The 72,089-nt window shown below is 32.4% G+C and overlaps 1 protein-coding gene across 1 annotated transcript; it reads right to left on the bottom strand.

The window, feature by feature from the left end:
* Positions 1 to 51,498: 51,498 nt before the first annotated feature.
* Positions 51,499 to 64,615, bottom strand: LOC126735203 (cytochrome c oxidase subunit 6A2, mitochondrial-like). Its single transcript, XM_050439156.1, has 2 exons — positions 64,405 to 64,615; positions 51,499 to 51,845 (listed from the first exon to the last, which is right to left on the bottom strand). The coding sequence occupies exons 1-2, from the start codon at positions 64,505 to 64,507 to the stop codon at positions 51,610 to 51,612; spliced, it is 339 nt and encodes a 112-aa protein (XP_050295113.1). The 5' UTR covers positions 64,508 to 64,615; the 3' UTR covers positions 51,499 to 51,609.
* Between the last annotated feature and the right edge of the window lie 7,474 nt (positions 64,616 to 72,089).

Here is a 72,089-nt window from a genome sequence, read left to right as displayed (position 1 = left end):
AAAGTTTTAGCCGGTGGCAACTTTAATGAACTTTAGTTGGAAATGAACCTTGGTTATTTATTTTTGGTAATACAACTTTTTTGAGCTTAACCCATTTTTGCGTATATTAAATTTTACAATAAAGAACGATGTGTTTAATAAACTTATTTCTAATTTTAAATTAAAAAAAAATCTACCGTTTTATTTTCAAATTTACCGCTTTTTTGTTGATAAATCTACCGCTTGCGATGATTTTGACCTGGCAACACTGCATCTGGGCTTTATTCTATAGCGATATAGACAATGTCACTAAATAATTAACCACAAGTCACTTGTTTATGAAACATGAATGGAAACTTAGTGAGGATAATCATATTTTTAGTGAATAAACTATGTGAGCAATTTAAATAGGTGTCATCAAGTTGGAGAATGATATTTTGGACAGTTAGTTGATTTAACAGTAACTTAATATCTCTAACAATTTTTATTTTTTATTTTATCAAAAATTTAAAATAGAAAGTGGCATTTTAAAACATTTATTAAAGTGTAAGTTAGCATCTAGAAAATGCTTTGTCGACTCAACGTATAATATCAAAAAACCGTTGACGGTTGTAATTTTTATTCTTAAATTAAAAACTACAAGATCTAGATACAAAAATAATTTTTAGCAAAGTAAAAAAAAAAAAATAAACAACTTGCTCCATTAAATAATTTTCCACAGTAAATTAAAACACACTTGAATTTATCTGAGATTTTCAACAAGTAAGTTTTTTAAGTGTTGTGTGTGTTAAACCCTGCTCAATGACTTTGGTGGATTTTTTTTGACTGGCTTAATGGATTTTTTAGGATCTCTAAAGTTAGTCAGATCCGAATTCGGAGTAGCAATAATTGGAACCTAGTCCAGTGATCTGGATAGTCGCCGTATTGAACCTTTAACACCAACCAACTTCCGCCAATTCGTCCAGTTATGTAGTTCATTTCTCAAGAAAAAATCTATTTGGTATTGCAGAAATTTTAAATACAATTCGTTCGGTTTGGTGCAGTCTGTATTATTAAAAAATAATGCACTTTGGTATAAGCCTACTTCGTTTATTTCAGGAGATTTATTAATTAAATAATTAAACGAAAAGGCACTCTGCCTAAAGAACACTTTCCGAATCTTCTGGATCGCTTGTGGAGATCTCTACAGGAAAGAGTAGAAGACAATTTAAAATCCGGATTTCGTGCCACCGGAATTTGTCCATATGATCCGCAGCAGCCTTTATCCAAATTGCCAAAAACTCCAATTGATGCATCTACGAGTGATATTTTGAATGATAGTTTGAATGAAATAGTTCGACTAAACGAAAGCGGGGACGAAAAATTATTCCCGGCAAAGAAGTCGATTGTGAAGAAACTAAAGAGGAGCAAGACAAGGAAAAACTAATTGAAAATGAAAATAATGACAAAAAGAAGATTGCGGGAAAAGAGATAGGCAAAGGAAAAGCAAAAATTTTTACAAAAAAAAACATTAAAAGATGTCAATCTACCATCATCCTTAAGTACCCACAATGAAGACGAATGCGGAATTTGTGCTGCTTATTGGTCTGGTTATACTGGACCAGACTGGATTCTATGCAATGGTTGCTTTAAATGGATCTGTGGTATTTGTAACGAGGGATCCAAAGAAAAATATTATACCTTTGAGGCATGTGAAGATGATTAGTATTTATGTTATTTTGATTTAGTTCCTTTCTTTTACTGTGCCAAATATTAGAAAAATATTTTTTTTAGTTTTTAAGTGTTTTGTTTATTTTGTTTAAGAATATAGAAATTTCATTAAATATATTGAATGTTTTCAAAAAAAAAGCCTAATTTGGTGCCAATGTAACCCCAAACACGGGGCTACTTTGGTACCCATCTTTTTAATTTTTTTTTTGAAAACCGTTTATTGTAAAAACCCTATTTTAAGGCAGGTTATAAGTATGACCCGTATTATTACTCTTGATTTTTTTCCAAGTTGATTCGATTATAAATGAAGCGCCTAGAATCAAAAATGCCTCAAAACCTGCTCAAAGTAGCACCGTTTTACGGTACCCAAGCGTCGTTTATTAATCGCCAAAAACTAGGCAATCCGCTATACTCAAACGTCAAACGTCAGCGTCGTCAACTTCATTACCGTTATTTAATATATTTATTGTTGGCAACATTAAAAATGTTCAGAGTGACCAACATCAAAAGGACTAAGGGACTAAGGACTATAAGTTCGTGGCCACAACATGTGTAGAACTGTTGATGTCGAATGTCGATACACCGTTCAAACCTAACCCAACAAAAATATCATATAACCTCATTATTACATGTCTGTCATACGTGACTATGTTGCCGCATTATTCTTTATCCATCACCTTTTATTTGGTCTGCCGAAAAATTAAACCGATGACGTTCAGTTCTACTATAGCCAACCAAATTTTCACTCAATATACTTAATAAACAAATCGTTCTTAAAAAGCACCTTTACATTATTACCAATTGTTAAATTTTTATTGCCCTAGGGTAATGAATGTAGATTTGTCTGAGAACAATATTTGATAGTAAAATACTCTATTTGCATTTTAGATGAAACCTTATAGAGAGTGTGTTAACGGAAGCTGCATACCCCAATTTATCGATTTAAGGGAGGAAAGCATGACTCCTAATTAAACAGGTTAAAAGTTGCTAGGATCCTACTTCATTTTAAGGATTTGTTTGAGTTTTAATGAATTAATCTATATATATAATATCTAATCTATATTTTGAGTAAAAATGTTTGCCTTTAAAGAAATGTCAGCTAAAATAGTGATAAAGGCAATAATCAACTAAAAACTGCTTAATTTTGCAGCAAGCTTATAAAATGCTGGATATCACCTGCAATTTACTTCATCCATCCCATTGACCGAATATTTTCGAGGTAATTGGCTTTTATTAATATTAATATTTCGCCAATTATCTAGTAATTTGGGATGCGCATCATATATCTTTGATTTTAGATAACCCCATAGAAAAAAATATCAATAACTAATCACTCAATAATACATTATTTTCCAATTTGTAAAAAAATTATTCACAGACTAACTAAAATGAGATGGTAAATTTATCATTTCATATCTGTATCATTCTACAATACTTGTACAAGGCTTGAATTATGTGATTTGCGTACATTACCCGTCCAAACTTTAAATTTTGGTGTATGCATACTTTATGTTTTATTTTCATCTAACCAATTTCAGCTCTTGAATCAGTGACATCTCAGAAGTGTGAAACTTATATGAAGAAATTCTTCTCATTAAAATGCCTTGATTCCTCGTAAGGGGTCGTTATTAAAAAAACTATAATTTCCATCTCCAAATTAAGACATCGCAAAACTTCCATACCAAATGAAAATCAGAAAGTTGTACGTATGCCCGTCAAGGGGTTAATGTTAAGAAGATATTTAACTTTGAATCAGAAATCAATATCTGTTAATTTTTTTTGAATATTTTTATTTTAAGGTAGGAAAGAGGAATTCAAAGCTTGCGTTGACACACTGTATAAACAACACCGGAAAAAACAAAATAAACATTGCTATAGAGTAAAATGGGTAAACCCACTTTAAATGATACAATTTCTCAATAAAACTTAAAATCAATTCAGTTTATTGATGTCAGGATACAAAGTATTCCCATAAGTCAGATCGGATAAAATATGAAATACATAGTTAAACGTAACTCTATACTTGATATTATAATACACATATTAAAATGTAAAACATTATTTACTACAACGTACGACATCATTTACTACAAATACAATTAGAGCAACAAGATTTAGTTCATTTGATGCAATTTTGGTGAAGTGACATAAGACTATAATATAAAACTTATACGGTCATTTAGAGAATCAAAAAGTTTCTTTAGAAAGTGAAATGGAGTTTCTTTTTTTTTATGCTGAATATTAAACTGATTTTTATTAAAAAGGTTCTAATACTAACGAATTTCATCTGATTTGCCTATCATTTTCTAGTAGAGCAGTGAAACTGACTAATACTTATGATCTGATATTATAGGTATTGTAGTATCAATGTTTAAGCAAGCAAGACCGAGAAAGAGCTGTGTAAGAATATTGTAATTATTTTATCAGTTTCTCATACGGTACTAAACAAGCATTTAACATGGATTTATATTTTGGTGATAATTCTGAAATCTGCTTCCATTACTAAATTTAGCATATTTAGAATATAGATACGTTTACAAACTTTTGATTTTAAATATAAAGAAAATACAATGGTCGAATAAACGAAAACAGAAAATTTGAATCTTGATTTTCATAAACCTCTATTAAAAAATAAATTCTAAACAAAGCCACTATGACCGAATTAAAAAAAAAATACATGTTATTCACTCTATAATGTTTTCAATCAAGTTTATCAATGGTGTATAAATTTGCAGCATAGTTCCGATGAGATGATGTATATCCAGTGTTTCATATATTCATCCTATTGTGACTGAATCTTCTCATTCTTCACGATCTAAATTTTCGTCTTTAGTCCATTCTAAGCCATGAAGAAGAGGACGTTATGTTTGATTTTATGGTAATAACGAAGATGTTAATCTGTACACGAAATAAAGACAGTACAAGAAAAAACTAAAAGATCTTATTAGTCGGTAAACCATGGATAAAATATATAGAAATAAGTCATACAAGACACTAATTTCAATCTCTCCATGCCTAATACAAGACTGAAAAACCCAACTATTCTCTATTTCCTACTAAACTTTCAGAACAAACTATTCAGAAGGACAAAGTTGAGGTTGTACTACTTCACTGGAAACCTTCACCTCATCCTCACCTACACCTCTCTCATTAGGGCTGACGTATACCGTCGCCATTTAGTCACTCATGCTGTACAACAACAGTTCATCCAAAAATCAGTTATACAAAAAAAAACTCCTCTTGTGCAATTACCCTTATTACAGAACTCCATTTCGCCTAAACTCTTTACCAGACAAGACCATGCGACTACCTCTTTCACTCAAGTATAGATCACTCCTTAAAATACCCACATCGCGGGATAACATATTTCCCTTAGGATCGGTTATTAGCTTATAGATTGTGCCTGTATTATTAGAAATCAATTAAGTTGATAGATTTATTAATTTTAAATTTCATTGATTTAATTGTTTTATTGTAGGAATGTATTTGTTAATTTAATTAAATTATACCCAGGATTTAAAAAAAGAACGTTACGATGTAAATGTTTTTATAAAGAGATTATAAAGAACTTTTTTTATAAATTTAACAAAAAATATTTTTTTACTATTAGCTTGCTACAGGATATTGCATTACATTTGTATAATTTACGTATGATAAATAAATAAACATTATTATTATAATTTAGTAGTTTTATTTACTTATCAACAAAAAGAAATCCTATATAGGGCATGTGTTCTTTACATCTGCAAAAGATTAAAATATTTATATATTTTTACCAATCTGGAAGTAGCCATTTGACATCCGGATTTATGTTTTTTTAAGGGAAACCCCCTGTTTTGATTTGGTAAGAATAATAACATGGTTTATTTTAGCTTTGACCACCCACTGCTTGTAAGTTTCCCTTTTCACGCTGGTTTTGCTTTTTTTTTATATAACGATGTTTTAAAATGTTCTGTAATGCATACTTTTAGAATATATACTTTTTGCTTACCGAATGCTTTACCGAAAACCTACCACAGTGATTTATTTTTCGAATAAAAAAATTAAGAACGAGCTTAGAAACATTTTTTGGTCTTGTTATTCCCTTAATCGGAGTTTTATAAATAGTGAATATTTTTAGGAGTAACCTGTATAGTTAAACTACACTTATTCACAATTAGAATATTTATTTTTTTACACTGTACATAAAATATACATAACGACAAAGTTTCGATATCTGTATTCTAGTTTATGATGGTTCTTTTAAACAAATGCTTTTACCTAGATCGTTCAAAATGCAAGATATTTCTATATCTGATGAAATAATTGAAATTTTTATATTATTGCTTAAATACTACAGCTTAAAATACAATAAAGACACCATAAGAGTCATCTAATTAATCAACTTAGTAAGTTGCTTTCTGGACATATACATTAACCCAAATCAAATTTTTTTCCACTGTTATTGCAATCTGTTAAACCTTATTCCAAAGCAACAGATCATAATTTTGAAAAGTTAATATTTTAGTGCAAGATATCAATAATTAAAAGAATTGTATTGTTTGCTTTGAGTTAATAATAAAAATAATAGCGTGTATTATAACCCCTTATGTGATTCCATGATGTGAATTTAGCGAATAAATTCACTGCAATATTTTGGAAAGAGAATATGAAAATTTTTCTATGAAAAATTTGTAAATATATTTAACTATTTTAAAAGGTAAAAATCTAACAAATAAATTTTCCTAATTTTCCAGAAAATTGTGAAAAAGTGTTAGAAATTATTAAACTCCGTATGTAGATGTGAATTTAGCGAATAAATCCACAAAAAATTTTTGAGAAAAAATATGAGAGTTTTTCTATGAAAAATTTGTAAAAATATTTAACTATTTTAAAAAGTGAAATTGAATGAAATTAATTAGTAACATCTACAAATTAATGTAAAAATAAGCACTGCTATCCACATCACGAAAGTTCATCGAACACTCTGATGTATTTTAGTTTCTGGGCCAGTCTTAAGCCAATATACACAAAGGACCTTAACAAGGAGAGGATGCCTACAGAGTTTTATCCCTCTGATATCTTGGTGACAAGTGCATGTTCCCGTATCAACGTATAAGGACCGAATTCATAAACTTCAAGAATTATTTGACAACATGGACTGTGTGAGCCGTATCAGCTAATCATAAAATATGAAAATCTAAAGCTGCGTCCACACCGAGTCGACACTGTCGATCGACTATGTCTATCGACATTGTTGATCAACAAGCGACAAAAACTGCATCTGTCCACACCAGAGTCGACACAAATGTTTGTCGATCAGTTAAGTCAACATGTCCGACGAAGAAGACGTAATTCTTGCTTGTGCCGCGTATATTATTATCGCGACTAAAAAAAGAAAAATTGCGCGCAAAAAAAGATTTTGGGTCCAAGTCTACAAAGTAGAACTAGATCCAATGCTAGTAATTTGATAGACGATTTAAAAAAATATGATATAAACATATTGAGCCTTGAATACAGGTGCAATGGTGGTTTTAGAATTTTTTTTCGAATGTCAGAAGGTGAATTTGAATATTTATTACTAAAAATCGGGCCAAAAATTTGTAAAGAAGACACCAATTATAGACCTGCCATTCCCATAAAGGAGCGTCTTGCTATAACGTTACGATTTTTATCAACTGGAGATTCGTACCACTGACTAATGTATCTTTTCAAAATTTCAAAACAGGCAATTTCCAAAATTGTTGTGGAGGTGTGCGATGCCCTTATTGATGTATTACAAGACTATATTAAGGTAAGCACCTTATATATTATAAGATTTAACGAGATTTATATAAATATGAAAATATAGTTATAGCTACTTCTTAAATCAAATTTTCATAACCATAATAAAGAATAAATAAGCACAACAGTAGTAAAAATAAACTATAACTAAGACAAAACTAAATATTTAAACCCTAAATGAGAATAGTTGTGCGCATATCTATACTTATGACCGAGCTTATGAAGTATGACTTCCTGGAGATTGCAGTTGGGTGATGAAACGATCTGCAGCTTCATCTTCATCAGTAGTTGAGTGTGCCGAAGTAGGGAGATTGTTAAAAGGAGAGCATGAGGAATATGATTCCGGGGAATGCATCGGTGAGGTCGTCAGCAAGCCACCTGAATTTGCTGTACTGGGAAAATATTGCTGTTGCTGAGAATGCTGAGACTGAGGATAATAGTATTGTTGCTGAGCCTGAGAAAAATACTGCTGCTATGGTTGTTGTGCTACGGGATAATTGTAGTTTCCCAATTTAGCTCCAAACAGAAGTGTGCTTATTTTGTGTTGCACTGTAGCTTGAGCATAAGTAGTGGGCAAATTTCGCAATGTCACAGCCACTTCTTCGCCAAATATGGTAAACACATCCTTTGATTGTTTTGTCGCGAATGTTTGCGTCATTATCTCGTAGGCTTCATTGACCATTGGATTATCGCATTTCCTTTTTCTTGAAGGTACGTGGCCAAGAGCTGGCGACTTAAACTGTTTTTTGGTAGTTAAAGTTTCCTTTGCTTTTTCAACATTATCGGCATATATTTTACTCCTCGTAGAGTCTTTAGAGTTGCCATCTCTAAATGCCATATTTAAAATGGCATCTTGAGTATTCTCATGCTCATCAGCATTATTATTCACATCGTTGGCATCTTCCACTGCAGCCACCCCTGATAAAACCTGTAATAGAAAGATTTTTTATTTTACTTCTGTTGGTACTATTGCTAGTTTGAAGTTTAAAAAATAAAATATATATTTTTTTTAATTTCAAATGCCTAAAAACGAAGCAGTATGGAAAGCCGTTGCCGAGGACTATTACAATCGTTCGAACTTTCCAAACTGCGCCGGAGCTATGGATGGAAAACACATATCGTTGTAGGCTCCAATAAACAGCGGCAGTGAATTCTTCAATTACAAAGGATTTTTCAGCATTGTTTTGTTCGCCGTAGTCGACGCAAACTACAATTTTATTTATGCTAATGTTGGATGCCAAGGGCGCATTTCCGATGGAGGCGTGTTTAGTAGTACTACGTTTAATAAGCTTCTAAAGGACAATACAATGCATTTACCTGGAGAAAATCAACTCACAAATAGTGATCTAAAAAGCCCATATGTTTTTGTTGCAGACGACGCATTTCCTTTGTCAACAAACATAATGAAACCATATGCAGGAAGTCATACTGAAGGTTCTAGTGAAAGAGTATTTAATTATCGACTCAGCAGAACTCGAAGAATATCAGAAAATGTGTTTGGCTTAATATCTAATGTATTGAAACCTCAAACCGCCTGCAAGGTAACGTTAGCAGGATGTTACTTGCACAACTTTCTTAGAAAAAGTGCATCTAAGAACATTTATAATCCCCCTGGAACATTCGATACTGACTGCTCTGATTCAACTGACATTATTCCAGGAGCTTGGAGAAATGATAATGGTAATGAGCCTGGCTTAGGATTTACCCAGAAGAAGTGCAGTGCAGGCCCAACAAGTGAGAAACATATTAAGAGACTATTTTATGACACCCGAAGAAGAAGTTCCTTGGCAATACGAAATATGTTAAAGGCGTATCAGTGTTCTAAACAACCTGTCGTTTAAAAATAAAAATACATAGATAAGCTCTTAAAGTCTACGTACCTGTGAATCCAACATCTCCCTGGGCTTATTTTTGTCTAGTAAAAATTTCATACTTTTAAAAGCAAACCATTTACTTTTATACACATCCTCCGTACCAGAGCCAGATTTCTTGCTGTCCTTTATTTTTTTAACTTCTCTTGCAAATTGACTTTGAAGATTTTTAATTTTTTGTTCTACCGCTTGCTTCTCGATGTTAAATTCTTTACCAATTTCCATAAGGGCATCGTGCCTCGAGTTCCTGTTCTTATAGTTTTTGGTTTTAGAATCCCATAGATTTGTTTTTAGTTTGTATGCCTCAATAAAGGCTATGACTTCAGCTTGTTCCCATTCCATTTCTCCAACAAAAACACACGGCCACGATGTCAACAAGGCAAGACGTCAATGAGCACCTACTCCTACTTTAACACTTTGTCGAATGTCGAACGTGGAAAACACGTCCACACACTAAAGTCGATCGACTGCTCTTTCATGTTTACCGACAAGCGATGGAAAACAAATCGACATAGTCGATCGACAGTGTCGACTTGGTGTGGACGCAGCTTAATACAAAAAAAGAAATACAAGTTCAGTGACAATAAGAACATTAGGAAAAAATTTAAAAAGTAAAATAAAGCTACAAAAATAAGTAATTAAAGAGGATGTAATAAATTCCCTTAATAAATCCTTTATTCAACACCAACAAGAGAAAATCAGCAATATTTTATATATACAATATATAATTATTATTTTTTAATTTTTTTTTATCGTAACGTATACTTTTCTAAAAGAATGTGTGTACCAAAAATAAAATATTGGAAAATAAATAATGAATAATAAGCTGACAAAAAGAATAAGAATTGTATTAGCTATTCTTTACACAAACCTCAATTTGCCAAAAATAAACAAAAACACCATCTAACAGTATTATAAACAGAGTGTTAGAGAGAAAAAGTCTACTATGAAAATCTTGAAAAGTAAATTTCGTTTCTCTGACGTCAACCCCTTACCCTCCAGAGCCCCAATGTCAATTTTTTAAATGGGAATAGAGGTCGAGTGATACCTTGAGTTAAAGGTAATTTTATTCTTTGCCTAGCCCTGTTTTTATTTTATTAATTCGTCCTCAAGAAATAAATCCATAAGAATTTATGAAAATTGAACTTTCTTAATAAAAGCTTCTAAGTCACTAAGATTTAATTAAATCTGATAATAAATAAAATTGAAATTTATTGAAAAAATACATTAGGAAAACAACAAAATTATTTTTTTAAATCTTTGAATAAGGGTGCTGTACCAATGATTAAAACTTGATAGGAACATACAGAATAAGACATTCTATTTATTGCCTTTATAAAGTTTAAAAAGAGAGCGTTACATGACTTTTTTTATAATAATAAAAACAAAACAAATAGCACTGCAAGGTTATTATTACGTCAATTCAAATAATAACCAAGTTAATATTACCTGAAGACTAAATTATTTCTATTTTATTTTTAAATTTAGGGTCATATGATATAGTCGATAGAGTCAAAAGGCTTTGCTAAGTCCAAAAAACACGCCCTTATCAGCCTTGTTTATTGAAGAGAAGTGACCTCGGCTATTTCTTATTTACTCTAATGTAATGTTTATCTCTAATAATATATTTATTTGACGCATCATTTTTATATAAATTAATATACAAGGAAAATAAATACCAGAATTAGTATTATTAGTATAAATATTATTATTACTAAACAATACTAAATATCTTATCACGAATTAACGTGGCTCTCATTCTTCAAAAGTTTAAATCTTGTAATTTTGTTGCCTGAATAAATTTTCTTTTTTTTAATTATCCAGGTGTTATCTCTAATCAAGAAAAAAATATATTTCGAAAATTTAAGTTATTTTGACAAAAACGTCAAAATATGCAGTAAATACCTGCATATTTCGATGCTTTTGTTGGTTTAGTTATTCTTATTTTGGTATCGGTGTTTTGTTGAAGTGAGCAATAACAACAGTAGGACGACGTATTTGTTTAGTAGTACCGTTCACAAAATTATAATTATAAACACCACTATAACTATAGCAACCCTGTGTGACTACTTTTAATAATGTTGTATTCTGCCCTGCAAGGAAAAGTAGATTTTGCACCAAAAATCTACTTTTCCTTTAACATATTCAAATTGCGTATTTTTAAGTTTTAAGGGAATTAAAGTGTATATCTTTGGTGCCGTATAATAAAGGGTACGGTGAGTGGCACTATATGCGGTTGAATGTAGAATAACATGTCCCAAACGTATACACCCAGTCTGCCTCTGATTTTTACTTAATAAGGATTTTTCAATTGTATATTTATCATTCAATACCAGCCTACTCACTGATTTCATGTCAATTTGCTTAAGTGTAAGGTCTTTACTGTCTTGAAACAGAAGCTTTGTAGAGTAGTCTTGTGCCTTGAACATAATTATTTTTAATACCCTTGTTTTGGGCAGTTACTTAAGGCGTTAAATTAAATTTAAAGGTACAGACACATGCCACTAAGCCATAATTTACCACAGATTTCACTAGAGCTTTATTACATTAATTATAACGTTCTTCATTGATGCAACTGCGACACATTAGATATACCGATTATGGGTTCAGCAAACGCCTCACCGGCCGTTTTGCTGATTCCTATCGAGCAAGGGAATCTGCTTCCTCGTTTCCAGTATAGCCTGAGTGGCGAAGCAACCAGACAAGCTGAACCCTGCAGCCCAGTTCCTCCAGGACCTTTATGCACTTCAGTACGAGCTCGGAGTTCACCTTTTCGGTCGTAATAGCCTGGCTGCTAGTGGGGGCTGACAGCGGGGCGCTGCCTGAGCATATTGATACGACTGCATTGAGGTGTCCATAATTTAGTATTTTTTGTCCGCATATCAATGCAGCAAAAAATTCGGCCTGGAACACAGTAGCCTACTTTCTCAGCGAGTGTGCCCTACTTGTATATAGGAGCCCACCAGAGAGCCCTGCACCAGCTCTATTTTTCATTCTGAAGCTATCTGGATACGCAATGGCACCTGCTTAGCAATGTAGGCCTATTGAAGTGCTGCCACTCCTCTTTCCCTGCGATGTGGGTCGCAAAATCCTTGCAACCACTGTCTTAGGTGCCATACAGTAACTGCTTATCAGAAGAAGAGGGCTTTTCTATACGGCTGTGCCCAGATTTTTGCATGACCAGTCTCACCAGCACGTAGTTCACCACGGATATGTAGCCTATGTGCAGTCCTCATTGCCTGGAATTGCACCACAAGTTCCAGGGGCGAAAGGCTCAACAGAGTGTCAAGCGCCCTAAGGGGAGCATGAAACTCTATCCAGTAGAGCCCGAATTTATGCTTTCTCCGTACATGGCTACCAAACGATAGACCCATATGTGAGAAGAGGTTTGACAATAGATGAATAGATCCAATAAAGGATCTGAGGGGACAGATAATTGATATATAATATAAATAATAATGGGCATAACAACCTTTGATATAAGGTTGGATAGAGAGAGAGATAGCAGATTTTAACTCACTAAAAAGAGCATTGAAAGTTTTAACCGCATTATAGCTTAATGATCTTGTAAACTTAGCAGTCTTGTGTTTAGGAGGGACAAGGCTAATGATATCTCCTTTTTCTGGAATAACTCCATTTTATATATTTTGTCCATTTTATTTTATAACTTATACACTGCTTGTCGTCCGAATTAACAGTCAAAGCTTGGAAACATTTTGTAGCCGTTATTATTTGCCGGTTGGAAGTCTAATCCGAAATTCCAGATGGGTGCCTTCGCCTGAGTCCAGTCACGGGCCATAATTTGGCAATGAAGCGGCAAGGGAAATTGCTGACGACGCGCCGTTTCCGTGACTTAATGAGTAGGATCGTTCTAGGGTCAGAGGGTCATACCTGAGGCGTTTAGATCCCCAACAATCAATTTATTTACTTGGTAGTCTAACTCATTTTGCGCTTTGTATAAATTTCATTTCTTATCAATATCCGTAGTTACTAAAAACTTTAGTTCTAGCACTGACAACAAAGTTTTAAATCATAGTTGTTGTCAAATTAATTTTTTTAAAGTGCAAAGTTAGCGCAGATGGTTATGTATTTAAGGTATTTATAGTTGAGAAAATATAAAAATATATACATTGTTATTAAATAGCAGAGACCAAAATGATTTGGATTTGTAGTTTTAGGAAGTTTTCAATTATAAATTAAATTACTTAATAAAAAATGTTGACTCATTTCACTCACACAGACCCCTTTCATGCGGGGATGTTTAGAAAGTAAGGAAAGGAACTCCATAAAATGATAAAATGCTCGCAATATTGGCTTTGGTTTCTCAAACTGAAAAATTACATTTAAATAAACTTCACATACTCCATCTCAGGTGCTTAGATAGTATGGATAATTAACTTTAATCATTCTACTTCCTTTACTCTAGCTTTATTCAATTAATAAAGTGCTCACACTATTTGCTCTAGTGGCTTAAGGTTGGTCTTCTCGAAACTCAAGATAAAGTAACGATTAGGGATATAGGTATTATTATAATATAAAATTTGCAATGCGCGAGTTCAAGTTCAATGATCAAGTCCAAGAGAATGACGAAAATTGAAAACATTTTCCAGACGAATCACCAGAGGGTAAAAATATTTCTTATATACATTTAAGAAATGTGACATTTTTCTTAAGGCATTTAGCAAAAGTAAACATAAGCCCGCAGAGAAGAGAAGGGTGAAGGCAGCTTGCGGCATCGCTAGTCAACTTCTACTTGACTAATATACTTGATACATGGACTTTGAAACCCTATAAAGGTATCGAAAACCAAATCCAAAAACCAAAAAAGTTTTGGAATGGGTAAGTAACCCTTTCAATAGACTCACTTGATATGGAGCTTTTGTCGCGTTGTTGACACACATATTAGTAACAAATGTTACTAATATGTGTCCATATAGTATAGTGTTGCATAGGATTGAAAGAAGGTATCGATAAAACAGCTCTATAAATTGTTGTATAAGACATATTACAAAAGTACAAGGAGTAGGTGCCCAAAACATAACAAAATATCAACATCCTTATTCCGAAGCCTGGAAAAACTGGTTATAACTATCCTGATATTTAAGTCTTCGCTTGCACTATTTTTTATAATTTACTTACTTATTTGTCACTTTGTTCTTCTGAGTTCAGTTTAGGAGGAATAGAAAATAGGCATCTTTTGCGAGTTAAGTTTTTGAGTCTAAAATTTACGTCTCTATTAAATACTCCTTTAAGTGTCCTATTATAATTCGTTTTTTTGCCTTCACAGAACAGTTTTCACTTCAATGTAAAGGGAGCAAAACCTTTTTCGTTTCAAGTTCATCGGTTTATCAATTTCTCGCATTCTGCTGATTCCCAGATCGCATTATATAGGTTTAGGCCTTTGAGTGTTCTTATTATGAATTACGGTGTCTTTATTTTTTCGATTCCATACCAACTTTGATGTTACTTTAGTTTTACAGGTGGCAATAGAGCTCATAATAAGGATCACCTTATTTGCATGGAATTCCTATTATTTTCTCTTGCGCACTCGATTATTGCAAATATTTCTATCTAGAATACCATTGCAAGATTTCCTGTTTTTTATTTCACATTTTTTCGCTCTTTTGCATTTAGACTTTTAGGTCTTCAATCTGTCCGTGTATCAGCTCAGATCCACATGAGATCTACTGGTGTTCTACTCTTCCCTTTCTGTAAATTTGACTGTCATAGATTTTACTTGCCTCATTTTAATTTATCCGTATTAATATATTTTATTAAAAACAAAAGAAGTAAATGTTTATTGAAGCACACTAGTGTTCTATGAGGTCCCTTTTTTCTTCTTTTGATCGCCAAATATAATACCTATTTTGCTAAACTCTCGTAAGATTTACAAAAGCACTGTTATGATCCCCAAAAATATGTATTTCAATATTAATATTGATCATTCATCCAATAAATTGCACCTGATGAAGTGAATGACTGAAACTCTTTCTACTGTAATAAAGATAAAGATTTTTTAAGTAACATCTAGCAAAGATCGTTTTAATTATTTTAATCACGTTTTATTTACTGATATGTTTATATATTTTTTAAATAGACATTTATAAAAATAAAAGATAAGAACTCTTTGAATTTTTTTGCTGGTGCCCTTACAGCTCTTTTCTTACTGGAAAATTTGCAAATCGCCTTGGTATCATTATGCCTTCATTTAAGAGAAAAAATATTGTTCTCTCTAACTAATAGGCAAGGCCTATTATTTTTGTTCCAAACCTGTCAAAAATTATTACAATTTCATTTTAGTCCTGCACAATCTGGCTTCGAAGCAAAGATATATTTCATTTTTTGGCAAATTTATACATATATACCATAAGACTGTAGTGAGGAGGCTTCGCCATTATTCTGTGATCTTACGAAGGCTTTTGACCATGTGAAAAAATAGAGAATTATGGTATTAGGGCATGGCTGGTCCATAAGAGACCATTTCCGAATAATCTTGTTCTTCATCAATGATATTTTACACTTTCTGATTAGAGCAAAGTTTTGCAGCTTTGCGAATAATCAGACATTGATGTGGCATGATTCTGATATTAAGCTTATTTCTGTACTCAGAAAAACATTTTGCTTATTAAAGAATGGTGTAATGCAAATAAGCTATCTTTTAATATCATAAAAATGAATATTTTAAATTATAAGTGTCACGCCGATAATATATACCTAAAGTAAAATCTATATTTTTATGATGTTATTTTCTATTTTGTTGGGTATCTTATCACTATTTAAATAAACATTAAAATTGGAAAATACTGTGTTTTTCTTATACAAAAAAGAACAACGAACAAAAGAAATATAAATTTCAACAAAAGAAATAAAGGCTTTTATCATTTATAAAAAGTATTATAATGAATTAGATAGACAGAATTAATGTACTGTACGTTCTAGACAAATACTAAAGCTACTGATATTAAATTTAAATGTTAAAAAACTTGATTAATGAATTAGAATTAAGCAGTTAATTAATTAAGTTTTATTTATTCTGTGTTATCATAAAACCTACCCAATAAATTAATTTATTTTTAAAGTAAAATAAACATCAATACATTAATCCATGGAAATGGCCAAATCGCCAAATAGAAGCAAAATATGGTCATTACGAAGGGCACTATTAATTCTCTTTCCTCGGGGCATACAATTTCTGCAATTTCCTATTAAGGCGTCTCCCGTTCCAATTATCAACGAAATTTGGTCGAGCTTGTGCCTCCCTACGCCTTAACCCCTTATCCCTCACCCATTAGTAAGCTTTTCCATTTGTATGTGCTGCACTGCATGTGGCAAAAGTGTACGATGGTCATTTAAAGTAGGCAAAATGTTTTTTTTGTCTGATTTGGTTCGTTATACTAAATGTGCAAGACTTTTAAGCCTGATATCGATCTGTTATTCTTGAAATAACATGATAAAAAATTACATTTATTTACATTTATCAGGCTCGGCTGGTGAATAAAGTCGCTAATAGGGCAATGGTTAATATAAAAATGTATTAATAAATAATTTATTTTTAAATTTGTTATAATAGGAAAGTGCGTTTTTTCAAATTTTGAATGTAATCCAAAAAGTTAGATGCTTTTTTTAACCCTGAGGTTTATTGGTGGTTCTGAATACACCTTGCCTTAAAAGACTTATGGTATTCACCCCGATATAAATTAATCTCTACTGGTCCCTTGCCTATGATGCTTACTTTTTTTGGGTCCAGTTTATCACTTCCAAATATTTGGTGTCTAATTTTGCCTTACATAAAATAACGTATTAAAATGTAAGTTTCTTTTTTCCCGATTCTGGAATTTTTTCCTAATTCACTTAATATTGGTTGCAGAATTCGTGAGATTGCCGATCTTAGGATCACGCTGACAAAAAAAAACAAAATCAAGAGTCATTAGTGTCAGTCAATAGATCTTCTATAGAGAATGTTCCACAATCAGACAAAGCATGTAATTTTGAAATTCCCGCCGCAAGTTTGACGTTTTTCGTTCGGATAGTGCGGTTATACACGCCGATGTGGTAAACAAAGTTTGAACGCTGTTCTCTTGGTTTTGTGCATTTTTTATAAAAAATCGTTTTTCAAGGTAAGTTTTTTCTATCGTTGATATGATATGCTCTAATTTTTCTTCTGAAACTAGTATTACAAAAAACAACCTTTACATTAGATTTTGGGCTATTTTGTCGACATTTTATAAGCAAGTTTACTTTTGTAGGTTATGTATGAAGGTCACGGTTAAATTTAATTTTGTATTGTAGGTTGTGTTCCACCTTCAGACAGCATATTTGTTCCACAATCAGACAGTGTCTGATTATGGAACACAACGCTTGTTTGATGAGTGTTGTTGATGAGTGTTGTTGAAAAAGTAATTGTTTTTGTAAAAATTTAATTTATATTTCAGGAAAAATGGCTCGAGGACGTCAGCGAAAAAGCGATAAAGGGCAATTTGATGAACAATCCATGAGAGCTGCTGTTAGAGCAGTTACCGAAGAGAAGATATCTTCAAGACAAGCAGCTGAAAATTTTAAAATTTCAACGGTTTATGAATATGTAAAAAGGCAAAAAGAGAATCCCACCAAAGAGATTAAAATGGCTCCAAATTATGTTTTTAGAAAAGTTTTTTCTGAAAATCAAGAAAAAGCCCTAGCCGATTAACTTATTTTTTACGGACAAACGGTCATTAATATCAGAAAACCGGCTTATGAAATGGCAACTATTATTAATTGTAAAATTCCGGAAAATTGGCAAACAAACAAGGAAGCTGGACGCGAATGGTTCCTTGGATTTATGTCCAGATATGCAGAATTAAGTCTTTACCAGCCGGAAGGATGTAGCCTCTCCAGAGTGACATCATTCAACAAACACAATGTTGGACTTTTTTTTCAAAAATTTGGAAAAAGTGTTTCAAAACCATGGAAATTTTTACAGCGGTACAAGAATTTATAATTTAGATGAAACTGCCACCACAACCGTCCAAAAACCGAAAAAGATTGTTGCTCAGAGAGGGATCAAGCAGGTCTCTTCCTGCATGAGCGCCGAACGAGGTTTACTGGTCACCACTTGTTGTATTATATCAGCATCCGGGAATACAATACCACCAGTCATGATTTTTCCACGAAAAAAGTTTAATCCTCGAATGACTTATGGAGCACCGCATGGTATTTTGGGATTGGTTTCCGATTCTGGATGGATGACTAGTGAATTGTTTCCAAGCGTTGTAAGGCACTTCATTAAAAATACGTCCAGCACAAAAGAAAACCCTTCTCTCCTAATTTTTGACAATCACGAGAGTCATCTAACGATAAAAGGAATAAATCTAGCCAAGGAAAATGGAGTGATCATTTTGACCTTACCGCCACATACTTCCAACAAGCTGCAACCATTAGATGTCTCGGTTTTTTTTCGTTTAAATCATTCTACAATACTGCCTTACAAATATGGCTTTTAGAGCACCCTGGGATACCTGTTTCTATTTTTCATATCGCTGGCTGTGTTGCTTATGCATTTGAAAAATCGAAGACTCCCGCTAATATCAAATCCGGATTTCGAAAAACTGGGATTTTTCTCTTGGATAAATTCATATTTACAGATGACGACTTTGCAATTAGCAGCGTAACTGATAAGAATGTGGATCAAAACAATGAAGAAGCTCAACGACTTATGGATCCAAATCAACCATCAACATCAAATGCATTGAAGAAAATATAATGTCAGACTCCTTAGTTTCAGTATCAGTTAGTTTAAACACAACACCTACACAAAATCACAAAGAAACTTTCGTCCACAACAATTTTTTGAGAAAGTCCGTTAAGTATAATAACAGCTTCATTTACCCCGAAATAGAAGACGTCTCATTGGTATGTTTGGAAAACATTAAGATGGTGTTACCAAAACCAGCACATGTGGGAACAACAAAGCGGCAACAATCTTATTTGAAGTTTGAAGTAAATTTTTCAGCTTTAGAAGTTCGTTAAAACATTATTACCTTTTGTCTTATTGTGGAACATGCAGTGTCTGGATGTGGAATATGTGTGTTCCACTAACAGACAACTGTCCTTCCTTTGTTAAACAAACTTTTTTTAAATTAGTTTTTGGTTTATGATGTTTGTTCTACCATAAAAACTTATGTTTAGCCTTAATTTATTTTAGTGATAATCATATTTTGGTTGGTTTAATAAACTCTTCAATTCAATATTCAGGTCAATACTTAGCAAAATCTATTTTGGTCTGATTGTGGAACACTCTCCCCTACCTTTTAGTTTCAATTTTATAGGTTTTTCCTAAATTATTCGGTGAATTGATTCAGAAAAATCTTTATGGCTGTTGTGGGAATAGATTTTGTTTTTTTATACCTATTCTATTTGGCTGATACAGACTGTAAACAGCAAAATATGGCATAACCTTGGCGACAAAACAACTAATCAGCAATAACTTAACTGACAAATTAATATTTATTTACATAGACAGGCAGTTCTTAAGCTGGTTAGAACCCGCGTCACGTGAGAACTAGTGCAGCAAGGCCACCTCATTCTTGTGGAAACTTCTACCAAGCCCAAGTAGGCTAGGAGCTAGCTGGAACAAGAGCCATATATAGAGCATGCAACTGGATCAATGATGTTCAGTTACCGATTGATGTTGATCCGTTATCCGTTCAACATGATCTTGAATAATTTGAAATCTGTTATTTTTAGATAGAATTAGATGAGTAGTTAGTTAGTTATTTAAGTACTTAATGTATTACCTACTATTAAGCTTATATTCAACCAATTAGAGATTTTGATATTATCATCATGTTACATTACCGAACTTAGTATATTATCTGTCGATATTTCAATATTTGTCTTATTATTAGGATTTGATTCCTGTTGGACAATAAACATTTGAATTTGAATTTTGAATAATATGTAAGCTATTCTTTAACATCTTTATAGATCTGGTAACATTTCTTTATATGTACATCAAAATCGTCTGCATTTTCTACTATCTAGACTCTGCCGTTGTGAAGATTACATAGAGCCAGCTTATCAACTGTTTAAGAAAAGTAAGGAGTCAATCCCTCTATGTAAACATGCCTCATTAGTTTGGCCCTGAACTATTTTCCATTTTTATGTACTAAATACACTTTTCTTACTTGGTTCATTTTATGCCAGAAAGCAATGTTCTTTACTGGTAAAATTGGTTCAATGTAACTAGCTACTAAGTGTAAGATACTTTCTGTGGATCTTCTCACTTCTTCAGATCTTCGCATATAGACTTCGAATAAGCACATTGGATCACGAGCATTTTTTGATAAGATGCTCACATAACAGGCCTTTAACATCTTGAGAAGAATATTATCAGGACCTCGTGTTCCGGCTAAAGGTAGTTAATTTCTCATTGGACATTTTCTGGTGTTAATAAATAAATATATTAATAAGCATATCTTTTATTCAGTTTTCCCCTAACTCCACTCTATCTCATGCTTTCTTCTTCTTCTTATAGTTTATATATTCTAGGTACTGAAGATAGAAAAGATAGAAACATTTATTTGAAGTATTATGCTATAGTATTTTGCTATATTATTGATTGATGCCATTGACTGGTTGCTTAGTAGTCTTTTCACCTGACAATTACTTTTTGGCAATATTCACCGATGGATTTAGACATTCCACTATAGGATTCGACACCTGTTTTTATTCTGATCGGTTGATCTGGATTTCTTGTAATAATCTTTATAAGTTCACTTCGCTTTCATATTATTTTCCCTTGAATTGGAATAATCTGTCTGCAAGCTCATTTTTATATCCGTTCCAATTTGTATCCTTGTATTTTCTCTTTGGTTTCAATCTTGTTTTCATAAATCTATAATCTGACTTTAATGGTTTGCTTACAGGTAAGTATTTCTTGATATGTACAGAAGCTAAGTTTAAATTCAAAAACTCTCCTTTTATTTTTTGTAGTGAAAATTGGTTCTTTTCCTAAGCTAACATAGTTTATAAGAAATAGTCACAATTTGCAAATAGGCAACATAATTGAGAAAAAGAATGCCAAAAAGGTACATTTCCAATTGAATCAAACAAACAAACTAAAGAGTCATAGATTAGTAAATTTTATACATTTAGTTACATTTATTCTTCTTATATAATCCAAATAATAAAGTGCCTATGGGCTCTTTAAAATACAATATTCCTTTATGAAAATTTATAGGAGTATCAACACAACTATAAATCAGAGCCCTATAAATTAAATGGTAATTTTTTTAAGTTCAAACTGAAACAGTACGAGTTTATATAAAACTAAAAATCCTTGGATGAACAATTAAAAAAAAACAGAAATTTGTGATGATATTCCTACGCTCTTATATACTTATAAATACAAATTTTAAAAATATACTATGGTAGTGTCACGAGCTAATAACTTTTATATTAATTTAAAATATTTTTACTCTATGCCCTTTACCCTTTTCCTTTGGTAAATTTAGGAACGTTAACGTTTATAATTAACTGTCAAATTGTCAAAATAACCTATTCACCTAATAACTACAGGGTTGCCAAGCTGTCAAGCTAGTTTTTTAGGTTGGATTGGGTTAGGTTAGGTTTGCAATTAAAAAAAACATTAAAAAAGGAAAAATATCTCTATACTTAAATCATTTCTGGAAGAACCATGAACTATGCATGAATTATAAATGGCTTCAGAAAAAACAACCTCGTTGGTGTCTTGATGAAGTTATAAAAACGAAAGGGAAATTAAATTCAGATTATACCTACAAAAACTTTAAAATACTCTGGAGTTACCTTGGACTATCACCTCACATACTTTCTCCACTTTGGCGAAGTTCTCAAAAAAGCAAACAACGTCTTTCATACATTTGGAAAAATAATGCCTAACATAAAACCGTTCCTTCCTATTCTAAAAGAAGAGTTTTTTCAATTTCCTTCTAATCTATTATCCTGTATGCAGCGCCAATTTGGCACAATGCGATAGACATTGCTAAAACTGCAAATAGAAATAATAACCTCTTCTCAACGGCCTTAAGATGCATAAGGCTACTGCAGCAGTGCAGATAACATAGAACACATAAAAGAGCAAACCGAGATGTATACGAGGATAAGGATATATACGAAGAATAGATCTGGAGAAGCAGAAGCAGTGGGGATAGCAAAGAAAAAAGAAAAACCACAATAGACCCTTGAAATGATAAATAGGGAACAATACGATAAACTGCAGCATGGATAAAAACTCTTATCAAAAACGTTAAAAAGTGGATTGAAAGTGTGTAATAGGTGTAGTAATAAATGTAACATAGATCTAGGACATATTTTAACATAAGTCAAAACAAATTGTATTTAATTATTTCCTAATATGTAGGACAGCTTTTGTTATAGGTTTACTTTAGGAATAGTTTATGTCTGAGTGTGCATGTTTAATCTTTGAATGTATAAATCGTATGATTGAGGTAATTAGGTTCCAGTGTATTAATGTGAACTAGTTTTGGGTAGAACTAAGAGAGTGCTACTATTAAAGGTCGATGTTGAACAGTTACTAATGTATTTTTGAATGGACGGAGGACTGCAATAAATCATTTGAGTTATTACGGCATGCATTGAAAAATCCGCCAGTGCTGCAGTATCCAAATTTTTCAGAGAATAATCAGTTTGTTCTAAGAACTGATGCTAGTGGCTTTGCATTAGGGGCAGTTTTATCGAATGGAGATGGTGGTCCAGTAGCATGTGCGTCGAGATCTCTTAATAAAGCAGAAAGGAACTACTGTACTATAGAAAAGGAACTTTTGGCTATTGTCTGGGGTGTTAAGCATTTTAGACCGTATTTGTTTGGCAAAAAGTTTAAAATTTTAACGGATCATCGACCCTTAATTAAATTATTTAACATGACAAACCCATCTAGTAGGTTAACGAAATTTCGACTTATGTTAGAAGAGTACGACTTCCCGATAGACTACGTAAAAGACGCAGAAAATGTAACAGCAGACGCTTTATCACGGGTTATTTTAGATTCTGATGGGTTGAAGGAAATGAGTGGTCGATTGAGTGAAGGTATGAATGTTATGACACGGGCACAAGTGAGAAATAAAGCGGTGGTTGAATCGGATGACATTAAAACATCGGTGGATGACAGGCTTGATCACCCTGTCATTGCAGAAATATTAAAACGTCCGACAGAATCTATTGAGTTGCGTTTAATTACCCAAAAAGAATTTCAAAAATATCAACTTAAATTAATAGTAATTACAATCAAAGAACTTTATATATGATATGACTCTAAAAATAATTTTCTGCAACCAGGAAACCCGAGAAACGTCTGACTTAGGTACGTCGTTGAGGGAACTGGGTCAAATATGGGAATAAGGATCGCTTAAAGAACTCTTTAAGCGATCCTTTTCTTATGTCGTACCAAATTTGATTAATAAGTTCAAAATAATTAATTTGACTGTCACTGAAAAAACTTTTAAATTAAAAACCAAGCTTCTTCTTTTAAATCAAACTTAATTTTTCTTGAATGCTTTTCTTTATTAAAATACTACGCACATGCTAACTAACTGAATGCAACGTAAAATATTCTATTAACATTTATTATTCAAAAATTAACTGTTTAAAAAAAAAAAAAGAAGAAAAAAGAAGAATTCTTTCATTCCGTTTCATCCATTTTTCCCCCTACTGCTTTTTCCCCTCATAAGTATATGCCTACCTATTTGTTTTTTTTTTTGGTTTGTCTATAAGAATTGTTTTTTTTTTCTCTCACTTCTTCTATTATAAGCCTTAACAGAATCCAGGAAGTTGTTTCCTTCTTTTCTGGAAGTCTGAATGCATGGCTTTTTAGTTGCCTTACTTGTGTTAACTAAATTCTTTATATAACCTATTGTTTTTAATATGCTCTCTTTGTTTAATATTCTAATATTCAATTCCATGTATATAATCATATTACCTTCTGTAATTATGCTTTTTTTTGTATTGGTGGCTAATAAACGTCTTATTATTATTATTATTATTATTATTATTATTATATGTGCAGATAATAATATTCCGGAATTATGCATAATAAAAAATGTAGAAAGCGCTGATTTTATTAAATACTTATTAAACAATAAAAAGTTACTGAAAGACATGTGTCTTAAAATAAATATTATTAAAAGTGCAGAGCAAATTGATAATAAAGAATTACGTCAATTAATATTAAATGATTTTCACACGTTACCAACGGGAGGTCACGCACGTATTCAACGAATGTATAATAATATTAGGAAATATTATTTTTGGACAGGTCAACGTTAAGGATTATTTAAGATATTCAGGGTAATAGGCACATTCTTACATTGCAATGTGACTTAACTAAATTCGTTGAAGAGTATCCTTTGGCTAACAAAGAAGCGGAAACGGTTGCACAATCATTTGTCAGTAATTTCATTTTGAGATATGGTATACCTTAGGAAGTTGTTGCTGATTAAGGGTTAGAATTTTTAGCGGAAGTTTTTCAGAAATCTTGCAAAATCTTAAATATTAAACATCTCAATTCCACGGCCTATCATCATGAAACCTTAAGCGCGCTGGAAAATTCGCATAAAACTTTAACTGCTTTTCTTCGTATGCGTGTCTCTAATGAAAGTGTTAATTGGACTGATTGGGTACCGTTTTGGTGTTTTTCATACAATAATACGGTTAATACTTCAACGCGTTATACACCGTATGAGTTGGTTTTTGGGAAAACAAGTTGACTTCCTTCAAATATTTTAAACTCAAATCGAGAACCAATTTATAATTTTGACGATTATCCACAACAACTAAAATTTCGTCTTCAAACTGCATGACTAGATGCTCGAAATAATTTAATAGCTTCAAAAAACAAACAAAAGGAATTGTATGATAAAAATTGTAAAAATATTAGTTATAAGGTAGGAGATAAAGTGCTTATAGAAAATAATAGTGCGGTGGATAAACTTGATGAACGATTTCAAGGTCCTTTTGAGATAGTGCAAGTGGAAGACACAAACCTTGTGCTAAAGGTAAAAAATAAACTTAAAAAAGTGCTTAAAAATAACATAAAGCTTTATTACAATTAAAAGTGGTATAAAACTTTTAGTGTTGTTTTTTAACACTAAAAGTTTTTTTGTCATATGGTTAGAAAAATATTTTCGGTAAACAAAAACATTTTTCTTTTTTCTCCCCGGGAGGTGTAATAGGTGTAGTAATAAATGTAACATAGATCTAGGACTTATTTTAACATTAGTCTAAACAAATTGTATTTAATTATTTCCTAATATGTAGGACAGCTTATGTTATAGGTTTAATTTCGAAATAGTTATTATGAAATATTATTTAATATATTTTAGATAGTTTACGTCTGAGTGTGCATGTTTGATCTTTGAATGTATATAGTTTTGGGTAGAACTAAGAGAGTGCTACTATTAAAGGTCGATGTTGTACAGTTACTTACAAACGCTGTAATAGAATGTAGTAAAATGTTCCTCAAAGTGGTTTTTGTTCATTCCTCTCATGCGTAGAACTGGTTACTAAAATATCGCTTGAATGTATCTATTACAAGTGATTATGGCGAGGTAACTTACCCAAATACGCAATTCTTGACAGGTCACGGCTGTTTAGCGTCTTATTTAGTCAAATTCAAGGGCAGAACAGATCCATTATGCATGTATGGTGACTCAAACAATGATGCAGCAGAACACATGCTATGCTACTCCGAATGATTTTACCACTTTGGTGAATGAACATTTGGTGAATTTGCAGTTGGAGAAAAATTAAAGAAAGAAAATCTAATAATAATCAAGCTAAACAGCTAACAAAACTAGGAAATAATCCGCCAAATGATGAAGAGAATGATTGAAATAAAGAAAGAGGAGGAGAAAACTCCAGAAACTCCATAAACGATACTGTGTTCTTTCGAAGAATATTTAGAGAATGGTACCGGAAAGCACTAGGAAGAAGAGAGGCAGCTTTAGTAAGTATGGCCTATGTGCCATGTGCACTATCAGAAACAGCAGTGTGCATAACGCATTTTCGTCTAGAAAAAAAATGGTTATATTGGATTGGGTCTCAAATAAGGGATCCTTACCTTAAGGTAAAAAAATAAATCAAAACAATTAGTTCATGTGAAAAAAGCGTAACTATTTCAACATTTTTGTTTGACATTATTAATAGCTGATATAGCACATGAAAAATTGCTAACATATTGGGTTTGAAAATGACGTCATTTAGTAAAAAGTTTTTGTGAGTTATTAGTATAAATTATGATCCATTCAATTTTTTTTGTTTTAAAATGTTCTATGTATATACCGTACCTTTTCTACTAAACAGAATTTTTTCGAAAAATCGCCATGTCTCAAATTGCCTAAGCCGAGCACCCTCATCTCCGCTTGCTTAGAGGCGCTATAGGACTACTGAGACCTAAGTGCAGTGGTGTTTACAGATACAAATACATACTGTAAGACTTTCTATATCAAGGCTGACAAATCTCTCAACGGGGCTAATGCTAATAAATAATTGGAGGTTGGATGGACGATATTCGGAAGAGCGAATTTCTGGAGTTTGTTCCAGCTCGTAAAGTTCAATTTTAGATTATACGTAGACATGTAATGTAAGTCTATAGAATAGAGCTTACACTTGATAAAGATTGAACATACTGGTCAATTAAGACCGATCAATAAAATTCAATTTTATTACTTCAACATAAAAATTCAGGTTTGTCGGGATATTTCGTAAAACGGGAAGCAGAAGAAACAAAGGTACCACATTGTCTTCTTATCATTTGACTTTCCATGGTAATTTTCTTTCGATAAAAATCAGAGTTGGTATTATCCTGCCTTATGTCAATATTCAAATTGTCTAGATTTTATAACGCATCACTACTAACTAGTACATATTCTACATAATCTATTGAGTTGAATAAAAAAAATATCATTGTAGGTTAGTTTCAAATAGCTAACCAGACGCCTTTTGTCTTACAAAGCTACAAGATACTGTTTAAGCCTGAATTAATCTAATTATTTTAATCTATACTAAAACTTACAGCTAAGTTTTTATTTAAAGGCAATAAAAAATTGCAAAAAGACATAAGAAGATATCTGACAGACATATAGAATAAAAATATAAAAAATAAAAGTATACTTTTAATGGCACTATCTAGGCTTTAAATTTGTGCAATCAAATGTTCTGCTCTGGATTTTTTTCTCTAATTTTTAATAGCCGAGATACTCGAATTTATTGGATCAAATCAAATTTTTAAGTATCAAATTACATTTTGAAGGTGAATGGACATTAGTCAAAATCTGATGAAGAAAGTTTATTTATTGACTTATAATATGAAAAACCTCTCTTAAAAATTTGTCTCGGTATTGTAACTCTGCTGCTTGAAGAACTTATGGTTTTTTTGTTTTTTATAGTTTGAAACAAAAAACGTCATGCAATTTCCTTCTATTATACATATTAAGCCAGTGAGAATGACGCAAGAAAGGCAAAATATGTTGATGACGACGAACTTGTACTTTTTGAATTCTACGTTCAAAACTATCCAAACAAAGACCATAAACAATGATGCAATGATTAGATTGACTCAATACCAAGGATTCACAAAGCAATAATTTGATATCTTTTTCTAAAAAGTGGCGATTGATGTATTGCCTGAGAGCAGAATATGTTTTTTTCAGCTTTAGGGCTATGTGCTCATGGAAACGCAAATCAGTATCAATAATCAAACCCAGACTCTTAGCATATGTGACTATAGAAATTCCAGTGTTTTCTACATGCAGATCTAGACGATTTAAAACTAGATTTAAGAAAGTTCGTTGTTAATTAAAATAATATTAGATTTATTGGGGTTTATTTTCAATTGATGCTTAGAAGAGATTTGAAATATACTTCGAAGATCTTGATTAATATGATCCATGGCAGTTTCAAGTTCACTCAAGTAGAAAGAATAATAGAGCTGCATGTCATCGACAGCCTTAATATCATTAATCTTATCATTAATGAAAGCAGGCTATTACGGCCGAAAACATGAGCTCCAAGCTCGTACTGGAGTGCATAAAGGTCCTGGAGGAACTGATAAAGTTGAGCTGCATGGTTCAGCATCTCTGGATGCCTGGACACTCAGACATGCTGAACCATTGATGAAATCTCTTTCTAGACTAGGATCTGCGAAACAGCCGGTGGAGCCTTAACCCATAAGCGGTATAGCTAATTGCGTAACAGCTACATCAATGAAAAGTCTGCTGGACAAGTCGACCCTCCGAAGATGGACTGAAGCACCTGGCATGATGCACGACGGGTCCATCAGAAGACCTATGTGCATAACAGCCTCCAGTGGGCTGCCCACCCACTAAAAACTACAACGATCGATAACATTTGCTATTATTTAATTAAGGATGTTTGATTTGTATTTATTATTTAACAAAAAAAATAAGTTTCAAAAATAAGAATTTACCGAACCGTCAAATGAATTAGTTATATTTGCTGCATAATAACTATGAGTATTTTTATAAAAGAAAAAAACATCCCTCGGTATCGCCCTATTAATTTTTGGAATAAGCGGGAGTATAAAGCAGCCCTTCGTAAGGATATACATGTTCTAACCTTGTATCTGGTCTTAAATTCAAATTCTTAATTGGGATCTTAAATCGAGTCTTGAAAGGAGGCCTTATCTTGTAATAATACTTGAAACGGGGATACGGACCCTACTTTGTTGAGGCGTAATGATACGTGTTATTGAGAATTCAGAATTAATATGGATTTTGATTAAACTTTCTCAGTTAGCTTGACGGCTTGATATACTTAGTTAAGTTAGAAGTATAGGCATCATAGATTGAAGTGGGTGTTACCCATGACAGAAGGTAGAAAAGTATTGACATTTTTGTATTTTATATTTTAGAGAATAGTAATATAAAATCAAATTATAACAATAATAGTTTACTAGAGTTCACATTCTTATAGTACTCGTATACAGAGTGCCTACTGCGCGATTAAGTGGGCACTATTCGTATCTTTGTTAGTATTTAAGATACAGGGTTGGTTGAATTAGCAAATTAGTAGGATTTTCTATGTTGGTTATAATGGTGAAAACAAAAGCGATATTAATTATTTTACCAAATTTGAGTTGGCATTGAAATATAAAAATAACATCAAGTAAGCTTACTTAATATACCTGCAACAAATGAGCAAAAACATCGCCATCTTGTTCAATACGGTTCTGAGTTCTCACACATGCGTCTTGTATATTTTAAGATGTATCTTCCTTCTATCGAACCAATTATTTTCCTAATATGTTTTTGAAATTCATCAATGGTTCTGTTTTCTTATATTCATTCTTTATTAATTAACCTCAACCCTAAAAGTAAGTCAAGAGGGGTTAGGTCTAGTGACCTAGGTGGCCAACGAATCAGGCTACGTGTCGCACTCCATTTTAGTAAATTCCACCTAACCACCCATAATAATTGACACTTGTCACAACATATAATCGAGTATCGAGCGTACGATATTAAAGGTGAATTCACGTGACTTGAAAACGGAATAACTCATGAGACCTATTATTTGGCTTCCTATTAAGCAGCACCAAACGTTTATACTAAATTGATTTTCAGGGTTTCTGGGATTAGTAAGGAAAAGATTTTCTTGGGACCAATAGTATACATTTTTACGGTTATACATACATTTGCTTGAAAAATTAGCTTTGTGGCTTTAAATTATACAGCTTAAAATATTATCATTTGCTTATATGGCACAAATTTGTCTTTCTTTAAGACCCTATTTGTTACTAAGCTCACATCGCAAGCTCTTGCTAAATCTCTAGTCGAGTTTTTCTTAAAATATTACTCTTTTCTCGCTTACTATAAATTGGTTCCTTCTTCTAGTTCTTTTTTAACACATTTTCATTACTTCTAAATTTTCCGAGAGAATTAAAAAGTATCTTCGTTTTGGCAAGTTTCGAGTCTGGAACCTCTGGGGGTACTCTTCTGGCGCTCTGTCACTATTTTTTCGGTATACAAGATAACATTCTAACATACGACAAGGCATTTTACTAATTTCAATTTTACAAAAATCGCTAACTTTGATAACGTGCAACTGTCAGTATTTATTTATATTTTTAAATCTCTATGGCTACTGTCAATTTATTATTGAAACAATGATTTATTTGTTTTTCTTTCAAAAAGTTCAAAGGCACCTTGCCTAAATTTGTGAAAATTATTACTATGTTATTTTTAGGTTTAAGCTGTTAGTGTAAATAAACTTTTTTATTAAAAAATTTATTTTCTTTTGATTTATGTAATATACAGGAGATTCCATTTAATAAAACTACATTTATCATATTTTTTCAAAAACGCGATGTTAAATTTATCTCTGTTTTCGTCATTTTAATCAGCAGAAAAAATTTTACTAGTTTGCTAATTTACCCGACTTTGTATCTTAAATATTAACAAAGATACCAATAGTGCCGACTTAATCGGAGGCACCCTGTATATTGATGTTTTAGTTGTTAGATGTATAGGTTCAATATTAAAAAAAACATCAGTCATTTTTTAAAAAAAACACCCACGTTTTAACTATATCAAGTCTTTATCAAGGCTAAAAAAAAAGATCATATTTATAAGAAGGATATTCAGCAGCTCTTAAGATATTTAATCATAATGAATTGTATCTTATGTAATTTAATCTTCAGAAGATAATATTAACTTTTAATATTTAAGTTATTGCAGTAACAAAGCGCAAAAAAATGGGTTCTCAGATGAGAGAATTCACAAATAAATATTTTTCACATGGTCATTCAAAGATAGCAATAAATCTATCAACAATATTCAGTAAAAATTACTTCAATAAATATTTCCTTTTTTTGCATGATATTCGCAACGTTGATGTGTATTGGGGAATTTGCCAATTTTTTATAAATTGGCAAATTGGCAAACGACTAAAAATGTGATTAAATAGTTGGCATAGGGCGAACGTATGTACATGTACATATAATCCCTACCCAAAAATCTAGATACTTAATACGTCAAAATGTGCTAGAAAATGGAAAAAAGTGCTAAAAGACAATGAAATGAAGTTGATGAAAAATGAAGAGACAAAAAAAGTCTTGCTAATAGACCACCTCTGAGGTTAATAACAGTTAGAAACCTTTTTGGCATGCTCCGAATCAAATTGTCGTTTTGCTCAATTTGTATATTGCTCTTGTCATTCCCGATTAGACGAAAAACCTAGCGAAACTTTAGCCTAAACCATCAAAGTTCCGCCTCGGTACCTGTCAATGCCTGGAATAGTTTGCAAGCAAGAATCGTTGCCAGGGTTTTACTACAACCTTTTTGAATCAGGACGTAAACCAAACCTTGATTCATTGGAAAAAATGATGCAAGCCCGTTCACGCTATTACGAATTCTGATATTTTTCGGCACATGCTACTATTCTTGCGCGATTTCCATGATAGTATTAAAGATGTAACATATTCCTTATTGTTTGAGCAGTGACACTAATGCCATTTTGAGGCTCTCTTCTGAACTGGTTGGCTTCGTAATGCCTGAAGGCGAAAAAACGTACGATGTATAGGTTCTGTTGCTCTTGTTGCAACAGCATGTCTTACCCTTACATCACCAATATCTTCAAATCTCAGCCACCACCTGTCTATCGTAATCTAGGTAGAATCAACAGCTTCTGCGACGTAGTATATCTAGCTCGTAACTGTTTTTGCATATTTACTGTGTTGGATGCTTAATTAAAATTAATTCTTACTACACTGGCAGCAAATATAATAATGAAATCATCTTTTTTTCCTTGTCCCCTTAGACCATTTTGATGTATGTATATCTGGAATCACTAAAAATTTGTTCTACTTAGGATAAAAAGAGTTAGAAAATCTCATAGTATCTTAATAAAAATAAAGAACTTTATAAAGAAGGACAAGAAATACATACGTTTTCTAAAACTATTTAAAATATCATAATACTCCCACCTGCAGTATTAATTAATTTCTTTATCAATAAATTTGTATTCCCAGCTATATTTTACAACAATTTGAAAATTGAAAAAAATTTCTATGATGGTTTATTTTTTGCAGGTATTTAGAGCAATTTTATATACATATATGTTTTGCACTTTTGCAGTTGTTTTTTATGTTTGTCGGGTATACGAAATATTTGTTTAGGTTTTACAGGCATTTCAAGTTTCGTCTTGCTATTTGAATCTATTTTTTCTATATCTACTATTAGAATACTTCTTTCCTTGAAGTTTTAAAATAATTTTTTATTCGAGATATTTTAAACTATTCGGTCGAAGTACTAAAAATTATGGTTTTTTTCTTCCACCTATTTCATAAAACCTTTGACCTCTGGTTAAGTAAGAGTACCTATTTGGCAAGACTTCTCCAACCTATGTGCTTAAAATATAATATGTATTATATTTCTCTTTATTATTTATTATTGCCTAATGAAGGCGATATTATCTCAAAAGCAATTGAAATTTTTTTTAATTTTTCCAGGAATTCGAAGTCATTTTAAGTTTTTCCTGGTTGCTAAGAGAATTTACACTCCTTGTCACCTTAAACTTTTAAAACCGATTCTTATCCATGAAAATCCAATAACCACGTTTTTCTTTGACCAGATGCATACAATTCAGTTTAAATAAATCCAGAGGACAGTTAACTTGAGGAGTACAGAATTTTAGCCCACTTCAACTCGACCTGAAACATTTAACAATTAGTTAACGTAGTTACGACAAGGAGAGGTTTTCAAAAGATATTTGTAATGTTTTACATTTACTTAATTAGTGCCTATTATTTTTAAATAATGAAAGAGACAGTGTTACTCGCGGGCATAGAAGGCCAGTGAGACTATTATATTCGAATATTTGTTTTTTAATTTAATTAAACAGATCACCTGCAGTACCAACATTATTAATATTTATCTAAGCAAGTGCGCAAAAATACAAAAACATAAATCCTCCCAACATTATAGAGGTGAGTCTCCAGGAACCTCATCGATCGATTATGGAAAACTATAATTAGGAAAAATTTTAAATTTTAACAAAATACTAAAGTCGATGGGGGCAACTTGGCTTTAACAAAGGTTCTTGAAAGTTTTGTCAAAGATTTTTCATCAGAGAAATTTAAAAACATAATCTCAACTAAGCAGCATGGGTTTGTCAGGGGTAGGTCCATTACCACTAATTTGCTGCTTTACCAAACAGCTTTGTCGGGGGCCTTGGAGAGCGGTATGTCGGTTGATTCCATAAATACTGACTTTTCCAAGGCCTTTGACAGGGTTAATCATTCTCTACTGGTTACAAAGTTGTCACTCTATGGCATTGGTGGTTGTCTTTTGGCCTGGTTGAAGTCATATCTGTCTGGAAAAACACAGATTGTAAAGATAAATAACTTTTATTCTAGTCCTTTTCCAGTGACTTCTGGGTTCCTCAGGGTGCCCATCTTGCCCCTTTTTTATTTAATCTTTTTATTAATGATGTTGTTTATTGTTTTGATTATTGTAATGTGTTGCTTTTTGCTGATGATGTTAAGATTTTTAGAATTATAGACAGTAACTTGGCACATCATGAACTTTGTTCTGATTTTCACAAATTTGAATTATGGTGGAAGAACAATAGAATGGTCCTAAATGCTAAAAAATGCAAATATATTCAATTTACCAGGAGTTTTAGTCCACCATTTCATCAGTACCATCTAATGAGTTCACTTATTGAGAAGGTATCAGATATAAGTGATCTTGGGGTGCTTTTTGATTGCAGACTAACTTTTTCAAAAAATATTGAAAACCTGTGTAATAAGGCTTACAAAATGTTGGGTTTTATTAAGAGGCACACTCATGATTTCAGCAGTATTGATTCCATCAAACTTCTGTATTTTTCATTGGTTCGCAGTCAACTTGAGTCGAATTCATGTACATGGTCACCTTATTATGCTAAATATATAATGTGTCTAGAAAAAGTTCAACGTAAATTCATAATATACATTGCTTACAAGCTTAATATTCCTTGTATTGATATTAATTACAGTGAAATGTATAGATTGCTGAACATTGAAAAGTTGGAGACTCGACGTAAAAACTGCGATATTATCACAACATACAAGATTCTTAACAATGTAATACAGTCTCCTGAGTTGTTGTGTCAGCTTAATTTAAATGTTCCTCCAACCACAGTGCTCAGACAGACTAGATTATTCTACCTTGAACAACATCGTACACTGTATGGTGAACTGTGCAATAGATAGAATGATGATTAACTCAAATAGTGTCAGTATAGATTTGTTTCATTGTTCGCTGAGTTCACTTCAACGCGTTTTAAAATCTGCTTAAGTGCAATATAATTTTATATCTTAACTTTGCTTAAAGTGTGTCTTCTTTTCTATTGCAGTTACTCTGTTTTAAACCATTGTTGTCCTCATATTTTATTTAATTTTATTGATGTTACCTGTTATCTGTTATTTATGCTACATATTTAATGACAGTACTAATACTTCAAGTGCTTTATTGCGATATAAAATCTTATTTTGTTGAATATTTTATATATTATATTTATTTTGTAAATTGGTTAATTACCCTAATATATATACTGGATACAGCATACTGAACATTTTTAAGACGGCGGCACTTCCGATTATGCAGGAAATAGGTGCCAACTTCGTTATTTTAAACAGAACACCTTATATATTTTAGCATTTTAGGATTCTACATTAGAATCTAAATATTTCTTGTATATACAATAATTATCAATTTTTACATATAAGGAAATCTTAATCAATATTTTTTGGTCAGGCTCCTTAGAGAGAACAAATTTTAATAAAGTTTACATGAAATGTCGATAATTATTAATACAGTGGTGGTCAAAAATGAAAAATTAGGTGAAAGTTAATAAATCATCCAAAGTGACTTTTTCCATATGTAAATCTATTTTTATAATTTAAAAATATGAAAAATTAGGGTAACTATGAATAAAAATACTTATTCAGAAAAAAAATGTTAAAAACTGTAAGACTTAGATGAAGGACATCAGACCCAAAAAGTATATTTTCAATATATTAATATGAATATTTAGAGAATTCGAAAATGTAATTTATATATGTAGAGTGTTTTATTTAACATAACGCAGTTGACATCGACGATCGATGCGCCTCCTGGAGACTTACCATGTATAATAAGAGTACTATCGAAACATCCTGTACAAATCCTGTTTTGCGAAACCGGCCAGCCAATTCAAAGAAAACCTCAAACAAACCCAATGATTAGAATCGCTTAACCAAAAAGCGGCCTATTAGTACCCAACAATAGAAATAATGTGGTTCGAGTTTCAAAAAGGTTAATTTGCCATAAAATTCCAAAAGTGAAATATATTTTTAAATAAGGAAGGACCCAAGGTCTTGCTTCTATTTATAATTGATTTACAGCCGGGTTCAGTTGTTAATGACAGAGCCTAATGAAGATGTTAAAAGGAACATTTGTCACGTCAAGAAGCGGTGGGTGGTACAGAAAGGTCGCAAAGACACTTTAAGCTTTGTGCGCAAATGTATAGCTTTAATTTCTATTATTTTGAGCAGTTGTGGACCATATATTAACCCGGTTTACCGTATTTTATTGAAAAATAATCGTTAAGAATATGAATAGAGTGCTGTGTATATGTCTTTCCTTTTAAATTAAAGAGAAAACCGAGCGTAAACGTTCAGAAATAGAAACGAAAATTAAGTGTGGAGGAAAAGTTGGTAACTTAAAAACCCTTTAAACTTAATTGGTATAGGAAATAAAATACATAATGGACACATGTTTTACAAGGGGATATAGATGTAAACGAGCTCCACCGTTAAATACAAGAATTTGAAAAATTGGAACAATAATTTTTATTATAATTGGCTAAGCATTTTTTTCTGCTTTATGGGACAAAAATTGACTTTCGACATCCAGTGGCGAAGCGTACGAGTAGACAAGGTAGACACTGTCTACCCAAAATTATCCAGTTATTTGTCATTCATTTATCACGCAATTATTTCATGTAATTGTTGAATTAAAATTTTAAAAAAATAACACAGAACGTAGTCGCTATCCTTACTATTATTATATAGTATCTAAACATCATTAATCCGAAGGCGCGCCCTGCCTGCCGCACCGATTAAGATAAAAATACAGGGCTGACACCCAATTAATGTATACGAGCCCCAAGAAGACACATTGATATTTGTCTTCCGAAATTTGGAGCTTATCGAACCAAATACGCATCAAGCAGGCTACAGACTACACATTCTTATGTGTTATGTGCTACAGAGGCCCGGCCGCATTCAGCCTATTACGTATGCAAAATTAACTCGCGGGGAAGACATTCGAGCTTTTGTCTATCGAAGTCGACCAGCTATTTTATTATGCTGTTGAGGGTTATTGTTTATGGACACGCTTGATCTGGTCGGCCGCAATATATTTTCAGTTTTGTCTGCATTTGGTGGGGGCGCGTGCTATAGTAATTTAATTATTGTGAAGCAGACTTTCCATATGCCTTTTGTCCTTTTTTTCTTTTTCAAATTTTCAACCAAAGATGGCGTTGCAAACTATATACACTTTGCTACAGTATTATGCCACAAAAGACGTTCCAAATGCACTTTGTCCCATGCAAATTAAATAATGAAAATACCTTGGACTTTCTATATGGTATATGTCCATTACCAGTAGACAAACTAACAGAAGTTTGTCCTTGCACCGTGGACTTATTGCCATTTGTTTGTCGTTACACTTGTTGCGGTTAGAAGTGTTTATTTTGAGTACTTTCAAGTTCTTTGTTTTTTACGGAATAAATTTAAAATAATGGATTTCCCTGTGACAGGGGATCATATAGTTGGTGATACGGATCGTGGTAGTAGAAAAAGGAAAAAATCTTACGTCTAAAGAGCGTAAAAGTAATGTCAGGTAAGTCTTACCTTTCCGGTACGCGGCCATTCGTATTTGCCAGCGGATCGTGTTTTCGGGCAAATAGAAAAAGTTACACGATCCTACAGTACAATAAAAACACCTACAAAATATCATGATATATACTCCAAGAAGGGAGACGTTAGACAACTTGGTTGGTAAGGACTGGGTTGTTTACAATATAAAAACTGCGTTAACCTCTTTAAAGAAAATTGAAGGGATCAGTGCGGCCAAATGGATTATTATTAAGAGATCACAAAACAGCAGCAATATTTTGCTTAAGACCGAGTTGTTCTACAGAAATGACGATCCATCCAAGCAATTTCAAACGTTATTAAAACGCGGAAAAAAGCTTTCGACTTTACAGCTACCTGTTGTAATGCTTCAAAATGATCTTAAAACAAAAAAACTCCAGAGCCTCTCAAAACTTTTGGTGGAACTATCAGGGGCAAATTGGATTAATGATCCTGAGTTAACATGGTTGCAACCTATTCTCTCTAATAACCATGAACAAAATGAGAATCAAGTGAACCAAGATGAAACTGAGGGTGATAATGCTAGCGAAGAAGGTGGCATGCTAAGTGATTGCAATAATGATGACGACGAGGACTTCTATGACACATAAAAATATTTTGTATATCAAAAATAAAATACTGATCTTATAAACCTACTTACGTTTTTTTCATATCCTTGCTATACTTATTCATGCCGCTTTGTATAGACAAACAAAATGCAATTTGTCCAAGGTTGAGAAACTAAATGCAGTATGTCCTACAGTTTTCAAAGTTTTTTAGGATATAATCAATACCAGATTGTCTGCATATAAGTACATCATTTGTATAATTTTTGATCAATTTTTCGGGTATATCATATTTTTGATAAATTTCTTGCCAGACACGTAGCAGTTTTTGCTTATTTGCCAAAATTACAAAAAATGGACAAAATGCATCTAGAAAGTCTGCTCCTCAATTAGTATTTTTATTTTTGGGTGTATAGAAAAGGTTTTTTTAGTGGTTATTTATGAACGACTGTTCGATATTGGCAATTATATTTTAGTTGTGTTTTTTTTGTAAGTAGTATTGATTTTTATCTATCTATCTTTTTATGCTAGAAGTAATTATTTATTTCTTTTTTATATTACTACATAATTTTTCTCTTTGAGTTAATATTTCATGCGCTTTCATTCTGTATTTCATTAAAGTGAATAATATTGAATACACATTTTTTTCTAATTAACGATTTTTATTGTTTGTCTACCCGAAAAAAAAATTCACGCTTCGCCACTGTCGACATCAAAACTGCCCTGTAAAAAATGGTTTTGTAATTTTTACTACAATGTTGCGTCGCCCTATTTTTTACAAATTGTAGTAAATTTTGTCTTATTTGTAGCAAGAAATCCTATGAGCATTTTAACGCAAATCTGGCAGTATTATAAACTCGTCAAGTGGTAATTAGTCCAATACTGAGTCGCATATTTTGCTACAATGAAATCAGAAAATGTGTCAAAGTGATTGAGAAAGCTATTGCTTTCAATATATTAAGTCTACTCTTAGTCTATTAATTATTTATACTAAAATCTTCAAAAACAGTAATATTTTATGTTTGACAACCTTGTGGCGGAATTCTTAACAAAATATATGTTTCAATTCTATCAATTCTACAATTTTTACGAAACAGGCTGCGTGTTTAGTTTTAAAGTGTATTAAAAACACATAATTTAAATTGGTGACTTATCTTAAAATCAACTTTCCACTTGCAAAACAATGCTATCAATGCAGTATTTACTATTTGCTTTATTTGACAGGGGGAAAGCATTTTTTAAAAGAATTTTGAACAATTTAAAAATCTTATAATAATCAATATGTTACGTTTAAAATAAGTTTTTCACTATAGCAAACAAGCGGAAAAGACTAAATATTTCTCTATTTATATATTTTAAATTTGTACATATTATTTGATACCTATATCCGATCATTCCATGATCCTATTCCATTTCAATACGGCAATGTAGCACCCCATACCGTACCACGTCTCATCAAATGTGTATACATTTTCTTTACGATTTTGAATTATTCAATCGCAATATCTAAAAACTCCTATAATAAAAATATATTTTTTCTGATAAAAGATTTTTTATCAGAAACCTTTTTAATTGGTAGTTTTCTTTAGATGTTACGATTAAATAGTACTGATGAGACTCAAATAAAATTTGATTCCGCCGCCTTAATTTAGCATTTTTCTGGCATCCTGATTGGTCAAATTAACCAGGCATAAATTTCCATAATAATATTGTGTGTTATAATAATATTATATATAATTATAAGACATTTAAGGTTTATTCTATTCGAATCATTATTTATGCCATTTATTAACTATTGCGTAGGTATATTCATGCAAAAAAAATATAATTGTAATGTTTTTATATTCGATAACAAATACTTATTGTTTCCTCCAGCATTTGTATAAGACATTTTTATCTATAAGAAGAAACTGAAAGTTATAAACACCGGTAGTCTTTCTTAATTTTTATTATTAACGCTGAAATACAATGAAAAAATTTAGGTTATAAGAATAAAATTTAAAGGATTTACACAAACAAAATAGACAGAAACCATAAGGCCACTTTAAATAAAACCGAAAAATTAATTTTTAAAAATTAAAGAACAAAAAATATAATAACTAAATTAGGATCCCTTATTCAAATACTTGTATTGCTTATTAAATTTAATATTGTCATGATTGTCTATCAGCCTTTACACTTGCAGCAGCTGAACATAATTTATCTTATAGTAATTAGCACCCTTATTGATATACACAGGTTATTTTGGAAAATAAGGTTGATAGAGAAAGTCTGGAAAATATGAACATGGAATTCTTAAAAGAATTCAAAATTTGGTAAATATTGGTCCTAGGGTGAAGATTTAGACGTCAGTATGCCTTGTAATATTATTGATTCACCAGTCAGCAAGAATAATGTAGGTAAATGCAGTCTTGTAGTATATGTGTTTTAAGACTCATGCATAACACTCTGTTAGGGATAAGTAAGAAAAGATGTTTATACAGGAATCTCCAATTTTAGACCTTGAGCAATATATCAGCACCATCAGTTATTCCATTAACATGTTATATTAATGGAATTGTGAAAGATAGAGACTAAAAGTATTATTCAAAGTTCTAATCCAAAAACTACAAGTAAGTAAATAAGAATTATAATATTTTTTATCAAGACCATATATTCCTTGATTAATTCAACTGAAGAAAAATTGATCGGTGGCACGAATCTGAAATCTGGAAAATAATCTAGCAAGAAAAAGGAGTTCCTACGAAACAAATTAGTGGCTCTTATAATAAGGAATGATCTAATAATAATGATAATAAGAGATGCTTTTGTATAGTATATATTAGTATATTTTATTTCAATGAAATGTTTGTGTTTCATTAATACAATACAATACAATCAATACAATCGCTTTATTGTCAAAAAATTATAAATTTTGTAGACAAAGCTAATATAAATAAATAAATAAACACATGAGTACACAAAAACACAAAAACACAAGAAATTTAGATTTTATACAAAATAGGTAACCTATTGTACATGGTCAAATTACTTATACAACTAAATGTTTATAAAGTCAGAAGTTGATATTAAAAAGAATATAAAACAATACAAAAATGTAAATTAGGTAAAAGAAGTATACAAAATAAGTTGAAGTTAAATTACGACTATTATCACAATATAGGTATAACTAATTCTAGGGATGGAGACTATAAAGTAAATAGGGCCAGTGTGTATGTGGTATTTAAAAGGAAATATTAAAAAATAGTAAAGCTTTTAAGGCATGGCGAAAACAGGAAAACGTTGTCATAGATTTAATCGTAATAGGAAGATGATTGTGCATTTTTTTGCTCTATAGAGTATAGAAGTTTTTACTAATTCCGACCGTGGGGTTGGCAGATAAATATCATGCTCTGCTTTTCTAAGTGGATAGTTATGAGAAGGCCTCTTTGGAAATTCTGACACATGCTTTCGGATTAAGCAAACAGATTCAAATATAAACAGTGAAGGAAGAGTTAATATTATATGTTTTTTAAAGTATTCTTGGCAGTTAGCTGTACTGTCAAGTCCCAGTAAATAGCGTATCGCTCTCTTTTGCAACTTGAATACGCGCTCAAATTGAGTGGCACAGCATGAACCCCAGAATGGAATAGCGTAACGAAGATGTGACTCAAAAAGGGCAGAATAAACTGATTTAGATGTTAAAAAGCTTTATTCTTTGGAAATCAATCTTATGGCAAAACATGCTGAGCTTAACTTTGTGGATAAGGTGTCGATATGAGATTCCCATTTTAGAGAGCTGTCTAAAATTAGTCCCAAGAACTTGACAGATTCCAAAATCCAAACTGGTATTTTGTAAAGTAAAAGGTTGAATGGTACTTTTATATGATACAACCTTGGTTTTACAGATATTAAGGCATAGAAGATTGGAATCGCACCAGGACTTAATGGTAAGTAAATCATTAGATATAGTTGCATGCAGAGACGTGATATCTGGAGTGCTCCAAGTAAAGCTGGTATCGTCGGCGAACAGACAAATTTTGCCGCTGATATCCAGATTGCCCATGTCATTAATAAATAGGAGAAACAAAATAGGGTTAAAAACTGAACCTTGCGGGACACCACATTCAATTGGTTGGCATGAAGATGTTGTCATATCAACCTTCACGAGTTGACTTATGAAACTAAGATATGACTTAAACCATTTGAGAGAAGATCCTCTAAACCCATAGTGTTGCAGTTTGTTAATTAAAATATTATGATTAACACAATCAAATGCCTTTGAGAAATCGCAGAAAACTGTAGCTGTGGAGTGTTGATTGTTTAGGCTAGAATAAACACTATTTAGGAGCGAAAACATAGCATCACTGCTGCATTTATTACTCAAAAATCCAAATTGATTCGGTGTTAGAATTCTATATTTAAGCAAAAATGACAAAACCCTTTCTTTAATCAGTCTTTCAACAATCTTAGATAAAGTTGGGAGAAGTGCTGTTGGGCGATAATTTGAGGCTTGATATTTATCCCCTCCTTTATGCAGTGGAATAATAATTGCAGTCTTAAGGCAGCTTGGAAAGATTCCCCTCTGAAATGACATGTTAATTAGGTTCACCAAGTGACTTAAGGTGCAAGCAGGCAGGTTTGCAAACATTTTGAGAGTTAGGCCATCTGTATCAGACGATGATTTATTTTTTATTTCGTTAATTGTACTTCGAAGGTCGGTGAATGATACAGGGGTGAAAAAGAAACTGTGCAGATTACCATTAAAAAGATACGAAAGTGGATCGTGAGAAGGTGATATGGTGGTCATTAGGTTCTTAGCCACATTTACAAAGTAATTGTTAAGGTCCTCGGGTGAAGTAGTGATAGTTCTAGGCGAGGAAGATTTATTTCCCAATTCGTTAACAATAGACCATGTTTCTTTAGACACATTACCAGAATCAGTAAGCCTTTTGTTATAATAGGCATCCTTTGCAGCCTTTATTGTCCTGTGATAAACTCTTCTGTATCGCTTGACGTAATTGTGGAAAACGTCGCTGACGGATAATTTTTTTAGATGCGATAATGAGCGCATGTTTTTTGCTGATATACGTAAGCCATAAGTAGACCAAGGCTTATGATGTTTAATTTTTATAGGCCTTAAAGGAAAACACTTATCTGAAATATTTGATAAAGTCCTTGTAAATCTAGAAAACTCATCATCGATATCATCAGAAAGAAAATCCCAATTGCACTCAAGGCACTGATTCTTGAATTTTAATAAATTCTTGTCACCAAAAACACGGCCTAATCGACGTAAAGTATTTTTGTTTTTAGATTCCAAAGAAAATCTACAAATCACAGCTTCAAACCCTGCATTTAAGACAGTACAATCAACGAATGATGGAATAAATGATGACACAATATAGTCGATTGTGCTAGAACTATTTTTAGTTATTCTGGTTGGAGAGTTGATGTACATTTCTAAACACAATAAATCAAAAATTGACTGCAGAGACTCTTGAGCAGCACACACACTGGTGAAGTCAATGTTAAAGTCACCACATAAAATCAATTTACTATTTATAGGTAGGGATTCCAGCAAGCTCAATAGTTTTTGGCAGAAAATCAGCACATTAGCGTCCGGTAATCGATAAATACAAATAATGTAAAGGTCAAGTAAAGCGTTATGAACGATGGAAAATTCAAATTTCTTTTTCAGATAATAAGATATCGAACTTAGTAACCGCTACAAAGTCGCTGTGGTGCCGCCATGAGAAAAAATAGGTTCATCTATGTTTAACCAATGTTCGGTAATGGCGATAATTTCAGGAAATTTAAGTTCTTCTAATAGAAGGAATAAATCGTTGGTTTTGTGTCTTAAGGACTGAATATTTAAAAGAGATACATTAACTCAAGCTGTAGGTTTGTGCAATTAGCTTTCAGAAATTCATGATATTTTTTAACTTGACAGTCCAGAGATTTTTTTATAGCAAATAGACAATCCCTGAATTGTGATTCTGTTAATGAATCTAGGAAGTTTTATAGCAGGTACCTATTATCAGTTTAATTTTTTTCGCCAGTTTATAAATAAATGGTAGTTGAATTTCAAGCAATTTATAAGTTTTATATGCATTGAGGACTATGATGAGAGTGAATTTGTCTTGTGGCTCTCGAATGAGAAAGATAATATCTTACAAATATTAAACTTTCTTTTCATAAGATGTAGCATCCAACTTTTCAATATTATTTGAAATTTTTCTATTTTTCGTGTCAACTATGATTATTCAATTTTGTAACAGTATCTCCTACTTTTAATATATCAGATTTCTCGATACATTGTATAAAATTTGTTACCAAATAGCAACGCTTTAAATCACAATTTTAAGGACATTTCAATTATAATTTTATAGAAATTGCTTTAATAATTTATTACCGTCCCTATTTGTACTTTTTTTTATAAGGAAAATTCCTCTAACTATAGCATTTATTCTTACACATTTTTTTCAGTGTAACTATGAGAAAAATATATAAGATAACTGATTCGCAAATTACATGCAATCCTATGACCTATAGCCTTTTTTCCCTAGATTAGTAACGTTAGTAATATCTCATATTCGATGACAATTGGAATCTTTGACACGGTAAAAGATATACAAGGTCGGTTAAATGGATGTAAAGTTGCATAATTTGATTCTTATTAACGGGAACTAACGGGATTTCCGTTTAATAATTTGAAAAGCTCCGAAAGAAAAAATGAATTATTGAAAATTTAAATAAAAAAAATCTGTCGTTTTTTAAAGCCGTAGAGTAAAAAAAATACACTTCTGAATCGCAATATTTATAAAATGTATCTTTAAACAATAACTGACAACCACTGATAAGCAATTAAAAATTCTGGCAAATTTTAATTACATTTCTTGGTGTCTGCCTTAATCCAGGATTAACATTTAACTTTTTTGTCTAGTAACGTTATACATTACACGTTGCATATTCTATAAAGCATACTTGTACATTTATATAAAAATCAGATTATAATGATTATTATTACATTATTTGGATATTGGGCAGATCTCTTTCAATTTCATTATGAATTTAAACATCCACTTATCTATCTACTTCTTCATTCTCATAGTTAACGCAGACACTTTCGCCAACATATCAAGAATCCTACATTCTTTACTTCCTAAAATACCTATAATACTAATTAAATATATAATTTGGGTGAAAATAAACATGGAAAACGTATATAAATATGATCATTTTTATTTTAGAAGAGGGAAGTGGAGGTGTTGCTCGAAGGATAATACAAATTAATCAAACCAGATGTATTCAAAGCAATTTATTTTTAAAAGCTTAGCAGAGCGCTTTCAGCGTATGAGGCGTCATCATCAGTGCTAGTTGTCAGTTAAGCCCAAAAGTTTTCCATGGTGGAAACACATTTGATAGCATCAAAATTATTCTAAGGAATGATAGTACATTTAAAAACACTTATAATACAAAAATACTATACAGAACACTAAACAGGACGAACAGTATTTAAAAAGGGAGGCACGTTGGTGTCCTTCGTGTTTTGATTACATTTATACAATAATTTTGATACTATCAAATGTGTTCCCACCATGGAAAACTTCTGGGCTTAACTGACAATTAGCACTGATGATGGCTCATAAGCCGAAAGCGCTCTGCTAAGCTTTAAAAAATAAATTGCTTTGAATACATCTAGTTTGCTTATTTGTTATTATTTTTTTTAATTTATGCATTCTTTGTTTTCTGTTTTATACGGTGTTCAAAAAAAAATTAAGTGCAAAGCCTTTTAGATTCAACGATTCAAGCGAAGTTATATTTGGTAGAAATTGTTAAGTAGAAGGTGCTAAAATGGAATTTTATTAATGTATTGAAGGGAAAGCCCTATATGTACATACATTCAATTTAATATACATTAAAAATATGCAATTTCTGTATTTAAACGAGTTAACAATAAAACTTATGAAAAGTACTGCTTACAAATTTCTTCTTTTCTCCAATCCTTTAGTCTATTAAAAATTAGAGCAGCTCAACATTTTTTTTTCATTTTTGTAAAAATTAAATTTTAATGAATGTTATTTTAAACGTGTTTTTTGATTTTAGGAAAAATCCAGTGGAAAACATATTTTCCAAAAGATATCTAGGACTTGATTAAGGCTTACAATTGCTATTGATGCAGGCGTGTACTAAATTTCATAAAAATATCTTAAGGAGTTAAGGCATTTTTGTATTAAAATTCTTACACTCCCAGTAGCTCAAAAGTTTCATTGAGAAATAGCGAACTTTTCTTGTTAAAATTCCCTTATAAGGATTAGCATCTTATTCTGACCCTGTGTATATTTCTTTCTTATATTTACTACTTTAAGTTCTGGTCTTACGTGAATTGTAGAAAATTATTTACCTGCAGATATTTTCTATACTAATAAACATTGCCTTTTTGGTCCCAACATATCTGATCTCTTTGCTGATTACTTTCAAATAGTTTATTCAACCAAAAACTACCATGTATCTGAATCTTTCAACATCATCCCAGACGCCTCTCGACCTGGTGGAGCAACTAAAAACCTATATTTTAATAAGAAATCGATGGCGAAGTTCAATCAAAGCCAAGCCGGGGGTAGACTGTGAGTCTGACTTCAAGCTATTTTGGCACAAATACAAAACTAAAATAAAGAGATAAGCTGCATCAGCTTAGTCAAATCAATCAACCTAGACCAAACATTGATGTAGATCTTATTAAATGGGTCTTAAAAGCCACCAAGCTTCGGTCGTTGTCGATAACATAGAGAATTTGGCAGAGCACTAAAGAGTGGATAACTAAAGTCATGGAATCATCAAAGAAATCAAATCATCGACCATCGAAAGCAGTTAAAGCTAGCTTCAAATAAAGAGAACCAGGATAAAATTAAATAACTAAATAAAGAGATCAAAGCAGCAAGTAGGCGAGATAAAAATGACCACATCATACGGGTCGATAGGGAACTTGAGGACCATTTTAACGAACGTGAGTCTCGAGAATTGTTTAACAAAGTAAGATATTTCTCTAAAGAATTCAAACTACGCACCCACAAAAGTAACAAAAAAAGAGGGGGAAATTATAAGCAACGCCAATGGTATAAGAACTTCGTATCTTTCAAAAGAACTAAATACCCCTTAAGAGCCTAATATACTAAGATCGGAAGTTGAAAATGGCATAAAACTTCCCCGAAACAAAAAATCACCAGGAACGGATCAAATAAAGGAAGAGGTCTAAAGTCTTTGGGCATGGGGGCAATAGAAACAAAAAATCTGTAACCTTATAAGGAAAACAAGATAGTGGCCTGAAGATTGGACAGAGCTGAAGGTCTTCCGGTATATCATACATAACCGTCTTAAACCATTTGTTTTCCCACAGCTTTCATCAGGGGAGCAAGCATGTTTTGTGCCAGAATTTAATATTCCACTGTATCTCTGCTTTGTAGACTATCAAAAAGCATTTGGTGAAGTATACTGGAGTTACCTTCGGACCATAATAGGAACGCCAAAACACCTGAAAAGTCATGATCGACGGGAATTACTCGGTGAGCTTGAGAACGACCGCTGGAGTTAGACAAGGTTGCATTTTTTTACCTACCATATTTAACACTTTTAACGAATATGTCATTAGAGAGGTTCTGAATGGGTGGAAAGGCAGTACATCAATTGGCTTCAACCATACCAGAAATTGCAGAAATTATGAGCAGACGATCTTTTATTAGTGAAAAATATGGCTTAAAAATAAATAAATCCAAAACTAAAATAATGATAGTTAATAGACAATAACTTCTGCCCAAATATCAGAAATTTCAGGTTCCAACCAGTTCAATCTTGGTTCCTTAATCTCGAACACTGGGAAATGTGAAAGCGAAATGCACCGTCGTGTAACTATGGCAAAATCAGCGACTACCAAGCTAAATAAAACATGGAAAGACAAAGCTTCTAACCAGAATCAACCGCATATATCTGCTTAGGATTATGGCTAGAAGATCAGGAACAATGGAACGGCTAATAATAGAAAGGAAAATAGAAGGCAATCTGCGCAGGAGGCAGATCTATTTAGTTGGAGATCTGCCGCCTGGGCAGATTGCCTTCTACTTTTAGCAGTTAGGTAAACCAAAAAAACCCTTAATGCAAAATATGAAACAACTTGCCGCCGAAAGGATGGCATAAGATAAGTAAGCATGGAATCAATTGGTGAATAAAATATAAATAATAAAAGAGGACTAGGATGAATCTTTATCCATTAATAATATCAATAGAAGTAATTTCCACATAAATGTTTCTACGATGTACGAAGAAGTTTAAAGGTTGAACACTAATAAGAGCCAGAGATGTCATACCACCCTTCATATCAATCATGCAGTTTTGTTCTGCCTCATCCACTTTCTATTTTATTTAATAAATCTTTAGAATTGTGTCTTTCCTAATTTTTGTAAGACAAGCTACTGTACTAATACCTGTTCACAAAACTGGTAACAAGATCTATGAAAGTAACTATAGAGCAGTATGCAACCTAAATATAATTTCAAAATTATTTAAGAAAATTGTAACAAAATATCTTACATCATTATTGGGTCCTACCATATTATACCTGAACAAACTGCCTTTCAGAGCGGAAGATCAACAGAACTCAATCTGTTGACTTCACACTATCTACACCGACTTTTCCAAGACGTTGGACAAGGTAAATTATGGAATAAACTTGGGAGTAGCAGGTGTGGGGGGTAACTTCTTAAGATGGATTCGCAGCCATGGATCAGATCACCTAGGTCTTAAATTGTAAAGGTCAAAGGACTTATATCTTATGAACTAAGTGTTCGTTCATATGTGTGCCTCAAGGATTACATTAGAACCCGCTTCTTTTTAATGTTTTTATGAACGATATCCACACGTTTTCAATATTTTAGATTCTTATGTTTGGCAAGTGAGAAACGTTTTCTAGCTGTCTCCTTCCTTTCTGATTGTGTCAATTTACGATCAGATGTTTCCAAACTGAAAGTGTGGTGCGTCCAAAATTTAATAGATTTATATCCAACCATAGTATTTGCTTCTCCAAGCACACTCTCTTCGTATGATACAACCCTGGTAACAATTAGCGATGTTGAAGTTGTATTCGACTCCTCTATGATTTAAGTTTTATTTATCTGAGATTGTATTAAAATCCCCTAGAACGACAGGTTTTGTCAAGAGATGTACAAGAGATTTTACAAACATCCCTGCTATCCTGTACTGTACTTTAGTCAGACCTTTGCTGAAGTATCGCTCTTCAGTCTGAAACCCTCAGTATACATGCTATATGTATATTCACAGGTTGAAACAGGTGCAATGGAAAGCCCTGATATACCTAGCATTTAAATCCAAAATTGATCTTATTAACAACTATCATCATAATTACAGAGTTTTGTTATCAATTGTTTTGTCTTTCTTCTCTTGTTCATCGGGAACAAAGGGATTTAATTTTTTTTATATTCTGACTGCTTTTGTAGATTTTCCAGAATTGATATATTCAATAGGTCTGGCATCTGGCATCATCAGGCCTTTAGAAGCCATCCACACACTACACAGTAGTATGCTCTAACTAGAGCGAAACACGTGTAGCCCGTTTTATTACATGTTGTGAGACCGTGACTTTGTGTTTTTCTTTGTTTTTCGTCAATTTTGTATGTTAGTCTCTTAGAGAATGATGGATGAGATTTTTGGAAGATTAACTTACATAGAAAAGGGCAATCAAGGTTAACGTCAAATTTTAAAACACTTTCGTGATCTGTGTGAAGCTGTACTGACTGGAAAGGAGTGTGTCATTTGACTTTTTAGAGGAATAAGTTTTAAGTATATTGAATAAGTTTCCCCTTACAAAAAATTGAAAATAAAGGTAAAAAATTATGAATTACTTACTATTGTTCTAAAAACATCTTTAACTAATCTAAGATCTTTACATTCCCTACGATAATATACTAATAATCTATATTTTATAACTACTTTAATGTCTTTAAAAAGGTTTATCGGCAAACAATAAGAAAGGCAAAACAACTGTATTATAAGTCTAGATTGGAGAAGTCACAAATTAAAACCAGAGAAAATCGGTTATCATTATTAATAACTGAGAGGCAATGGATCTAAATCAAGCAAATATTTAATTGAAATAAATGATTCTGTAGTCGAAAAAATAACAAGTTTCCTCAAACCTCTAATTGACCTGATCTTATACTAATCAGGACTCATTCTTTCTTTCATATACAGACCCAGATGAGATCAAGACAAATTTAGATGAAGTTAAAAATAAAAAACTTCTGTTCTAACAGTCAGAATTGAAGAGCATTTACCAGACCAGGCACTCGCTTCCCTCGATTCTTTTGAGACTGTAGCTTTTCGAATAATCTCAACATTTCTTTGATAACATTGTTTTTAATGAAATGATTCAGTTTACTATCAACCCATATCTCTTTTACCCTGTCTATCCAAGATTATTGAGATATTAGTTAAAAAAAAAGAATGACTGAAATAATAATATCATAAGGGTCAATTTGCTTTTCAGGAAGGTTTAAGTTCCGGAGATGAAATATTTCCCTTCTTGGAAAGTATGCCGCTGCTGATTTTACGAAATAATTCGATTCCGTTAATCCTGAGGTACTTACTGCTCGAAAAACTTGTTAAGTCCTTGATTCTGATGTGTGCTCACAAATTCCACAGGGTTCTGTGCTTGGCCCTTTATTATTTTTACTTTACATCAATGACTTGCTTCTCAGAAGATTAAGGGCACTGTCGCCAAAGATGCAGTCAATATCTTTTTAATTCTTTTTTTTTTGTGCTACCTAAAAGGTTATCAGGTATGTATACAGATGTATGTATACAGTTAAGTCTTTGGATGTAAGCACTTTCTTTATTAATATTCAGTGTCTTTCTAACAAATTGAATGAGCTAAATTTATTTTTAAATAAAAATCCTTTTGATATTATTTGCTTGGCTGAGCATTGGTTAAGTTTTGAACAATTAGAAATGATTAATATAATAAATTACTTAATGATTAGTTCTTTTTGTAGAATGGAGCATAGACATAGAAGCGTGGTCACTCTGGTTAAAACTGAATTTTGATTTCAACCTTTTTGCCCGCAGAATCACTGTTGCCCAGTATAATAGTAAACCTCTGAACCTAGATTTTAATATAAATGCAAGGTGCTTTGATAAATTTATTCAGGATTTTCATATACGATTTGGTGTATTATAAGGTTTATCATTATTAAGAATATTCATTATATGTAAATTCATTCCTGGTAGAGTTCAATTTGGGATGTTTCATAAGGAATTTATTGTGTTCTTTTATTTGTTATTTTTTTCTTGTTGCTATTATTGATTAATCGTGTTTTGTTTTCTAACTGTGATAGTGATAGTTTGTGAATATCAAATTATAATAATATGATGAAACATTATTAGGTAGTAATTATTTGAGGTTATAAAATATTGTAATTTATGCTATTTTTGTAAAAATGGTAATACACATAAATAAATAGAATATACATATATGACACTGACAGATGTTGATTCATCTAGGTGTATCAATGCTGTTTTTATTTTTTATATAGAACTATAGTGGGTATTTGAACTTATTATGACTCAAGGAAAATATTGAGTATAGTGAGGCAAATGATTTCACCATTATTAAAACTAAAATTAAACATTTTATACACTAACAAAAAAATGTTTTTTTTTTTCCAAGATACTGATACATTATAATAATATAATTAAAACAATATTTATTAAACTACCCATAAAAGCTTAATCCTCTTGTCTACTCTTCATAGCCAGTTGGTAGAGCATTGACTTTTGGATTGTGGAATAGGGAGTGGTTTCCATCACCCCATGGGAAAGGTTTTGTGCGTACGGCCATATATTCATATTTAACAAATTTTCTTTCATGTGGATGAGCCGCATGCTCCATATGGGTTAAATAGCAGTTCACCGCACACAGGATTATGGAAGGACAAGCCACAAAGTAAAAGAGCTTTTTCCATACTTGATAACCACCTGAAATGTAGAAAAGAATCATTAGTTTTACAATAAACTTAAGAAAGCATTATAAAATTAGTTTAAAATATGTTTTTGAGTGTTTATAAAAAATGCTTATTACCAAAAATACATAGAATAACTAGAGCAGCTATTTCATCTAACCATCCGACTAAAAATACTGTCAATATTTGGAACTTATAATAATTGTGAACAATAAGAAAACAAATTCAATGCGAAAATAAGAAATAATATTAGAAACAAAATATAAATAAAAGTAAAATATAGCTGGAACCATAGACAAGATAACATTGATGGATATTCATTAATGTTTTAATATTTAAGTAAGCCTATGAAACTTATGGTTTTCAAAGTTCAATTTATTATGTATCTAGGTTTAGGCATCAATTTTTTTCTGATGCAAAAAGAGCTAAAAACCAAGTCACCTCCTAAACACTCACAAAAGTTGCATTGTTCTATTTTCAAATGTTAAATAAAAATTCTGTTATTTGTATCAAGTTAATCTATATGTTTATTTTAACTTAAAAATAATAATCATTTTTACCAATGAAAAAGTTGAAGTACAACTGCAAAGAGTGTTCCAAAAGTGTAACCAAACTTTTGTAGCATGTTTATTTTTTTTGGTTGCTTTTATAATGTAATAATTTAATATTGTATGAAAATGGTACTTATAGCAACATCTAGTGTAAAGTCGGTTAATGGCATTGTAAAAAAAAGAGTTAATAAGTTATCTCTTATAATAAGTTTATCTCTCTCTCTCTCTCTGATTAAAGTGATTTTTCTATCTGTCTGCCTGTTGTCATTGGTCATGTACACTATGCTTAAGGATCAATTTTTTAGGTGTTGGTATTTTCGATACTGGGCTGTTGTTGCCATGTTTTTCTTGTAATTTGAATACTTTTTCTTTTGAGATTAGATTGATGTTCGCACTCACTGCAACTTAAATCTAAGTGAGACAATGCCCAAGGTTCAGTGTTGGGACCACTGTTATTTTTACTGTATGTGGATGACTTGAGTTCATTGAAACTGCAGGGCAAGGTGGTTCAGTTTGCTGATGATACCACCATACTATGGAGCCATAAAAATTCTGATTAAATTAAGACTTGTATCCTTGAAGACCTTCAGATTTTATCAGTGTGGTGTGCTTCTAACAGGCTCGTGTTTAATGTAAGAAAGACGTCTATTATGGGGTTTAAGTGCGATGTTCAGGGTCTGATGTTTGACGAAAATTCCCTCTTGCAGAATAAAGAATGCTGCAAGTTCCTAGGAATTACCATTGATGGTCGCCTTCGGTTTGAAGATCATATTTTACATTTAGCTGGGAAATTATCTTCTAGATGTTTTGCAGTAAGAATGGCAAAACAAGAGCTGGGAGGGGTGGTTGCACGTTCAGTGTACTTTTCACTTATTGAATCTCATATTCGGTATGGCTTGCCTTTTTGGGGTTTAACCAATAAGGGGCTACTTAACATTGTCTTTGTTATTAAAAAAAAAGCAGTTAGATCCCTGTGTTGTGCTAAGTTAAGAGATTCTTGCAAACCCCTCTTCATTTCTGAAAAAATCCTAACTCTTTTTTCACTCTTTATTTTAGAAACAGCTGCTCTTATTCACAAAATTCCCAAACTACCATCTGACACTGGCCATTTGACTCGTCATTAATTTACATAAGTAAAAAAAATTACAATCATGTTCCTCTATGTGTTAGACATATATCGGATGTTAAGAAATTTAAAAGAGAATTAAAGACGCTTTTATTGGCTAAGGCATATTATAACCTGGATGACTTTTTTAATGATAGGTTTTAACCTTGGACATGTTGGAAAGTTTTTTTTTTCCTTTTTTCTTCTCTAGTTTTGTCAACAAGTTTACCTTTATTTAGTAATTGATTGTTTTATTTAGTTATCTTTAATTCAAGTATGCTCAAAAAGTTTTGTCTTCTTGTGTTTAATTTTGTTCATTGTTTTGTCAATTTTTAAATTGTATTTTTGTTTTGTTTTTTTAGCTTGTAAGATGCTTGTACACAAGATTATTCTTACGTAATATAGCACATTTTCTTTCTTTCTTCTTTCTGTATTGTATTCTGTCTTCAATAGTAGTTGTACTGTTAATTCTTGTAAAACTGGGCCTGCTTGAGATTATCCATTGAAGAGGTACCCAGAAATTACCTTTTGGCTTGCTTTCCAAATTTCTCAAGCTTGGGACTTTATAAAAGGCCCTGGCTATGAAAGTATCTGGAAAAACAGCTGCAGTAGATGAAGTATTTTTTGCAAATCATTTGCATGCAGTTTAAATTAAGGGCCCAAAGACTGATATTTATTAATTTTACTTTTGATCTTTAAAACATTCGTGGAAATACTTCAGTAATCACTTCTGTCAGCTTTTTTGTTTTTAATATTCTGCAACATAAAGAGAGTTGCAATTGACTGTGCTGACACCTCAGTTGTTCAATAGGCTGATGACACATTAGTTGTTGTATCTCACAAGAGTAAAAATCTGGTACTAAAAAATGCAAATTTGACTATTAAATAGATACAAGAATGGTGTCGAAACAATTTACTTTTTCTTAATAGAGAAAAAATTTGTAATTTTTAAAACCGATCCTATACCAACCCATTCTCAGCTATTACTCTACAAGATAAATCAATAATATAAGTTGAAAGTACAAAATTTCTACCATAAGAACTCACTGGAATGAGCAAGAGGAATAGGGTCAATTGGGGTAATTGTGGACGATATTTAATGTTTTGACTTGCTAAACGATTTTTGGGGACATAACGCATTATTTTATATATGTAAATTAGCAGTCAGATAGCTCATAGTATCTTCTTTGATAATTACTAGTGGTTTTCTGTAATTACAAGTCACATTAAGATAAAAAAAATATATTCAACATGCTTGTCCGTTTGCATTTACCCCTGCTCTTTAGGGGTAATTGTAAACAAGCATCTCTTGACACATTTACTCTACCAGAAAAAAACCTGGGACAAATATAAACGAACTATATAAAGTCGCTGTGTAGCAAAATATTTTTTGATATAAGTCGTGTTTACATTTACCCCAAAATAATGTGACCTTAAAGCTTTTGCTTGCAATATAAATGAAAAATCGAGATAAAAGTGTTTTTTCCAACAGTTCTGTTTATTTTAACTAAATCTAAACTATTTTTCAGAACGCTAATAAAAGAAATTTATTCTAAGTATGTAATTATAATAATATTATAGGTATAAAAAAAATAGTTTTGCTCATAAACAGGAACTATTGCTGGAAAGTTGTATAGTATTCTCTCTCCCTTCATTTGAATGCCAGGATCGGGAAGCACACCAATGATTTGATTCAAGGTTATATAACTGACATCAGTTTCAACAATGTAGAAAAGCATTTTTGATGCATGCCAGGATTTAAGACCAGTCACTTTGATTTCCGTTAATTTTTCATCCACAGCTTCAATTAAACACACATATTTAAGAAGAGTAGTCTTTCTCTTTCCACCTTTGAACTGCACAAGAATAAATTTCCCTGTGGAAGTCTGAACTCTCGACTGTTTTAAGCTCTATATGTTGTTTTTCCGGTTCTGCCCAATCTATTTCATCATCAGTATCACCTAGACTTATTTCTCCATCAGAACTTTCCGAATCTGCAACTGGTTCACTTCTAATTTTTTTCAATTTCGGCTTTAACTTTTCTTGTCCGTTTTCGAATTAGCCTTTTTTTCTTTTATTTTTCTTCTTCTCTTCTGCTTCTCTTAGTCTTTCCAAGACTTGGTTGGTTGTTAGTACCTCTCCATATCTTTGTTGCTTTAATCTCAGTATGACTTGTTTTTTCTCTTCAATAATATCTTCACGGCGGCTGAGTGGCAAGAAAATGTTGGTAATTTCTGTCGATTCACTGATAGACGATGACGTCGATGGTTGTGGACTATGGGTAGATGCCACTAATAATTTTTGGTAGTCAGTTGACGATGTAGAAGGCTGCTGTCGGCTTTCAGCTGACGACACTGAATGATGTTGACTACAACATGATGAAGTTGAAGGCATTTGATCGTCGACCGTGGGTAGAAGTGGGTTTGGTTCAGAAATTGCAACAACAGTTGATTTAGAGGATACTGGTTGGATAATAATAGCATCCGATGTTACAGATTTCGGAGCTTTGAGGGCAGCTTCGTATTTAGCCAAGTCTTCTGGTGTAAATTCATTTTGTGGGAATTTGTTTCAATCAACTGGGTATACGCCAGTATTTTTAAATCCAGATATAATATTGCTAGAAACCATAGACTCTTGCCAAGTAATGCCAAGTAATTCGGTAAACTTTTCCATAGTTACCCTCGTCCCATTCGTTCTTAACAAACTTCACCAATTGTTTATTCCAGTTCACCTTTAAGGGTCCGAAGACACACTTGTCCAAAGGCTGAAGCTTTTTCGTAAGATGGCTTGGAAACTTTATCAAAATAATATTGTTGTGCATTACCTCTTCAATAATTCTGACGCTCATATGACTGCTGTGACCATCATACAACAGTAGAGCTGCTTGATCTAGAAGGTTTTGGGAAGTTCGTAAATCTTTAATGTGAGGTATAAACCCTGTCGTAGACCACTGGAAAAATTGCGGCCCCTCCATCCATCCATTAGTGAAGGCCGCATATATAGAGTTCCTGGATAGGCGCTATTGGAAGTCCAACGAGCCTGAACTCCAGCTCCCTTGAATTGATATCCGGCACAGGGCCTTTCCTTTCTCTCCAATTGCCCTAATACGATAGGGATCATTATTAAAACCTGACTCGTCAGCATTAAAAATAAAACTTCCTTTATCATCTAAATTATTTTCATCAATGATTCTTTTCAGGTCATCAAAAAAATGGTAGACGATCTCAGGTTTTCTAGCATCCTTCCGCAGTTTTTGCAAATGTTCCGGTTTCTTAAGAGGCAGTTGTCTGTCTCTTAAGAAACCGGAATCTGTATGTCTTCTCATGAATGAGTAGTACCAGTCTTCTCCCGGTACTCCATTTTTAAATGGTGTTCTTCAACCTTTTGCATTAACATACTCTCCAACCAGTTGTCTAAGTTCTGCTTTGTCACATGGTAGACCCATCGCAGTACGTGCCAATAAACATTTCACTATTTCATTTTCGATATCTGAGGATAAAACTTGGGAACGTCCACCCTTTGTCACATTTAATGGAGTCTTTCTTCCTCCTATCCTTTGGTAAATAACTGATCTGGGAACACCATAGAACGTTTCTGCTTGGCAATACGTTTTATTTTTATTTTGGACATCTGCAAAGGCATTCGCAACATCTTCAGTTGTATAAGAAGGTGCTTCTTTTTTCGTACGAGTACGTAAGTACGAGGCAACTTTACACTGCAACAAGACAAAGAAATTACTCATTTTACATAAATTATCGGCGAGACACTAATTTTATCATGGTTACAATTACCCCAAAAGAGTGTATACATTTCCCCCAAGAACAAATTTATTAGGGGGAAATGTAAACACTGAATTATTTTAGTGATTATAAAATTTGTCGACAGACATTTAAGCGTAAAATAGACACAATAGTATAACAAACAATGTCCAAATGAAATATCTAACTTACCTCGATAATTTGCATTCGAAAACTTCAGTGCCGAAATTCAACATAAAACCGCCAAACACATCAAATTGGATCAGCCAACTAATGCAAGAAGAGCACAAACAGGAGTAAAATTTCGAGGGAAACCGCGTTTGCCCAACGTCGGCACGACTCGAATAGTGAGCTTCGCGCCAAATTTGAAATCTAAATGTTGTTGTGTTTCTTATTTTAGATGTGTCTACAATTACCCCAGTTTTCATTTACCCCAATTGACCCTATATGCAATAAAATTTATGTTCCTCCATCCATGGATCTATCTGTGTATGCAGCGCATTGTGCCTCTGTTACCAAAGCTTGCGAGAGCTTTAATAATGTTCTTATTGTTGGTGACTTTAACCTTTCTAATATTTCATGGTTACCTAGTGATGATCATTATGGCTTAACCCCAAATAATGTTACATCTGATAAAGAAAATCTTTTATGTGACACATTCACTTTTCTAGGTTTAATGCAGCTCAATGCAGTGGTTAATGATCATGGAACAATTCTTGACCTTTGCTTTACAACTTTTCATTCCACTTTACCAACTAAATGTAATGGTTTAGTCGGGTCAGATCCTTACCATCCTGCTCTTGAGCTGCAACTACCCAATAGTAAGTCCAATTACCTGGAACTACCTATAACATATTTTTACAACTTTAATCAAGCAGATTTTGTGTCTATAAATAACTACTTTTCTACATACAACTGGATGTCTATAATTGTTAACGATAACTTAAATACCACTGTTGCAAACTTCTATTCTGTTGTTTATGATTGTTTGAATCTGTTTGTGCCAATAAAAAAACACTCTCCCAAGAAACATTATCCACCATGGTTTTCTAGAGAACTAAAAAGTCTAGTTATTCAGAAAAAAATAGCACATAGAAGGTACAGACAGTCAGGATCAAATACTGATTACTTAAGTTTTAGTGTTCTGCGCTCAGAATGCCGTTCATTATCTAGTGAATGTTACAGACACCACATTGAGAGAGCCGAAAATGCAATAGAGAACGATAGCAAGACCTTTTGGAAATTTGTAAGACTTCAGTCCAATCAAAGCGATTCTACCGTTCCAGATGAGATGTTCCTTCATGATCTCAGGGCCGATACTGGTATTTCTATTGCAAATCTCTTTGCCACCCACTTTTTATCTGTATTTAACAAGAATACTAACCCTTCTAATGCCTCTGACGGTCTCGATACCTCATTTAAATTTAACCATATCAACCACGTGTTCCTTAGTGCTACTACAATTGAAACAGCACTAGCTAAACTGGACAGCAGAAAGGGAGCGGGTTCCGATGGAATTCCAAACAGGCTTTTGAAAGAATGCAGCCATTCCCTTTTCCTTCCACTTTTTCATATTTACAATTTGTCCCTAACTTCTGGAACTTTTCCAGAGAACTGGAAGCTATCTCATGTATGTCCTATTTATAAATCTGGGAATAAGAGTGACATAACTAACTATCGTCCCATTAGTATCCTCTCTGCAATTCCTAAGCTGTTCGAGCACTGTGTAGAGGTGGTTCTATCTGGCACATTTCAGGAAATAATTGGAGATCAACAGCATGGATTCACCAGAGGTCGTTCTGTGGATACAAACTTGTTTGTTTTTAGCAACTATATCTTCAAATCTTTTGCCGACGGTAATGAAACACATGCGATATACACGGACTTAGTTCTTTTTTACTTTGGATCAAGTCTTATCTGATGGATAGAGAGCAGCGTGTTAAAATTGGTGGTTTTTTGTCCAACCCATTTTTGACAACTTCAGGGGTCCCTCAGGGCTCCCATTTGGGACCATTGTTATTCAGTCTCTTTATCAATCACCTCGGCTTCCTACTGGAGTCTGAGTTTTTGCTCTTCGCTGATGATTTGAAAATTTTTCGGCGGATTTCCTCCTCTCAGGATCAGATGGTGCTACAGAGAGATATAAACAGAGTGTTTTCCTGGTGTAAGTCAAATGAAATGTCATTGAATGTTAAGAAATGTGGGTTTATGAGGTTTACTCGTTTAAGGGTCTCCCCTCCTTGTTATTGATGGTATCCCCTTGAAGGAGCTTGACTCAGTCAAGGATTTGGGTGTCTTTCTGGACCCGAGTCTTACTTTCTCCCACCACTTCGAAAATACTGTAAATAGAGCTAATAAACTGCTTGGTTTTATCAAAAGATCTTGCAAAGACTTTACTAATGTGTCAGCATTGAAGACACTATATATTTGCCTGGTGAGATCTCTTCTCGAATTCTCCAATATTGTTTGGTCACCTCATTTTCTGATTCACATTGAGAGGCTTGAAAATATCCAGCACAAGTTTATCAGGTTTGCCAGATATACTCTTATGAAGTCAGGCCTGGATCTTACCTGTTCAGAGACCATGTCCTACCTAAGCATAAACTCCTTATCAAGTAGAAGGCAGTTCTTTGATGTTTGCTTTGCGTTTAAGGTTCTGAATGGTATTGTTAGAAGTCCGGAATGTCTATGCCTTTTCTCTTTGCATGTATCTTCTTACACAACACGAGGTCAGGCGCTTCTCCACATTCCCTTTTGCAGAACATCCTATCTACTAAACAGTCCTATAAATAGAATAGCTTCTACAGTGAATAGATTTGCAAAAGATCTTGATTTTTTCAGTACATCTTTAAATAAATTTAAGTCGTCAGCTAGGGCAACTATCTTGGGATAGTGCCCTACTCCCACTCTTTGGATTAGGTTTAGCACAGTATTGTTTATTAGTATTATAGTTTTTACTTAAGACTACTGTTAATTATTAATAAGTACTTGAAATGTTATATACGTTGATGAATAAATAAATAAATAAATAAAATAAAATAAATAAAATCACTTGGGTGTATATTCTATATCACTTCTGCTCTATATTATAGCATATTTTGGGGTACACATAATCAAACAGCTCATCCTGTTTTTACACAACAGAAGAGGGTCATTAGAAAAATTTGTGGAGCTACATATTTGGAACTCTGCACCACTGTTTTACAGTAAAATGTAATGATAATTAATTTTTGCTATCTTTGCAGTTGTATCTAAGTATAAAAATTGTAATGTATTAAAACATAATAATTCAATAAGGACAAGTAGTCAGAGAAATAAAGCAATATTTTAATGGTCATCCTTGCACTTATGAATATGTTCAACATAGCAGGTAAATTAGCAATAGCATTGTAAATTGCTATGGAAAAGCTAATACCAAACCAAAAAAGATAACTATGGTGATAGCAAATTCTTCAGGGCCAGTCAAGTAAGCCAGACAAAATACTGTATTGAGATATATTTTGTTTTTGTTTTGGTTTGATATGATTCAGTCTGTAATCTGTAATGTGTAAAATTGACTTTATTAAATAGTGTAAAAACTAATATTTGTTTTTTTGTTTCTAAAATAGAACAAAATCTATCTAAATCTAGAAAATGTGCTTGATTTTATCCTGATTTGAATATATGACTAGAATAGAAAGAAAATGTGCTATATTACATAAGACAAAATCTTGTGTACAAACATCCTAAAAACTAAAAAATTACAAATTCAAAGAAGAACTAATAAATATTTCTAAACTATAAAATTTTCAAAAACACTATCCAAAAATAGGCTTAAAAATAAGTGAGTTTGAACTTTTTATTATCTTTTTAATGTTTGTCTAATATGTAAAGGGACACAATTGTACATTTTTTTACTAAGGGATAGGAGTGAGTTTCTGATAAGGAAGAATGTAGCAAAAAATCATCTACCTGATATGTCATATGACCAGTGTTTAGGATATTTATGAAATGATTGAAGGACATTTATGAAAAATAATATGAATTAAGAGTAGCTGTTTCCAACATAAAAAGAGAAAATACAGTTAGGATTTTTTGAGATATGAAGAGGGGTTTAGATGATTAGGGTTAAGATGAGACTCAATAATATTAAAGTACACTGAACATCAACCACTCCTCCCAGCTCAAGTCTTGCCATTCTTATTGCAAAACATCCAGAAAATATTTTTGATGCAAGATTTAGGATATGATCTTCGAATCAAATGCAACCATCAACTCTTCACTAAACATCATGCCCTGGACATTACACTTAAACTCCATAATATACAGTGCGGGCCAAAAGTGGAGAAACTTTTAATATTTTTATTTTTTTCTTATTAAAACTAATTCGAAGTAATAATAATTGTAAATAATGTTTATGGTTATATTTAGTAGTGACAAAAATAATTAGAAAAAAAAATTGAAAATAAATAATTACAAAATATGCGAACAAAATTTATTTTCTCTGGACAAAAATAGAGAAACTTTTTATTTTTATGACATAATTATGTTATAATACAAAATGTGGATAAAAGCACACTAATACTTTGTGGCATAACCGTTATTCTTCCCAACTTCACTACACCATCTTGGCATAGATTTAAGAAGGTTGTGTATAATATCTTTGGAAATTTCACTCCATGCTTCTGTTAGGACTTGGAATAATTTGTCTTTATTTCAGAACTTATTCGGATTTTTTTGTCAAACTTTTTTGTCTAGGTGCTCCCACAAGTTCTTGATGGGATTTAAATCTGGACTTTGAGCTGGCCACTTAAGAACTTGAATTTGTTGAGAGGTTAGAAAATTTTTAACAATTTTAGAAGTGTGCTTGGGGTTGTTATCATGCTGGAATTTCCAAATTAATGGCAAATTATCCTCGGCGTAGGGAAGCATATTATTCCTTAAGATGTTTAGATAATATTGGCTATTCATGATCCCATCTATTCTCACCAGTGGACCAACGCCATGCCCAGAAAAACATCCCCACATCAACACATTACCGCCTCCATGTTTGATTGTGGGAATAGTGTACTTTGGGTTGAATTTTTCATTCTCGGGACGTCTAATCCATCTCATACCATCTGACCCAAATAAATTGAACTTACTTTCATCTGACCATAAAATGTTGATTATAGGTCCAATGTAAGTGTTCTTTTGCGAATCTTAAACGAATTTGTTTATTTTTCGTTGAAATGAAAGAAAATTTTTTACCGGTCTCCTGGCTTTTAAGTTGGCGTCACATAAACGTCTTCGAATAGATCGAACTGAAAGGGAAATGGTGGGATATGCCATTTTTTATATCTTCGGCGGAGAAAAATGGATTTTTTATAGAACATCGTCTAATTAGCTTGTCAGTTGCAGACATTATTTTCTTGGGTCTACCTGGCTTAGAGATGCTGGCAGTAGTGCCTCTAGTTTGCCACAATTTGATTTGTTTACAAATGACACTTATGAAGATCAAGTTCTCTAGAGATTGTTTGAATTTTGATTGTTGAGAATTATAAGTTTTTTTATTTGTTCAGATAAATTTATACCTTGAGGCATTTTAATACTAAATAGGCTTCTTCACAATCAAAAACGAACTGCTTCAAATGAGACCTATTTAAATTAAAATATTTAATACAAAAAGTTTCTCTATTTATGTCCTCAAGTAAAAAAACCATTGTTTACCATTTACATTCCTGTGATAAATATTCAAACTTTTTTGGTATGAATTTATGGCTTAGGCTAAGATAAACATTTTTAGTACATGGTGTCACAAAAATTTTGAATAGATTATTAAATTAGAAAATAAATTAAAAGTTTCTCTACTTTTGGCCGGCACTGTAGGTCTTACCCACATTGAACACAAGCCTATTTGAAGCACACCAAACTGATAAAATCTTTTATCATTAAAAACCTGAGCTCTAATGTAATCAGAATCTTTATGACTCCACAATATGGTGGTATCAGCAGCAAACTCTTAGTTCAGTTTACTACCCTGCAGTCTAAATGAACCTCATTTACCTACAGCAACAATAACAGTGGCCTAACAATGAACCTCAGGTACTCCAGACTTAAGTGATCTAGAATCAAATAAAGATCCAGATACTGTCACTCCTTGAGTATGATTTGATAGGTAGGACTCCAGCCATTGCAATGCCATACCCCTTAAACCATATTTACTAACCTAGACAACAAGATTCCAAGATCTACACAATCTAATGCCTTGGACAAATCACAAAACATGGCCGCCACCAAGTCTCCAGAATTCAAGGACACACAGACACACTCCAAAAAGCTAAAACAGCATTTTACCAGTTTGAAATCCAAATTGATTTGCAGATAAAATGCTATTACCTATGTTGTAAAATAGACAAAGTTCTGCTATTTGCAAGTGTTTCAACTCTCTTAGAGAGGGTACATAAAATAGAAATTTGATGGAAATTACAAGGATCGTTCAAATCTCCACCCTTATGAAGGGAGATAATCACTGCCTCTTTTAAACTTGAAGGAAAAATTCCATTATTGCAGGAATTGTTTATGGCAGAAAGTAAGGCATTCAATGATATTCTTAGCATAAGATTTATATTAATTATATTTTAATTTAAAACTTACTAAAGAACCAATATCTATTTTGACTTTTAAGCTAATAAATTAATTTAATATTAGGATCTAAGAGAAACATTTTTAAAGTTAAATGAAACCAATTATTTTAATTTGATTTATTATTTCAATGTGGAAACTTAAAGATTGGTCCAAAAAATTGCTTTAGGTAATTTGATATTGAAGCTTCTATCTATTTTCACCCTCCTATCAAGCAACCCATAATCCACCAAGTTGATTGGAGTCCAGGAAAGATGCGAATAGTAATTTGAAATATTACCAGCATCCTCTTTTTTTATTGTTGAGCATATGCTGCCCAGTTTCTCTCAAGAAGAAAATTTGGTAAACACACACCTTCCACCCTGTGATATATTGATTGTATTGTACTATGTGCTACTTTATGGAGCAGTCAGTAACTGATTTAAGTTTTCTTGCGATAAATCTTTGACAACTACCTACTCACAGATACATAGCAGAGATAATCGGGAAGAAACATTTCCAGAATATTTTTAGGGATTTGGATTGGATTATGTAACCAATACATTGGATTTATCTTACCTTCGTGAACTCCGGACACAGCAGACGGTCCTGTAACCTGAGCAGCCCGCTTGGCTGATGTCTGCAAGTACCTTTTAAAGGCGTTGTTTAAAACAGCCGACATAATTCTGGGTGTTTTATTTCAATTATTAAATTGGGTGTTTTGAAATCTATGTACCCACTTTGCTTGAAAATTTCAACAGAACAGAGTAACTCACTTTCGACTTTGACGTATGGCATATGACGTATTATACGATAGAGGTAGATTAAGGCAGTGGACAAACTTGCGACCTGATCGCGGCTAGATAAACGGTGCAATCTGGTTGCACTTATCGTCACTGTCCAGGCAAAATATCTTATGCGCCATTTTAGTAATTTTTCCTACGCAAAAAACGTTTATTTTTCATTATTTTTAATAAATTTTTGTTTTGTTGTGAAGGATGTATGGGGACGAGGTATTGTTTTATTATTTTAAAGCCAATTTCCAAAAACTATTAATATTATGTTAAATAAAGGTCGCTTATGATATTTTAAAAATGCGTTTTGGGAATTCCATGGAGCTTAAGATATTTTTAATGTTGCTTGTATCAAAATAACTTGCGAATTATTTTTATAATATCGTAAGCACCAAATTAAAATAATTAGGTTTTATTACAGTCATGGTATCTTTATTTCAAAAAAACAACAGTAACAGCAGCAACATTAAACAAAACATTTCAAAAAATAATAATAAATTAAACGCCTTCGTCCTCTTCATCTTCTTCATCAGTGTCCGGTAATACGTCTTTAATGTTCTGCGAATGTGGCAGACTAATGAATTCGGTATGATAGTCCTTTGGAATAGCTGACTGCAAACATAATTTGCTAAGATCTTTATATTTAGCCGCCGATATCGGCAGTAGGGAAGTGTAGCATTTATTAAGGGGCTTTCCGTCATTTTTAATAGTAAAGTGCTGTTCATTGGCTAACCCTTGCAAATAACTATACTGAACTGTCATGTATTTTGGATTTTCTGCTTCCATTTTTACTACCCGAATTTTGGAAATTTGAAGGGGCTTACCTTTGACTAATTTAGGTTTTTTGCTTCTAGTTTTAGTTCGTTTTTTCTTTAAAATTGATTTAGGTTGTTCAGTAGTTTATGTGTCTTCAACATACTGGGAAAAATTAGAAACCCCTTTTGCAATGGTTGAATAGTTCAAAAAATTGTCATAGTTTAATAAATTGACGAAATATGGTCCGGGTGTGTGCCTTGCAAGACTTATAGCAGATTTCCACATTGAAGGTGCGTAAATGGTTCTTTTTGATATAAATGATTCTATAGTGGAATGCATAGAATCAATAGGCATGTATGTATGGCCAGCAATTAGATATGTAGTTTAATGTGATTTTTTTTATGTGAATAGATGTTTTAAGAAATGTGTTAATCATTGCCAAAAGGAACTTGAACGCCAATGAAAACTTGTTTGTTTTTATTTTGTCCACTGCAATTATCACAGTACAGGGAAAGTTCGGATATTTCAGGAAAAATACGTTGATCCAAAAGTTCAAGGTATTTTTGCAGTGCAAACTTCGTTTGAACCTTTTTTTCCCAAAGTCTCGTTCTACAGGAAACAAAAACCGTTTTTTGTTATACTTTCATATACCGTGAAATTGTAAACAGCTAATTTACGAGCATAATATAAAAGTATACTGTTTCCGTGTGGCGTAGTTAACACCTTCTGTAGATCAAAAGATGCACACATGAAATTTGGGTCGCAATTTTCTTGATCTTTTTTTAAATTTATCACGACTGTTTTTTATCTCTTCTCTATGACGCAGATAGTTTTCTAAATCTGCTGCTTCTACATTTTTTTCGCCTGTACTTAGGACCCTTTCACAAAGACTGCATTTATCTTTTTTTTTACACGAATGCCTAGATTGTAACCTTTAAAAATCCTTAAAATTGTTGCTCTGCTCACTGGATCCATTTTTTTCATTTTACAATCTTCCTTATACAATCTGTATAGATTTGGAAAATTTCCAATTTCAGAAAGCATGTAAAGTTTCTTTGTTTGGGAGTGGCAATAATAGGATGGCACCACTGGTATTTTAATATTAAAATCATTGACATGTTTAATAGATTGCTTAGATGTCTTATTTTTTGGTGCACAGCGACCTCGCGAGTCTTTTTTAATCATTCCTGTCTTAGAAACATTGTTTATGGTTTGTCGCAAAGACATTTTACTGATATCCAGGGTTGTTAGTATGAACTGCTGACAAACTCTTTTTTGTTCTCCTTGTACTGTTAAGTTATATTCTATAGTTTTTTGTCGCTTGGAATTATTATTCTTGGTACGTTTTCTTCCTATTTCTTTTTGCTTCATACATTGAATTAGCCAACTTTTCTTTTTTTTCATAGGTCTCAAGTTCATAATAGGCATTAAATATTTGCTTTCTGTCAGTTTCACTTACTGATTTACAATTATTCTGACATTTTTTTCCAGCACATGGATTCGGCTTTACTGCTTTATTTACACCAGAACGCTTTAGTTTCTTTTTTTCTTATTGATTTTATGTTTGGACAAACCAGTGCTAGCCCGATCACTGCTTTGATCTTCTGAACTAATGTCTTCTTCATTATTATCATTATCTTCTCTGTCAATATTCATAGCCATTGCTTGTTTATCATCTGTGGATTTATTGTTCTGAAGAGTTGTCACTGTTTGCTAAAAGAAAAATGTCCTGACTGTAGTTTAGTATTGATTAGGAAATAATTTATTAGTGTTAATCTTAGCAAAGAATGTGTGTACCAGAAGGAGTTACCTTAGACTGGGGATCATAACTTTCTATACTTGAACTATTATTATCGAATGGAAATGTCATAATTTCATCATTCCTGTTAGAGTGGAGTTCTCACAGTTACCTCAGCAATAACACTGTCAATAACATTTTCGAGAATAGTGTAGGTCATAATTGTTTCTGAATCTTTTTTAGGTTCGTCTCCGTTTATTTGTGAATGTACCGTAGCTTCATTTCCCGCTAATTTATTAACAATAATTTTTTGATCAATCTTGGGTTGAAAGGATAATTCTGGATTTTGCTGAAAAAATCAAATTTTGTTTTCCGTTTTTTCTACTTTATAAGAGTATGCATACGACGTATTATGGTTAGAGTTTTCAGTTGATTACCTCAAAAAAAGCATTGTCATTAACATTGTCAAGAATAGTCATGGGATCTGGAGCATCTTTAGATTCGTCTTCCTTTGTTTGTGGGAGTACCGCCAACGTCTAAAAATTTATAATTATTTACAATAATAAAATGGCACCGTTTGTTAATTGAACAACATTAATTTAGTTGATATTAATTAATTTTTCTAATTTATCATTATTACGCGAATTTAATTTAAAAATAAAGTACCTTGAAACATTGTTGTTCCTTCAGAAAACTCTTCGTTTGTGAGTCGCAATTTCAGGATTTCAACAGCTTCTTTACTTTTAATACACAAATTCAGACACCGTAAGCCCCTAGAAATTTTTAGGATAAATAAATAACAGTATAACAACAAAACACACTAAAAACACGTCCGCTTTCCACGAGGAGGGTTAAAAAACTGATTTAGTTTGGTAGTTACGATTATTTAACATCCGACGAGAACCAACGTGTATGATATACCACGATTTCCAATATATCGTAAGCGACAGGCGGATACGTTTATTTCTACAAATATTTGGACGTTGGCCCAAAACATAATGACAAACAAAACAAAAATATCGTAAGCGACAGGCGGATACGTTTATTTATATGAATATTTTGGGCGGTTGTGATATTTCATACCCTAATTTTTACCCTAATTTAAAAAAACAAAATATCGTAAGGGACGGGCGGTTACAATATTTATGCTGAATCTTTTGGTAACTGTTTTAAGAGTTTCGCTATCGAATAAAATGTAAGCGACACAAGCTTACGATATTTTAAATTATTTGGTGGATAATAAGTTTACTCTGATTGATAATAATCTAGCTTGCGATATTTTACATATTGAAGGCGCATACGATCGTAAATTTAAAAAATGAAATTATGACGTTCTGTGACCTTTGAGGCTAACGATGTTTTTTTAAGTCGATGCAGCTCACCTAGACAATTCCGGAAACACCAATATCGCAATTTTGCAAAAAATGTCGCTTACGATACTTTGCCTGGACACTGACGTTATGTGTTTTGCTGTATTTCGAGGCTTCGTCTAAAGAGATCACAGCACAACTGTTATTCGGTTGAATTAATTCTGTACATTATAATATTTTTATATAAAATATAATTTTAGTTTAGTAATACCAGAAACACCGATGATTTTCCGTCTTTGCCTCTCTTCTTGGAAAGTGAACATAGATAGCGCAGATGACGTTGTCGCTATAATTTAAACCTCGGATGAAACATATCAATTATTTTTTATTTATTTTAATTAAAATTAGCAGTTGTGTCTCATAACATAAACTTCTTAACTTTAATTCAAACAATGCAATTTGGTAAAAAACTAATTATAATTCTCATTTTTTTAATTATATTTTTAAAATGTATACAGTATTTTATTTTAATATTAAATATTAAAATATATACAGATTGTCCAGTTTAAAATGGACGTACTTGTGATATACAACACATACTTCTTTTGTTCCTAAAAATACAAAAGCATGCTAGTTGTATCTACTAATGCACCACGATGATGAAATAGACAAAAGGACCAATAAACCTGAAATCATAATGGCTTATAACCAAACTAAATTTGGTGTAGACATAGTAGATAAAATGTGTATTATGTACAATGTAGGCAGAAGTACTAGGCGATGGCCATTGACAGTGTTTTTGCATCTTTTGAACGTAGTCGGATAAACTGCAAGAAGCCAGTATTACCGTTGATTGAATATTGGAGTAATATACTCAAATATTCAATCAAAGGTGTTACTGTAAATAGTAAATCATGTTTACGATGAGATCTGGAATTTTGAAAAAAAATCAGTTGTTAGGGATTACTTGAACAAATTCAATGCAAAACAAGCTCTTCGTAACATATGCAAGAAAATTATTGTATTATATTTTGTATATTACTATTATTTGCCAAATAAAACATGTTTATTTCTATTTTTAAAAAAATAAACGAATTAAAAAAATAATTATTTCATATTTACCTACTTGTAGGTAAATTACAATCTTAAATTGTATCTAAAAGTCGCATAATTTCGTCCTACACCCTACAGTAATTAATAACAAAAAATAAGACGAGTATTGCGTTTATTATTATTAAACATTGAATCTTTTATAGAAAATAAAATAAATAAACTATTAGTATTACTCATTAAAAGTATTAGAATGAAAAGAAATGGCAACACAGTTGAAAACCTAGCTTCCATCGTTTTAGTCCATATTCCCATGGCAAAGCTCAATTGCCCAATAAGAAAGTTCGAGTCTAAAACCCAAATTTTGACTACCGACTTATGAGTGATCGCGAACGAGACGTATGACGATTATATTTTCACCTTTTAATTTTTCCATCACGCCTTCAAAATAATCGAATTATTTTTCCATATTCGGTTGCTACCCATTATTTTCATAATGGATTTATGAATAATTTTTAAACTGAATTATCCTATTACTAGCACACACCAAAAACTTAAAACAAATGGCCAACTGCAGAGTAAATAAAATCCGCAATCCTCATATCCAATTCGCTTATCTGATTTTTGTAAGAATTCTGGGTATGTTACAGTTTTAAATAGCCCGTCGATATACTGGGTTTTCGGTTTGGTTGCTAGCAAGGACACTAGAAATAAGAAGACTGATCTGTATGCTAAACGTGTATATCCAAAAATGAATGAAAACTAGTTTCAGAAAGTTGCCACATCGGTTCTGTTAGTCAGAAGTGTACCTCATTCTGATTAGCGGGACCCACCTTATGATAATGTTATTGATAATGCTATTTTCGGCATTTTCAAGTAATGGACATGCGATTCTTCGTAAAGTTGCCTTCGTGTCTGGTAATTATTTTAATCAGGATCAATTACTTTGTTATGATATATCCTGACAACATCTTTTTTAGGAAAGTGCAATTCGCATTCATGTTTACCTTTTTTAATGTAATCAAATACCTCTCGCCGCTCTCGAAATCTATGTTCATCCTGCACAAACGAAAAAAAACGTAATTTATGCGAAACAGTTTTTGATATATAAAATTCGAAAAATATATGAAACATTAAAGTAATTTAAAGGAGTGTGTAATTTTTCAGGGTGTTTCAGGAGGAAAGGGAGATGTTTTGGGAACATGTTCAGAAGGTCAAAATAAGATAAATTACCCCATATGTTTTAATCCGACTCTCAACCGTAAAAATATCTAAAATAATCGGTCCTGAAGTTTTTTTGTAAGATTTTTTATTTTAAAAGCGATACAATACTAGAAAAAAATAAAATTACACTTATTTAAAAGGTTTTGAAAATAGCCCCACCAACTTTAAGGCAAGCTGCAGCACGTTTGTTAAGCGCTCGTGTTGCACGTTTAATTGCTTGGGGATTGTTTTTAATAATATTTGAAGCATTCAAAATTTGATTGTGGAGTCCTTCTAAGGTTTCTACTGGGGTTTCGTATACTAGAGCTTTCATCTACCCCCAGAGGCAGTAATCCAGTGGATTTAAGTCTGGTGACCTCGGTGGCCAAACTTGAGGTCCTCTTCTATTACGCACTCGGTGACTTAAATGATGCTCCATTATGTTGAAAATACATTCGGTGTCGAACAATTAGCGGAACATCATCCAACATGTGTATTAAATAATCTTCCAAAAAGCGTAAATATCCTTCTCCAGTAAAACGCTCATCTAATACAAAAGGACCAAACAACTGGTCGTTCAGCATTCCACACCATACGTTAACACTGAATCGATTTTGAAAGTTTTGTTCAAACGTGGAATGAAGATTTTCATCTGACCACCGTTGTTGATTGTGTCGGTTATTAATTCCATTGCGGGTGAAATGAGCTTCATCGCTAAATAAAATGTATTTATGTAAGCCTCGATTTTGTTGGATCTATAGTCTATACGCAAAATAGAACCGTTAAGGCATAATCACCCTTTTGAAGATGTTGAACCGGTTGATTATGGAAAGGCTTAAAAGTATCTTTCAAACGTCCACATGTTATGCAAATCGAAGTTCTTTTGGAATCCGCCTCGTACCCGGGTTCTCTTCAGCCATATCCAAAACATTTTCTTCTTTTTCCACATTTAGTCCCGCCTTTCGTGAGCATTTCCTAAGCATTTGCAAAAACCATCTGAAAAACTTTTCGATTAGGAATTCTTCGATTTGCAAAGCGACGTCGGTATTCATCAACAGCACGTAATGCCCTAGCATTACAGAAACCATACAGGAATATCATGTCAGCATACTCCCTATGGGTGAATGTGTGAGGCATAACGTAATGGAAACTTTGCTCTTTTCAAACTGAAACGCTCAAAATTAATCAAACTGACAACCATGCTTGTCAAAACTACCAGTCAATTAAAATAGGTATTAAAATTAATGATGAAATACCTGCAACGTGAGTTAGAAATACAGAGAACGTAATTATTCCAAAAAAACCTTTTTTGGATTTAAAACTCATTTTTTTTCTTTTTTTCCGATCAGAACAGCAGCCGATCGTGCAACCACGAATGTTACAATGCCTTACTCCCATTGAAAATGAATTTAA

The sequence above is a fragment of the Anthonomus grandis genome, chromosome 4 (assembly GCF_022605725.1).
Source record: "Anthonomus grandis grandis chromosome 4, icAntGran1.3, whole genome shotgun sequence".
In the NCBI taxonomy this organism is placed as follows: Eukaryota; Metazoa; Arthropoda; class Insecta; order Coleoptera; family Curculionidae; genus Anthonomus; species Anthonomus grandis.
This window is presented reverse-complemented; position numbering and strand designations above follow the sequence as displayed.

What these genes read in the sequence shown, in the direction of transcription:
- LOC126735203 (XM_050439156.1), bottom strand. Translation starts at nt 64,507, where the DNA reads ATGTCGGCTGTTTTAAACAACGCCTTTAAAAGGTACTTGCAGACATCA. An exon ending in TGTGTCCGGAGTTCACGAAG is followed by an intron (nt 51,846 to 64,404) that starts GTAAGATAAATC and finishes TCTACATTTCAG; the next exon opens with GTGGTTATCAAGTATGGAAA.